Below are 72089 nucleotides of genomic sequence, written 5' to 3' on the forward strand. Positions count from 1 at the left end.
AAAGGGCGTATGCGTTTTTTCCTGAAAACGCATACGCCCTTTTTGGCCAACCAAGCAACCTGGGAGAGCAAATCAGCACTACAAAGAAATCTCTCGCCCCCCCCCCCCCCCGGGGCAATAGGGCCAGGCGAAAAAAGTCTAAAAACCAGAAAGGCAGGACAGGCCACGGAGTCAAGGCAGCCTTGTTAAGCTGATGGTCGGGATGTCAATGGCCAACAGCCAATCTTCACAAGTGTATCCTCTTTCCCAAACCATGTAAAACACAGAACCACAGAGCATAGGGCACTTCCACACATGGGCGTTGACCTTGGGAAAATGAAAAAATCAACCAGACACAGGGACCCCAAAGTTGAGGGCTGCTGTCTTGACAAGAACCTCCACTCCGGTACACGTTTCATATCCCAGGAAAGAGCCAAGTGGACAAAGACGAGTGGACAAGTGGACAACGACAAGTGGACAAGTGGACAAGTGGTGCTACGTAGGTCCAATCGAGTGTCACTCAGCCATGAAATCCACGTCATGAGGCTGGTAGCAGCATCCTGAGTGGATTTAGGTACGATCATCCTCAGTGAAATAAGTCCCACAAAAAAGAAACTTATGATATCACTTATCGAGGGAATGTAAAAATCGCTCCCCATGAACTGAATCCCCAAACAGAACAGAGTCACGCTTTTAGAAAACACACTTATGCCTGCTTCAGGGGAAAGGTGAGGTGGGGTGACGCATAAAACTCGAGTTTGAAATGAGCACAGATACCCTTCCGAAAACCGAATATGGAATGGACACGACCTACTCCTTGCTCAATCAACTGGACTCACCAGACCCTGTTCATCGCACAAGTATCTATCCGACTAGTAAGCATCTTAAAAGCTAAGTCTTGATATCTCTGTGTAAGTGCATCAAGTGTGTGTAAAGCGGCCTACAACCAGCAGGGAAAATCAGCTCAGACCCATTCTGAGGATACATTTCCAACACAAAGAAGAAACAAGCAGGGCAAAACAGAGAGAAATGCTTCCAAAATGCGTTCAGGGACTGGCATGCAACCAGGATTGACCACATCTACAGCCCCAGCGGAAGAAGACATAAGGCTGGACACTCTTGGGGCTGAGACGATGGGTGAGGTTGGGAAAGCAAATGCAGACCCTTGAAAGGAATCCTGCGTGCTCCCCATTCCATGGGTCCCAACTCTCCAGGTTCAACGCAATCTTCCGACGGCGAAAGCACTCATTGGAAACCCAGCGGATGCTACACCGTGGGATCGGGAAAGCTTTCTGAAACTCACCTCAGTTTTCATCTCCTGGTGCTCGTGTTCTCCATTCAGGCCCCCTTACTAACAATCTCCCCACTTGGAGACTCGGCGCCTTTCCATGCCTCTTTCGTACCGTCTGCAATTTGTCCGCCGGATGAACTGCAAGAGGGGGAACCAATGAGAGACTCGCTGGAGGTGTTTGGTCGGGCACATGTCACTCTCATTTCCCATCACGAAGAAGAATTCACCAGAGGCTCAGCCTGCCACCGCGGAACGACAATAGGGCGGGAAGCCATCCAGCCGTGTTGCGTCCCACTCACAAAAAAGCGACTTGGGAAATGGAGCTCAGGGGCACTGCACTTCCCAAACCTGCAGAGTTCTAAACGATAACTATCGCCCCAAAATATATTGAGGTCAGGCTACGAAGAGGCGTTGAACGCAAGGCAGAACTGCAGGAAACGGATGTCAACGGGTACATCGGAATGGCCCCGATAGCACATGAAAAGCGCCAGAACGTGGACAATGATGCGGTTGGCCAAAAAGGGCGTATGCGTTTTTTCCTGAAAACGCATACGCCCTTTTTGGCCAACCAAGCAACCTGGGAGAGCAAATCAGCACTACAAAGAAATCTCTCGCCCCCCCCCCCCCCGGGGCAATAGGGCCAGGCGAAAAAAGTCTAAAAACCAGAAAGGCAGGACAGGCCACGGAGTCAAGGCAGCCTTGTTAAGCTGATGGTCGGGATGTCAATGGCCAACAGCCAATCTTCACAAGTGTATCCTCTTTCCCAAACCATGTAAAACACAGAACCACAGAGCATAGGGCACTTCCACACATGGGCGTTGACCTTGGGAAAATGAAAAAATCAACCAGACACAGGGACCCCAAAGTTGAGGGCTGCTGTCTTGACAAGAACCTCCACTCCGGTACACGTTTCATATCCCAGGAAAGAGCCAAGTGGACAAAGACGAGTGGACAAGTGGACAACGACAAGTGGACAAGTGGACAAGTGGTGCTACGTAGGTCCAATGGAGTGTCACTCAGCCATGAAATCCACGTCAGGAGGCTGGTAGCAGCATCCTGAGTGGATTTAGGTACGATCATCCTCAGTGAAATAAGTCCCACAAAAAAAGAAACTTATGATATCACTTATCGAGGGAATGTAAAAATCGTTCCCCATGAACTGAATCCCCAAACAGAACAGAGTCACGCTTTTAGAAAACACACTTATGCCTGCTTCAGGGGAAAGGTGAGGTGGGGTGACGCATAAAACTCGAGTTTGAAATGAGCACAGATACCCTTCCGAAACCGAATATGGAATGGACACGACCTACTCCTTGCTCAATCAACTGGACTCACCAGACCCTGTTCATCGCACAAGTATCTATCCGACTAGTAAGCATCTTAAAAGCTAAGTCTTGATATCTCTGTGTAAGTGCATCAAGTGTGTGTAAAGCGGCCTACAACCAGCAGGGAAAATCAGCTCAGACCCATTCTGAGGATACATTTCCAACACAAAGAAGAAACAAGCAGGGCAAAACAGAGAGAAATTCTTCCAAAATGCGTTCAGGGACTGGCATGCAACCAGGATTGACCACATCTACAGCCCCAGCGGCAGAAGACATAAGGCTGGACACTCTTGGGGCTGAGACGATTGGTGAGGTTGGGAAAGCAAATGCAGAGCCTTGAAAGGAATCCTGCGTGCTCCCCATTCCATGGGTCCCAACTCTCCTGGTTCAACGCAATCTTCCGACAGCGAAAGCACTCATTGGAAACCCAGCGGATGCTACACCGTGGGATCGGGAAAGCTTTCTGAAACTCACCTCAGTTTTCATCTCCTGGTGCTCGTGTTCTCCATTCAGGCCCCCTTACTAACAATCTCCCCACTTGGAGACTCGGCGCCTTTCCATGCCTCTTTCGTACCGTCTGCAATTTGTCCGCAGGATGAACTGCAAGAGGGGGAACCAATGAGAGACTCGCTGGAGGTGTTTGGTCGGGCACATGTCACTCTCATTTCCCATCACGAAGAAGAATTCACCAGAGGCTCAGCCTGCCACCCCGGATCGACAATAGGGCGTGAAGCCATCCAGCCGTGTTGCGTCCCACTCACAAAAAAGCGACTTGGGAAATGGAGTTCAGGGGCACTGCACTTCCCAAACCTGCAGAGTTCTAAACGATAACTATCGCCCCAAAATATATTGAGGTCAGGCTACGAAGAGGCGTTGAACGCAAGGCAGAACTGCAGGAAACGGATGTCAACGGGTACATCGGAATGACCCCGATAGCACATGAAAAGCGCCAGAACGTGGACAATGATGCGGTTGGCCAAAAAGGGCGTATGCGTTTTTTCCTGAAAACGCATACGCCCTTTTTGGCCAACCAAGCAACCTGGGAGAGCAAATCAGCACTACAAAGAAATCTCTCGCCCCCCCCCCCCCGGGGCAATAGGGCCAGGCGAAAAAAGTCTAAAAACCAGAAAGGCAGGACAGGCCACGGAGTCAAGGCAGCCTTGTTAAGCTGATGGTCGGGATGTCAATGGCCAACAGCCAATCTTCACAAGTGTATCCTATTTCCCAAACCATGTAAAACACAGAACCACAGAGCATAGGGCACTTCCACACATGGGCGTTGACCTTGGGAAAATGAAAAAATCAACCAGACACAGGGACCCCAAAGTTGAGGGCTGCTGTCTTGACAAGAACCTCCACTCCGGTACACGTTTCATATCCCAGGAAAGAGCCAAGTGGACAAAGACGAGTGGACAAGTGGACAACGACAAGTGGACAAGTGGACAAGTGGTGCTACGTAGGTCCAATGGAGTGTCACTCAGCCATGAAATCCACGTCAGGAGGCTGGTAGCAGCATCCTGAGTGGATTTAGGTACGATCATCCTCAGTGAAATAAGTCCCACAAAAAAGAAACTTATGATATCACTTATCGAGGGAATGTAAAAATCGCTCCCCATGAACTGAATCCCCAAACAGAACAGAGTCACGCTTTTAGAAAACACACTTATGCCTGCTTCAGGGGAAAGGTGAGGTGGGGTGACGCATAAAACTCGAGTTTGAAATGAGCACAGATACCCTTCCGAAAACCGAATAAGGAATGGACACGACCTACTCCTTGCTCAATCAACTGGACTCACCAGACCCTGTTCATCGCACAAGTATCTATCCGACTAGTAAGCATCTTAAAAGCTAAGTCTTGATATCTCTGTGTAAGTGCATCAAGTGTGTGTAAAGCGGCCTACAACCAGCAGGGAAAATCAGCTCAGACCCATTCTGAGGATACATTTCCAACACAAAGAAGAAACAAGCAGGGCAAAACAGAGAGAAATTCTTCCAAAATGCGTTCAGGGACTGGCATGCAACCAGGATTGACCACATCTACAGCCCCAGCGGCAGAAGACATAAGGCTGGACACTCTTGGGGCTGAGACGATTGGTGAGGTTGGGAAAGCAAATGCAGACCCTTGAAAGGAATCCTGCGTGCTCCCCATTCCATGGGTCCCAACTCTCCAGGTTCAACGCAATCTTCCGACAGCGAAAGCACTCATTGGAAACCCAGCGGATGCTACACCGTGGGATCGGGAAAGCTTTCTGAAACTCACCTCAGTTTTCATCTCCTGGTGCTCATGTTCTCCATTCAGGCCCCCTTACTAACAATCTCCCCACTTGGAGACTCGGCGCCTTTCCATGCCTCTTTCGTACCGTCTGCAATTTGTCCGCAGGATGAACTGCAAGAGGGGGAACCAATGAGAGACTCACTGGAGGTGTTTGGTCGGGCACATGTCACTCTCATTTCCCATCACGAAGAAGAATTCACCAGAGGCTCAGCCTGCCACCCAGGATCGACAATAGGGCGTGAAGCCATCCAGCCGTGTTGCGTCCCACTCACAAAAAAGCGACTTGGGAAATGGAGTTCAGGGGCACTGCACTTCCCAAACCTGCAGAGTTCTAAACGATAACTATCGCCCCAAAATATATTGAGGTCAGGCTACGAAGAGGCGTTGAACGCAAGGCAGAACTGCAGGAAACGGATGTCAAGGGGTACATCGGAATGGCCCCGATAGCACATGAAAAGCGCCAGAACGTGGACAATGATGCGGTTGGCCAAAAAGGGCGTATGCGTTTTTTCCTGAAAACGCATACGCCCTTTTTGGCCAACCAAGCAACCTGGGAGAGCAAATCAGCACTACAAAGAAATCTCTCGCCCCCCCCCCCCCAGGGGCAAAAGGGCCAGGCGAAAAAAGTCTAAAAACCAGAAAGGCAGGACAGGCCACGGAGTCAAGGGAGCCTTGTTAAGCTGATGGGCGGGATGTCAATGGCCAACAGCCAATCTTCACAAGTGTATCCTCTTTCCCAAACCATGTAAAACACAGAACCACAGAGCATAGGGCACTTCCACACATGGGCGTTGACCTTGGGAAAATGAAAAAATCAACCAGACACAGGGACCCCAAAGTTGAGGGCTGCTGTCTTGACAAGAACCTCCACTCCGGTACACGTTTCATATCCCAGGAAAGAGCCAAGTGGACAAAGACAAGTGGACAAGTGGTGCTACGTAGGTCCAATGGAGTGTCACTCAGCCATGAAATCCACGTCATGAGGCTGGTAGCAGCATCCTGAGTGGATTTAGGTACGATCATCCTCAGTGAAATCAGTCCCACAAAAAAAGAAACTTATGATATCACTTATCGAGGGAATGTAAAAATCGCTCCCCATGAACGGAATCCCCAAACAGAACAGAGTCACGCTTTTAGAAAACACACTTATGCCTGCTTCAGGGGAAAGGTGAGGTGGGGTGACGCATAAAACTCGAGTTTGAAATGAGCACAGATACCCTTCCGAAAACCGAATATGGAATGGACACGACCTACTCCTTGCTCAATCAACTGGACTCACCAGACCCTGTTCATCGCACAAGTATCTATCCGACTAGTAAGCATCTTAAAAGCTAAGTCTTGATATCTCTCTGTAAGTGCATCAAGTGTGTGTAAAGCGGCCTAAAACCAGCAGGGAACATCGGCTCAGACCCATTCTGAGGATACATTTCCAACATAAAGAAGAAACAAGCAGGGCAAAACAGAGAGAAATTCTTCCAAAATGCGTTCAGGGACTGGCATGCAACCAGGATTGACCACATCTACAGCCCCAGCGGCAGAAGACATAAGGCTGGACACTCTTGGGGCTGAGACGATGGGTGAGGTTGGGAAAGCAAATGCAGACCCTTGAAAGGAATCCTGCGTGCTCCCCATTCCATGGGTCCCAACTCTCCAGGTTCAACGCAATCTTCCGACAGCGAAAGCACTCATTGGAAACCCAGCGGATGCTACACCGTGGGATCGGGAAAGCTTTCTGAAACTCACCTCAGTTTTCATCTCCTGGTGCTCGTGTTCTCCATTCAGGCCCCCTTACTAACAATCTCCCCACTTGGAGACTCGGCGCCTTTCCATGCCTCTTTCGTACCGTCTGCAATTTGTCCGCAGGATGAACTGCAAGAGGGGTAACCAATGAGAGACTCGCTGGAGGTGTTTGGTCGGGCACATGTCACTCTCATTTCCCATCACGAAGAAGAATTCACCAGAGGCTCAGCCTGCCACCCCGGATCGACAATAGGGCGTGAAGCCATCCAGCCGTGTTGCGTCCCACTCACAAAACAGCGACTTGGGAAATGGAGTTCAGGGGCACTGCACTTCCCAAACCTGCAGAGTTCTAAACGATAACTATCGCCCCAAAATATATTGAGGTCAGGCTACGAAGAGGCGTTGAACGCAAGGCAGAACTGCAGGAAACGGATGTCAAGGGGTACATCGGAATGGCCCCGATAGCACATGAAAAGCGCCAGAACGTGGACAATGATGCGGTTGGCCAAAAAGGGCGTATTCGTTTTTTCCTGAAAACGCATACGCCCTTTTTGGCCAACCAAGCAACCTGGGAGAGCAAATCAGCACTACAAAGAAATCTCTCGCCCCCCCACCCGGGGCAAAAGGGCCAGGCGAAAAAAGTCTAAAAACCAGAAAGGCAGGACAGGCCACGGAGTCAAGGCAGCCTTGTTAAGCTGATGGGCGGGATGTCAATGGCCAACAACCAATCTTCACAAGTGTATCCTCTTTCCCAAACCATGTAAAACACAGAACCACAGAGCATAGGGCACTTCCACACATGGGCGTTGACCTTGGGAAAATGAAAAAATCAACCAGACACAGGGACCCCAAAGTTGAGGGCTGCTGTCTTGACAAGAACCTCCACTCCGGTACACGTTTCATATCCCAGGAAAGAGCCAAGTGGACAAAGACGAGTGGACAAGTGGACAACGACAAGTGGACAAGTGGACAAGTGGTGCTACGTAGGTCCAATGGAGTGTCACTCAGCCATGAAATCCACGTCATGAGGCTGGTAGCAGCATCCTGAGTGGATTTAGGTACGATCATCCTCAGTGAAATCAGTCCCACAAAAAAAGAAACTTATGATATCACTTATCGAGGGAATGTAAAAATCGCTCCCCATGAACTGAATCCCCAAACAGAACAGAGTCACGCTTTTAGAAAACACACTTATGCCTGCTTCAGGGGAAAGGTGAGGTGGGGTGACGCATAAAACTCGAGTTTGAAATGAGCACAGATACCCTTCCGAAAACCGAATATGGAATGGACACGACCTACTCCTTGCTCAATCAACTGGACTCACCAGACCCTGTTCATCGCACAAGTATCTATCCGACTAGTAAGCATCTTAAAAGCTAAGTCTTGATATCTCTGTGTAAGTGCATCAAGTGTGTGTAAAGCGGCCTACAACCAGCAGGGAAAATCAGCTCAGACCCATTCTGAGGATACATTTCCAACACAAAGAAGAAACAAGCAGGGCAAAACAGAGAGAAATTCTTCCAAAATGCGTTCAGGGAATGGCATGCAACCAGGATTCACCACATCTACAGCCCCAGCGGCAGAAGACATAAGGCTGGACACTCTTGGGGCTGAGACGATGGGTGAGGTTGGGAAAGCAAATGCAGACCCTTGAAAGGAATCCTGCGTGCTCCCCATTCCATGGGTCCCAACTCTCCAGGTTCAACGCAATCTTCCGACGGCGAAAGCACTCATTGGAAACCCAGCGGATGCTACACCGTGGGATCGGGAAAGCTTTCTGAAACTTACCTCAGTTTTCATCTCCTGGTGCTCGTGTTCTCCATTCAGGCCCCCTTACTAACAATCTCCCCACTTGGAGACTCGGCGCCTTTCCATGCCTCTTTCGTACCGTCTGCAATTTGTCCGCAGGATGAACTGCAAGAGGGGGAACCAATGAGAGACTCGCTGGAGGTGTTTGGTCGGGCACATGTCACTCTCATTTCCCATCACGAAGAAGAATTCACCAGAGGCTCAGCCTGCCACCCCGGATCGACAATAGGGCGTGAAGCCATCCAGCCGTGTTGCGTCCCACTCACAAAAAAGCGACTTGGGAAATGGAGTTCAGGGGCACTGCACTTCCCAAACCTGCAGAGTTCTAAACGATAACTATCGCCCCAAAATATATTGAGGTCAGGCTACGAAGAGGCGTTGAACGCAAAGCAGAACTGCAGGAAACGGATGTCAAGGGGTACATCGGAATGGCCCCGATAGCACATGAAAAGCGCCAGAACGTGGACAATGATGCGGTTGGCCAAAAAGGGCGTATGCGTTTTTTCCTGAATATATTCAGGAAAAAACGCATACGCCCTTTTTGGCCAACCAAGCAACCTGGGAGAGCAAATCAGCACTACAAAGAAATATCTCGCCCCCACCCGGGGCAATAGGGCCAGGCGAAAAAAGTCTAAAAACCAGAAAGGCAGGACAAGCCACGGAGTCAAGGCAGCCTTGTTAAGCTGATGGGCGGGATGTCAATGGCCAACAGCCAATCTTCACAAGTGTATCCTCTTTCCCAAAACATGTAAAACACAGAACCACAGAGCATAGGGCACTTCCACACATGGGCGTTGACCTTGGGAAAATGAAAAAATCAACCAGACACAGGGACCCCAAAGTTGAGGGCTGCTGTCTTGACAAGAACCTCCACTCCGGTACACGTTTCATATCCCAGGAAAGAGCCAAGTGGACAAAGACGAGTGGACAAGTGGACAAGTGGTGCTACGTAGGTCCAATGGAGTGTCACTCAGCCATGAAATCCACGTCATGAGGCTGGTAGCAGCATCTTGAGTGGATTTAGGTACGATAATCCTCAGTGAAATAAGTCTCACAAAAAAAGAAACTTATGACATCACTTATCGAGGGAATGTAAAAATCGCTCCCCATGAACTGAATCCCCAAACAGAACAGAGTCACGCTTTTAGAAAACACACTTATGCCTGCTTCAGGGGAAAGGTGAGGTGGGGTGACGCATAAAACTCGAGTTTGAAATGAGCACAGATACCCTTCCGAAAACCGAATATGGAATGGACACGACCTACTCCTTGCTCAATCAACTGGACTCACCAGACCCTGTTCATCGCACAAGTATCTATCCGACTAGTAAGCATCTTAAAAGCTAAGTCTTGATATCTCTGTGTAAGTGCATCAAGTGTGTGTAAAGCGGCCTACAACCAGCAGGGAAAATCAGCTCAGACCCATTCTGAGGATACATTTCCAACACAAAGAAGAAACAAGCAGGGCAAAACAGAGAGAAATGCTTCCAAAATGCGTTCAGAGACTGGCATGCAACCAGGATTGACCACATCTACAGCCCCAGCGGCAGAAGACATAAGGCTGGACACTCTTGGGGCTGAGACGATTGGTGAGGTTGGGAAAGCAAATGCAGACCCTTGAAAGGAATCCTGCGTGCTCCCCATTCCAAGGGTCCCAACTCTCCTGGTTCAACGCAATCTTCCGACAGCGAAAGCACTCATTGGAAACCCAGCGGATGCTACACCGTGGGATCGGGAAAGCTTTCTGAAACTCACCTCAGTTTTCATCTCCTGGTGCTCGTGTTCTCCATTCAGGCCCCCTTACTAACAATCTCCCCACTTGGAGACTCGGCGCCTTTCCATGCCTCTTTCGTACCGTCTGCAATTTGTCCGCAGGATGAACTGCAAGAGGGGGAACCAATGAGAGACTCGCTGGAGGTGTTTGTTCCGGCACATGTCACTCTCATTTCCCATCACGAAGAAGAATTCACCAGAGGCTCAGCCTGCCACCCCGGATCGACAATAGGGCGTGAAGCCATCCAGCCGTGTTGCGTCCCACTCACAAAAAAGCGACTTGGGAAATGGAGTTCAGGGGCACTGCACTTCCCAAACCTGCAGAGTTCTAAACGATAACTATCGCCCCAAAATATATTGAGGTCAGGCTACGAAGAGGCGTTGAACGCAAGGCAGAACTGCAGGAAACGGATGTCAAGGGGTACATCGGAATGGCCCCGATAGCACATGAAAAGCGCCAGAACGTGGACAATGATGCGGTTGGCCAAAAAGGGCGTATGCGTTTTTTCCTGAAAACGCATACGCCCTTTTTGGCCAACCAAGCAACCTGGGAGAGCAAATCAGCACTACAAAGAAATCTCTCGCCCCCCCCCCCCGGGGCAAAAGGGCCAGGCGAAAAAAGTCTAAAAACCAGAAAGGCAGGACAGGCCACGGAGTCAAGGGAGCCTTGTTAAGCTGATGGGCGGGATGTCAATGGCCAACAGCCAATCTTCACAAGTGTATCCTCTTTCCCAAACCATGTAAAACACAGAACCACAGAGCAGAGGGCACTTCCACACATGGGCGTTGACCTTGGGAAAATGAAAAAATCAACCAGACACAGGGACCCCAAAGTTGAGGGCTGCTGTCTTGACAAGAACCTCCACTCCGGTACACGTTTCATATCCCAGGAAAGAGCCAAGTGGACAAAGACGAGTGGACAAGTGGACAACGACAAGTGGACAAGTGGACAAGTGGTGCTACGTAGGTCCAATGGAGTGTCACTCAGCCATGAAATCCACGTCAGGAGGCTGGTAGCAGCATCCTGAGTGGATTTAGGTACGATCATCCTCAGTGAAATAAGTCCCACAAAAAAGAAACTTATGATATCACTTATCGAGGGAATGTAAAAATCGCTCCCCATGAACTGAATCCCCAAACAGAACAGAGTCAGGCTTTTAGAAAACACACTTATGCCTGCTTCAGGGGAAAGGTGAGGTGGGGTGACGCATAAAACTCAGTTTGAAATGAGCACAGATACCCTTCCGAAAACCGAATATGGAATGGACACGACCTACTCCTTGCTCAATCAACTGGACTCACCAGACCCTGTTCATCGCACAAGTATCTATCCGACTAGTAAGCATCTGAAAAGCTAAGTCTTGATATCTCTGTGTAAGTGCATCAAGTGTGTGTAAAGCGGCCTAAAACCAGCAGGGAACATCAGCTCAGACCCATTCTGAGGATACATTTCCAACACAAAGAAGAAACAAGCAGGGCAAAACAGAGAGAAATTCCTCCAAAATGCGTTCAGGGACTGGCATGCAACCAGGATTGAACACATCTACAGCCCCAGCTGCAGAAGACATAAGGCTGGACACTCTTGGGGCTGAGACGATTGGTGAGGTTGGGAAAGCAAATGCAGACCCTTGAAAGGAATCCTGCGTGCTCCCCATTCCATGGGTCCCAACTCTCCAGGTACAACACAATCTTCCGACAGCGAAAGCACTCATTGGAAACCCAGCGGATGCTACACCGTGGGATCGGGAAAGCTTTCTGAAACTCACCTCAGTTTTCATCTCCTGGTGCTCGTGTTCTCCATTCAGGCCCCCTTACTAACAATCTCCCCACTTGGAGACTCGGCGCCTTTCCATGCCTCTTTCGTACCGTCTGCAATTTGTCCGCAGGATGAACTGCAAGAGGGGGAACCAATGAGAGACTCGCTGGAGGTGTTTGGTCGGGCACATGTCACTCTCATTTCCCATCACGAAGAAGAATTCACCAGAGGTTCAGCCTGCCATCGCGGATCGACAATAGGGCGTGAAGCCATCCAGCCGTGTTGCGTCCCACTCACAAAAAAGCGACTTGGGAAATGGAGCTCAGGGGCACTGCACTTCCCAAACCTGCAGAGTTCTAAACGATAACTATCGCCCCAAAATATATTGAGGTCAGGCTACGAAGAGGCGCTGAACGCAAGGCAGAACTGCAGGAAACGGATGTCAACGGGTACATCGGAATGGCCCTGATAGCACATGAAAAGCGCCAGAACGTGGACAATGATGCGGTTGGCCAAAAAGGGCGTATGCGTTTTTTCCTGAATATATTCAGGAAAAAACGCATACGCCCTTTTTGGCCAAACAAGCAACCTGGGAGAGCAAATCAGCACTACAAAGAAATCTCTCGCCCCCCCCCCAGGGGCAAAAGGGCCAGGCGAAAAAAGTCTAAAAACCAGAAAGGCAGGACAGGCCACGGAGTCAAGGGAGCCTTGTTAAGCTGATGGGCGGGATGTCAATGGCCAACAGCCAATCTTCACAAGTGTATCCTCTTTCCCAAACCATGTAAAACACAGAACCACAGAGCATAGGGCACTTCCACACATGGGCGTTGACCTTGGGAAAATGAAAAAATCAACCAGACACAGGGACCCCAAAGTTGAGGGCTGCTGTCTTGACAAGAACCTCCACTCCGGTACACGTTTAATATCCCAGGAAAGAGCCAAGTGGACAAAGACAAGTGGACAAGTGGTGCTACGTAGGTCCAATGGAGTGTCACTCAGCCATGAAATCCACGTCATGAGGCTGGTAGCAGCATCCTGAGTGGATTTAGGTACGATCATCCTCAGTGAAATCAGTCCCACAAAAAAAGAAACTTATGATATCACTTATCGAGGGAATGTAAAAATCGCTCCCCATGAACGGAATCCCCAAACAGAACAGAGTCACGCTTTTAGAAAACACACTTATGCCTGCTTCAGGGGAAAGGTGAGGTGGGGTGACGCATAAAACTCGAGTTTGAAATGAGCACAGATACCCTTCCGAAAACCGAATATGGAATGGACACGACCTACTCCTTGCTCAATCAACTGGACTCACCAGACCCTGTTCATCGCACAAGTATCTATCTGACTAGTAAGCATCTTAAAAGCTAAGTCTTGATATCTCTGTGTAAGTGCATCAAGTGTGTGTAAAGCGGCCTAAAACCAGCAGGGAACATCGCCCCGACCCATTCTGAGGATACATTTCCAACATAAAGAAGAAACAAGCAGGGCAAAACAAAGAGAAATTCTTCCAAAATGCGTTCAGGGACTGGCATGCAACCAGGATTGACCACATCTACAGCCCCAGCGGCAGAAGACATAAGGCTGGACACTCTTGGGGCTGAGACGATGGGTGAGGTTGGGAAAGCAAATGCAGACCCTTGAAAGGAATCCTGCATGCTCCCCATTCCATGGGTCCCAACTCTCCAGGTTCAACGCAATCTTCCGAGAGCGAAAGCACTCATTGGAAACCCAGCGGATGCTACACCGTGGGATCGGGAAAGCTTTCTGAAACTCACCTCAGTTTTCATCTCCTGGTGCTCGTGTTCTCCATTCAGGCCCCCTTACTAACAATCTCCCCACTTGGAGACTCGGCGCCTTTCCATGCCTCTTTCGTACCGTCTGCAATTTGTCCGCAGGATGAACTGCAAGAGGGGTAACCAATGAGAGACTCGCTGGAGGTGTTTGGTCGGGCACATGTCACCCTCATTTCCCATCACGAAGAAGAATTCACCAGAGGCTCAGCCTGCCACCCCGGATCGACAATAGGGCGTGAAGCCATCCAGCCGTGTTGCGTCCCACTCACAAAACAGCGACTTGGGAAATGGAGTTCAGGGGCACTGCACTTCCCAAACCTGCAGAGTTCTAAACGATAACTATCGCCCCAAAATATATTGAGGTCAGGCTACGAAGAGGCGTTGAACGCAAGGCAGAACTGCAGGAAACGGATGTCAAGGGGTACATCGGAATGGCCCCGATAGCACATGAAAAGCGCCAGAACGTGGACAATGATGCGGTTGGCCAAAAAGGGCGTATTCGTTTTTTCCTGAAAACGCATACGCCCTTTTTGGCCAACCAAGCAACCTGGGAGAGCAAATCAGCACTACAAAGAAATCTCTCGCCCCCCCACCCGGGGCAAAAGGGCCAGGCGAAAAAAGTCTAAAAACCAGAAAGGCAGGACAGGCCACGGAGTCAAGGCAGCCTTGTTAAGCTGATGGGCGGGATGTCAATGGCCAACAACCAATCTTCACAAGTGTATCCTCTTTCCCAAACCATGTAAAACACAGAACCACAGAGCATAGGGCACTTCCACACATGGGCGTTGACCTTGGGAAAATGAAAAAATCAACCAGACACAGGGACCCCAAAGTTGAGGGCTGCTGTCTTGACAAGAACCTCCACTCCGGTACACGTTTCATATCCCAGGAAAGAGCCAAGTGGACAAAGACGAGTGGACAAGTGGACAACGACACGTGGACAAGTGGACAAGTGGTGCTACGTAGGTCCAATGGAGTGTCACTCAGCCATGAAATCCACGTCATGAGGCTGGTAGCAGCATCCTGAGTGGATTTAGGTACGATCATCCTCAGTGAAATCAGTCCCACAAAAAAAGAAACTTATGATATCACTTATCGAGGGAATGTAAAAATCGCTCCCCATGAACTGAATCCCCAAACAGAACAGAGTCACGCTTTTAGAAAACACACTTATGCCTGCTTCAGGGGAAAGGTGAGGTGGGGTGACGCATAAAACTCGAGTTTGAAATGAGCACAGATACCCTTCCGAAAACCGAATATGGAATGGACACGACCTACTCCTTGCTCAATCAACTGGACTCACCAGACCCTGTTCATCGCACAAGTATCTATCCGACTAGTAAGCATCTTAAAAGCTAAGTCTTGATATCTCTGTGTAAGTGCATCAAGTGTGTGTAAAGCGGCCTACAACCAGCAGGGAAAATCAGCTCAGACCCATTCTGAGGATACATTTCCAACACAAAGAAGAAACAAGCAGGGCAAAACAGAGAGAAATTCTTCCAAAATGCGTTCAGGGAATGGCATGCAACCAGGATTCACCACATCTACAGCCCCAGCGGCAGAAGACATAAGGCTGGACACTCTTGGGGCTGAGACGATTGGTGAGGTTGGGAAAGCAAATGCAGAGCCTTGAAAGGAATCCTGCGTGCTCCCCATTCCATGGGTCCCAACTCTCCAGGTTCAACGCAATCTTCCGACGGCGAAAGCACTCATTGGAAACCCAGCGGATGCTACACCGTGGGATCGGGAAAGCTTTCTGAAACTTACCTCAGTTTTCATCTCCTGGTGCTCGTGTTCTCCATTCAGGCCCCCTTACTAACAATCTCCCCACTTGGAGACTCGGCGCCTTTCCATGCCTCTTTCGTACCGTCTGCAATTTGTCCGCAGGATGAACTGCAAGAGGGGGAACCAATGAGAGACTCGCTGGAGGTGTTTGGTCGGGCACATGTCACTCTCATTTCCCATCACGAAGAAGAATTCACCAGAGGCTCAGCCTGCCACCCCGGATCGACAATAGGGCGTGAAGCCATCCAGCCGTGTTGCGTCCCACTCACAAAAAAGCGACTTGGGAAATGGAGTTCAGGGGCACTGCACTTCCCAAACCTGCAGAGTTCTAAACGATAACTATCGCCCCAAAATATATTGAGGTCAGGCTACGAAGAGGCGTTGAACGCAAAGCAGAACTGCAGGAAACGGATGTCAAGGGGTACATCGGAATGGCCCCGATAGCACATGAAAAGCGCCAGAACGTGGACAATGATGCGGTTGGCCAAAAAGGGCGTATGCGTTTTTTCCTGAATATATTCAGGAAAAAACGCATACGCCCTTTTTGGCCAACCAAGCAACCTGGGAGAGCAAATCAGCACTACAAAGAAATATCTCGCCCCCCCCCGGGGCAATAGGGCCAGGCGAAAAAAGTCTAAAAACCAGAAAGGCAGGACAAGCCACGGAGTCAAGGCAGCCTTGTTAAGCTGATGGGCGGGATGTCAATGGCCAACAGCCAATCTTCACAAGTGTATCCTCTTTCCCAAAACATGTAAAACACAGAACCACAGAGCATAGGGCACTTCCACACATGGGCGTTGACCTTGGGAAAATGAAAAAATCAACCAGACACAGGGACCCCAAAGTTGAGGGCTGCTGTCTTGACAAGAACCTCCACTCCGGTACACGTTTCATATCCCAGGAAAGAGCCAAGTGGACAAAGACGAGTGGACAAGTGGACAAGTGGTGCTACGTAGGTCCAATGGAGTGTCACTCAGCCATGAAATCCACGTCATGAGGCTGGTAGCAGCATCTTGAGTGGATTTAGGTACGATCATCCTCAGTGAAATAAGTCTCACAAAAAAAGAAACTTATGACATCACTTATCGAGGGAATGTAAAAATCGCTCCCCATGAACTGAATCCCCAAACAGAACAGAGTCACGCTTTTAGAAAACACACTTATGCCTGCTTCAGGGGAAAGGTGAGGTGGGGTGACGCATAAAACTCGAGTTTGAAATGAGCACAGATACCCTTCCGAAAACCGAATATGGAATGGACACGACCTACTCCTTGCTCAATCAACTGGACTCACCAGACCCTGTTCATCGCACAAGTATCTATCCGACTAGTAAGCATCTTAAAAGCTAAGTCTTGATATCTCTGTGTAAGTGCATCAAGTGTGTGTAAAGCGGCCTACAACCAGCAGGGAAAATCAGCTCAGACCCATTCTGAGGATACATTTCCAACACAAAGAAGAAACAAGCAGGGCAAAACAGAGAGAAATGCTTCCAAAATGCGTTCAGAGACTGGCATGCAACCAGGATTGACCACATCTACAGCCCCAGCGGCAGAAGACATAAGGCTGGACACTCTTGGGGCTGAGACGATTGGTGAGGTTGGGAAAGCAAATGCAGACCCTTGAAAGGAATCCTGCGTGCTCCCCATTCCAAGGGTCCCAACTCTCCTGGTTCAACGCAATCTTCCGACAGCGAAAGCACTCATTGGAAACCCAGCGGATGCTACACCGTGGGATCGGGAAAGCTTTCTGAAACTCACCTCAGTTTTCATCTCCTGGTGCTCGTGTTCTCCATTCAGGCCCCCTTACTAACAATCTCCCCACTTGGAGACTCGGCGCCTTTCCATGCCTCTTTCGTACCGTCTGCAATTTGTCCGCAGGATGAACTGCAAGAGGGGGAACCAATGAGAGACTCGCTGGAGGTGTTTGTTCCGGCACATGTCACTCTCATTTCCCATCACGAAGAAGAATTCACCAGAGGCTCAGCCTGCCACCCCGGATCGACAATAGGGCGTGAAGCCATCCAGCCGTGTTGCGTCCCACTCACAAAAAAGCGACTTGGGAAATGGAGTTCAGGGGCACTGCACTTCCCAAACCTGCAGAGTTCTAAACGATAACTATCGCCCCAAAATATATTGAGGTCAGGCTACGAAGAGGCGTTGAACGCAAGGCAGAACTGCAGGAAACGGATGTCAAGGGGTACATCGGAATGGCCCCGATAGCACATGAAAAGCGCCAGAACGTGGACAATGATGCGGTTGGCCAAAAAGGGCGTATGCGTTTTTTCCTGAAAACGCATACGCCCTTTTTGGCCAACCAAGCAACCTGGGAGAGCAAATCAGCACTACAAAGAAATCTCTCGCCCCCCCCCCCCGGGGCAAAAGGGCCAGGCGAAAAAAGTCTAAAAACCAGAAAGGCAGGACAGGCCACGGAGTCAAGGGAGCCTTGTTAAGCTGATGGGCGGGATGTCAATGGCCAACAGCCAATCTTCACAAGTGTATCCTCTTTCCCAAACCATGTAAAACACAGAACCACAGAGCAGAGGGCACTTCCACACATGGGCGTTGACCTTGGGAAAATGAAAAAATCAACCAGACACAGGGACCCCAAAGTTGAGGGCTGCTGTCTTGACAAGAACCTCCACTCCGGTACACGTTTCATATCCCAGGAAAGAGCCAAGTGGACAAAGACGAGTGGACAAGTGGACAACGACAAGTGGACAAGTGGACAAGTGGTGCTACGTAGGTCCAATGGAGTGTCACTCAGCCATGAAATCCACGTCATGAGGCTGGTAGCAGCATCCTGAGTGGATTTAGGTACGATCATCCTCAGTGAAATAAGTCCCACAAAAAAGAAACTTATGATATCACTTATCGAGGGAATGTAAAAATCGCTCCCCATGAACTGAATCCCCAAACAGAACAGAGTCAGGCTTTTAGAAAACACACTTATGCCTGCTTCAGGGGAAAGGTGAGGTGGGGTGACGCATAAAACTCAGTTTGAAATGAGCACAGATACCCTTCCGAAAACCGAATATGGAATGGACACGACCTACTCCTTGCTCAATCAACTGGACTCACCAGACCCTGTTCATCGCACAAGTATCTATCCGACTAGTAAGCATCTTAAAAGCTAAGTCTTGATATCTCTGTGTAAGTGCATCAAGTGTGTGTAAAGCGGCCTAAAACCAGCAGGGAACATCAGCTCAGACCCATTCTGAGGATACATTTCCAACACAAAGAAGAAACAAGCAGGGCAAAACAGAGAGAAATTCCTCCAAAATGCGTTCAGGGACTGGCATGCAACCAGGATTGAACACATCTACAGCCCCAGCTGCAGAAGACATAAGGCTGGACACTCTTGGGGCTGAGACGATTGGTGAGGTTGGGAAAGCAAATGCAGACCCTTGAAAGGAATCCTGCGTGCTCCCCATTCCATGGGTCCCAACTCTCCAGGTACAACACAATCTTCCGACAGCGAAAGCACTCATTGGAAACCCAGCGGATGCTACACCGTGGGATCGGGAAAGCTTTCTGAAACTCACCTCAGTTTTCATCTCCTGGTGCTCGTGTTCTCCATTCAGGCCCCCTTACTAACAATCTCCCCACTTGGAGACTCGGCGCCTTTCCATGCCTCTTTCGTACCGTCTGCAATTTGTCCGCAGGATGAACTGCAAGAGGGGGAACCAATGAGAGACTCGCTGGAGGTGTTTGGTCGGGCACATGTCACTCTCATTTCCCATCACGAAGAAGAATTCACCAGAGGTTCAGCCTGCCATCGCGGATCGACAATAGGGCGTGAAGCCATCCAGCCGTGTTGCGTCCCACTCACAAAAAAGCGACTTGGGAAATGGAGCTCAGGGGCACTGCACTTCCCAAACCTGCAGAGTTCTAAACGATAACTATCGCCCCAAAATATATTGAGGTCAGGCTACGAAGAGGCGCTGAACGCAAGGCAGAACTGCAGGAAACGGATGTCAACGGGTACATCGGAATGGCCCTGATAGCACATGAAAAGCGCCAGAACGTGGACAATGATGCGGTTGGCCAAAAAGGGCGTATGCGTTTTTTCCTGAATATATTCAGGAAAAAACGCATACGCCCTTTTTGGCCAAACAAGCAACCTGGGAGAGCAAATCAGCACTACAAAGAAATCTCTCGCCCCCCCCCCAGGGGCAAAAGGGCCAGGCGAAAAAAGTCTAAAAACCAGAAAGGCAGGACAGGCCACGGAGTCAAGGGAGCCTTGTTAAGCTGATGGGCGGGATGTCAATGGCCAACAGCCAATCTTCACAAGTGTATCCTCTTTCCCAAACCATGTAAAACACAGAACCACAGAGCATAGGGCACTTCCACACATGGGCGTTGACCTTGGGAAAATGAAAAAATCAACCAGACACAGGGACCCCAAAGTTGAGGGCTGCTGTCTTGACAAGAACCTCCACTCCGGTACACGTTTAATATCCCAGGAAAGAGCCAAGTGGACAAAGACAAGTGGACAAGTGGTGCTACGTAGGTCCAATGGAGTGTCACTCAGCCATGAAATCCACGTCATGAGGCTGGTAGCAGCATCCTGAGTGGATTTAGGTACGATCATCCTCAGTGAAATCAGTCCCACAAAAAAAGAAACTTATGATATCACTTATCGAGGGAATGTAAAAATCGCTCCCCATGAACGGAATCCCCAAACAGAACAGAGTCACGCTTTTAGAAAACACACTTATGCCTGCTTCAGGGGAAAGGTGAGGTGGGGTGACGCATAAAACTCGAGTTTGAAATGAGCACAGATACCCTTCCGAAAACCGAATATGGAATGGACACGACCTACTCCTTGCTCAATCAACTGGACTCACCAGACCCTGTTCATCGCACAAGTATCTATCTGACTAGTAAGCATCTTAAAAGCTAAGTCTTGATATCTCTGTGTAAGTGCATCAAGTGTGTGTAAAGCGGCCTAAAACCAGCAGGGAACATCGCCCCGACCCATTCTGAGGATACATTTCCAACATAAAGAAGAAACAAGCAGGGCAAAACAGAGAGAAATTCTTCCAAAATGCGTTCAGGGACTGGCATGCAACCAGGATTGACCACATCTACAGCCCCAGCGGCAGAAGACATAAGGCTGGACACTCTTGGGGCTGAGACGATGGGTGAGGTTGGGAAAGCAAATGCAGACCCTTGAAAGGAATCCTGCATGCTCCCCATTCCATGGGTCCCAACTCTCCAGGTTCAACGCAATCTTCCGAGAGCGAAAGCACTCATTGGAAACCCAGCGGATGCTACACCGTGGGATCGGGAAAGCTTTCTGAAACTCACCTCAGTTTTCATCTCCTGGTGCTCATGTTCTCCATTCAGGCCCCCTTACTAACAATCTCCCCACTTGGAGACTCGGCGCCTTTCCATGCCTCTTTCGTACCGTCTGCAATTTGTCCGCAGGATGAACTGCAAGAGGGGGAACCAATGAGAGACTCACTGGAGGTGTTTGGTCGGGCACATGTCACTCTCATTTCCCATCACTAAGAAGAATTCACCAGAGGCTCAGCCTGCCACCCCGGATCGACAATAGGGCGTGAAACCATCCAGCCGTGTTGCGTCCCACTCACAAAACAGCGACTTGGGAAATGGAGTTCAGGGGCACTGCACTTCCCAAACCTGCAGAGTTCTAAACGATAACTATCGCCCCAAAATATATTGAGGTCAGGCTACGAAGAGGCGTTGAACGCAAGGCAGAACTGCAGGAAACGGATGTCAAGGGGTACATCGGAATGGCCCCGATAGCACATGAAAAGCGCCAGAACGTGGACAATGATGCGGTTGGCCAAAAAGGGCGTATGCGTTTTTTCCTGAAAACGCATACGCCCTTTTTGGCCAACCAAGCAACCTGGGAGAGCAAATCAGCACTACAAAGAAATCTCTCGCCCCCCCACCCGGGGCAAAAGGGCCAGGCGAAAAAAGTCTAAAAACCAGAAAGGCAGGACAGGCCACGGAGTCAAGGCAGCCTTGTTAAGCTGATGGGCGGGATGTCAATGGCCAACAACCAATCTTCACAAGTGTATCCTCTTTCCCAAACCATGTAAAACACAGAACCACAGAGCATAGGGCACTTCCACACATGGGCGTTGACCTTGGGAAAATGAAAAAATCAACCAGACACAGGGACCCCAAAGTTGAGGGCTGCTGTCTTGACAAGAACCTCCACTCCGGTACACGTTTCATATCCCAGGAAAGAGCCAAGTGGACAAAGACGAGTGGACAAGTGGACAACGACAAGTGGACAAGTGGACAAGTGGTGCTACGTAGGTCCAATGGAGTGTCACTCAGCCATGAAATCCACGTCATGAGGCTGGTAGCAGCATCCTGAGTGGATTTAGGTACGATCATCCTCAGTGAAATAAGTCCCACAAAAAAGAAACTTATGATATCACTTATCAAGGGAATGTAAAAATCGCTCCCCATGAACTGAATCCCCAAACAGAACAGAGTCACGCTTTTAGAAAACACACTTATGCCTGCTTCAGGGGAAAGGTGAGGTGGGGTGACGCATAAAACTCGAGTTTGAAATGAGCACAGATACCCTTCCGAAAACCGAATATGGAATGGACACGACCTACTCCTTGCTCAATCAACTGGACTCACCAGACCCTGTTCATCGCACAAGTATCTATCCGACTAGTAAGCATCTTAAAAGCTAAGTCTTGATATCTCTGTGTAAGTGCATCAAGTGTGTGTAAAGCGGCCTACAACCAGCAGGGAAAATCAGCTCAGACCCATTCTGAGGATACATTTCCAACACAAAGAAGAAACAAGCAGGGCAAAACAGAGAGAAATTCTTCCAAAATGCGTTCAGGGAATGGCATGCAACCAGGATTCACCACATCTACAGCCCCAGCGGCAGAAGACATAAGGCTGGACACTCTTGGGGCTGAGACGATGGGTGAGGTTGGGAAAGCAAATGCAGACCCTTGAAAGGAATCCTGCGTGCTCCCCATTCCATGGGTCCCAACTCTCCAGGTTCAACGCAATCTTCCGACGGCGAAAGCACTCATTGGAAACCCAGCGGATGCTACACCGTGGGATCGGGAAAGCTTTCTGAAACTTACCTCAGTTTTCATCTCCTGGTGCTCGTGTTCTCCATTCAGGCCCCCTTACTAACAATCTCCCCACTTGGAGACTCGGCGCCTTTCCATGCCTCTTTCGTACCGTCTGCAATTTGTCCGCAGGATGAACTGCAAGAGGGGGAACCAATGAGAGACTCGCTGGAGGTGTTTGGTCGGGCACATGTCACTCTCATTTCCCATCACGAAGAAGAATTCACCAGAGGCTCAGCCTGCCACCCAGGATCGACAATAGGGCGTGAAGCCATCCAGCCGTGTTGCGTCCCACTCACAAAAAAGCGACTTGGGAAATGGAGTTCAGGGGCACTGCACTTCCCAAACCTGCAGAGTTCTAAACGATAACTATCGCCCCAAAATATATTGAGGTCAGGCTACGAAGAGGCGTTGAACGCAAAGCAGAACTGCAGGAAACGGATGTCAAGGGGTACATCGGAATGGCCCCGATAGCACATGAAAAGCGCCAGAACGTGGACAATGATGCGGTTGGCCAAAAAGGGCGTATGCGTTTTTTCCTGAATATATTCAGGAAAAAACGCATACGCCCTTTTTGGCCAACCAAGCAACCTGGGAGAGCAAATCAGCACTACAAAGAAATATCTCGCCCCCCCCCGGGGCAATAGGGCCAGGCGAAAAAAGTCTAAAAACCAGAAAGGCAGGACAGGCCACGGAGTCAAGGCAGCCTTGTTAAGCTGATGGGCGGGATGTCAATGGCCAACAGCCAATCTTCACAAGTGTATCCTCTTTCCCAAAACATGTAAAACACAGAACCACAGAGCATAGGGCACTTCCACACATGGGCGTTGACCTTGGGAAAATGAAAAAATCAACCAGACACAGGGACCCCAAAGTTGAGGGCTGCTGTCTTGACAAGAACCTCCACTCCGGTACACGTTTCATATCCCAGGAATGAGCCAAGTGGACAAGTGGACAAAGACAAGTGGACAAGTGGAAAAGTGGTGCTACGTAGGTCCAATGGAGTGTCACTCAGCCATGAAATCCACGTCATGAGGCTGGTAGCAGCATCCTGAGTGGATTTAGGTACGATCATCCTCAGTGAAATAAGTCCCACAAAAAAAGAAACTTATGATATCACTTATCGAGGGAATGTAAAAATCGCTCCCCATGAACTGAATCCCCAAACAGAACAGAGTCACGCTTTTAGAAAACACACTTATGCCTGCTTCAGGGGAAAGGTGAGGTGGGGTGACGCATAAAACTCGAGTTTGAAATGAGCACAGATACCCTTCCGAAAACCGAATATGGAATGGACACGACCTACTCGTTGCTCAATCAACTGGACTCACCAGACCCTGTTCATCGCACAAGTATCTCTCCGACTAGTAAGCATCTTAAAAGCTAAGTCTTGGGCTTCCCTGGTGGCGCAGTGGTTGAGAGTCCGCCTGCCGATGCAGGGGACGCGGGTTCGTGCCCCGGTCCGGGAGGATCCCACGTGCCGCGGAGCGGCTGGGCCCGTGAGCCATGGCCGCTGAGCCTGCGCATCCGGAGCCTGTGCTCCGCAACGGGAGACGCCACAACAGTGAGAGGCCCACATACCACAAAAAAAAAAAAAAAAAAAAAAAAAAAAAAAAAAAAAAAAAAGCTAAGTCTTGATATCTCTGTGTAAGTGTATCAAGTGTGTGTAAAGCGGCCTACAACCAGCAGGGAAAATCAGCTCAGACCCATTCTGAGGATACATTTCCAACACAAAGAAGAAACAAGCAGGGCAAAACAGAGAGAAATTCTTCCAAAATGCGTTCAGGGACTGGCATGCAACCAGGATTGACCACATCTACAGCCCCAGCGGCAGAAGACATGAGGCTGGACACTCTTGGGGCTGAGACGATTGGTGAGGTTGGGAAAGCAAATGCAGACCCTTGAAAGGAATCCTGCGTGCTCCCCATTCCATGGGTCTCAACTCTCCTGGTTCAACGCAATCTTCCGACAGCGAAAGCACTCATTGGAAACCCAGCGGATGCTACACCGTGGGATCGGGAAAGCTTTCTGAAACTCACCTCAGTTTTCATCTCCTGGTGCTCGTGTTCTCCATTCAGGCCCCCTTACTAACAATCTCCCCACATGGAGACTCCGCGCCTTTCCATGCCTCTTTCCTACCGTTTGCAATTTGTCCGCAGGATGAACTGCAAGAGGGGGAACCAATGAGAGACTCGCTGGAGGTGTTTGGTCGGGCACATGTCACTCTCATTTCCCATCACGAAGAAGAATTCACCAGAGGCTCAGCCTGCCACCCCGGATCGACAATAGGGCGGGAAGCCATTCAGCCGTGTTGCGTCCCACTCACAAAAAAGCGACTTGGGAAATGGAGTTCAGGGTCACTGCACTTCCCAAACCTGCAGAGTTCTAAACGATAACTATAGCCCCAAAATATATTGAGGTCAGGCTACGAAGAGGCGTTGAACGCAAGCCAGAACTGCAGGAAACGGATGTCAAGGGGTACATCGGAATGGCCCCGATAGCACATGAAAAGCGCCAGAACGTCGACAATGATGCGGTTGGCCAAAAAGGGCGTATGCGTTTTTTCTTGAATATATTCAGGAAAAAACGCATACGCCCTTTTTGGCCAACCAAGCAACCTGGGAGAGCAAATCAGCACTACAAATAAATCTCTCGCCCCCCCCCCGGGGCAAAAGGGCCAGGCGAAAAAAGTCTAAAAACCAGAAAGGCAGGACAGGAAACGGAGTAAAGGCAGCCTTGTTAAGCTGAGGGGCGGGATGTCAATGGCCAACAACCAAACTTCACAAGTGTATCCTCTTTCCCAAACCATGTAAAACACAGAACCACAGAGCATAGGGCACTTCCACACATGGGCGTTGACCTTGGGAAAATGAAAAAATCAACCAGACACAGGGACCCCAAAGTTGAGGGCTGCTGTCTTGACAAGAACCTCCACTCCGGTACACGTTTCATATCCCAGGAAAGAGCCAAGTGGACAAAGACGAGTGGACAAGTGGACAACGACAAGTGGACAAGTGGACAAGTGGTGCTACGTAGGTCCAATGGAGTGTCACTCAGCCATGAAATCCACGTCATGAGGCTGGTAGCAGCATCCTGAGTGGATTTAGGTACGATCATCCTCAGTGAAATAAGTCCCACAAAAAAGAATCTTATGATATCACTTATCGAGGGAATGTAAAAATCGCTCCCCATGAACTGAATCCCCAAACAGAACAGAGTCACGCTTTTAGAAAACACACTTATGCCTGCTTCAGGGGAAAGGTGAGGTGGGGTGACGCATAAAACTCGAGTTTGAAATGAGCACAGATACCCTTCCGAAAACCGAATATGGAATGGACACGACCTACTCCTTGCTCAATCAACTGGACTCACCAGACCCTGTTCATCGCACAAGTATCTATCCGACTAGTAAGCATCTTAAAAGCTAAGTCTTGATATCTCTGTGTAAGTCCATCAAGTGTGTATAAAGCGGCCTACAACCAGCAGGGAAAATCAGCTCAGACCCATTCTGAGGATACATTTCCAACACAAAGAAGAAACAAGCAGGGCAAAACAGAGAGAAATTCTTCCAAAATGCGTTCAGGGACTGGCATGCAACCAGGATTGACCACATCTACAGCCCCAGCGGCAGAAGACATAAGGCTGGACACTCTTGGGGCTGAGACGATGGGTGAGGTTGGGAAAGCAAATGCAGACCCTTGAAAGGAATCCTGCGTGCTCCCCATTCCATGGGTCCCAACTCTCCAGGTTCAACGCAATCTTCCGACGGCGAAAGCACTCATTGGAAACCCAGCGGATGCTACACCGTGGGATCGGGAAAGCTTTCTGAAACTCACCTCAGTTTTCATCTCCTGCTGCTCGTGTTCTCCATTCAGGCCCCCTTACTAACAATCTCCCCACTTGGAGACTCGGCGCCTTTCCATGCCTCTTTCGTACCGTCTGCAATTTGTCCGCAGGATGAACTGCAAGAGGTGGAACCAATGAGAGACTCGCTGGAGGTGTTTGGTCGGGCACATGTCACTCTCATTTCCCATCACGAAGAAGAATTCACCAGAGGCTCAGCCTGCCACCCCGGATCGACAATAGGGCGTGAAGCCATCCAGCCGTGTTGCGTCCCACTCACAAAAAAGCGACTTGGGAAATGGAGTTCAGGGGCACTGCACTTCCCAAACCTGCAGAGTTCTAAACGATAACTATCGCCCCAAAATATATTGAGGTCAGGCTACGAAGAGGCGTTGAACGCAAGGCAGAACTGCAGGAAACGGATGTCAAGGGGTACATCGGAATGGCCCCGATAGCACATGAAAAGCGCCAGAACGTGGACAATGATGCGGTTGGCCAAAAAGGGCGTATGCGTTTTTTCCTGAAAACGCATACGCCCTTTTTGGCCAACCAAGCAACCTGGGAGAGCAAATCAGCACTACAAAGAAATCTCTCGCCCCCCCCCCCCGGGGAAATAGGGCCAGGCGAAAAAACTCTAAAAACCAGAAAGGCAGGACAGGCCACGGAGTCAAGGCAGCCTTGTTAAGCTGATGGTCGGGATGTCAATGGCCAACAGCCAATCTTCACAAGTGTATCCTCTTTCCCAAACCATGTAAAACACAGAACCACAGAGCAGAGGGCACTTCCACACATGGGCGTTGACCTTGGGAAAATGAAAAAATCAACCAGACACAGGGACCCCAAAGTTGAGGGCTGCTGTCTTGACAAGAACCTCCACTCCGGTACACGTTTCATATCCCAGGAAAGAGCCAAGTGGACAAAGACGAGTGGACAAGTGGACAACGACAAGTGGACAAGTGGACAAGTGGTGCTACGTAGGTCCAATGGAGTGTCACTCAGCCATGAAATCCACGTCATGAGGCTGGTAGCAGCATCCTGAGTGGATTTAGGTACGATCATCCTCAGTGAAATAAGTCCCACAAAAAAGAAACTTATGATATCACTTATCGAGGGAATGTAAAAATCGCTCCCCATGAACTGAATCCCCAAACAGAACAGAGTCAGGCTTTTAGAAAACACACTTATGCCTGCTTCAGGGGAAAGGTGAGGTGGGGTGACGCATAAAACTCGAGTTTGAAATGAGCACAGATACCCTTCCGAAAACCGAATATGGAATGGACACGACCTACTCCTTGCTCAATCAACTGGACTCACCAGACCCTGTTCATCGCACAAGTATCTATCCGACTAGTAAGCATCTTAAAAGCTAAGTCTTGATATCTCTGTGTAAGTGCATCAAGTGTGTGTAAAGCGGCCTAAAACCAGCAGGGAACATCAGCTCAGACCCATTCTGAGGATACATTTCCAACACAAAGAAGAAACAAGCAGGGCAAAACAGAGAGAAATTCTTCCAAAATGCGTTCAGGGACTGGCATGCAACCAGGATTGAACACATCTACAGCCCCAGCTGCAGAAGACATAAGGCTGGACACTCTTGGGGCTGAGACGATTGGTGAGGTTGGGAAAGCAAATGCAGACCCTTGAAAGGAATCCTGCGTGCTCCCCATTCCATGGGTCCCAACTCTCCAGGTACAACACAATCTTCCGACAGCGAAAGCACTCATTGGAAACCCAGCGGATGCTACACCGTGGGATCGGGAAAGCTTTCTGAAACTCACCTCAGTTTTCATCTCCTGGTGCTCGTGTTCTCCATTCAGGCCCCCTTACTAACAATCTCCCCACTTGGAGACTCGGCGCCTTTCCATGCCTCTTTCGTACCGTCTGCAATTTGTCCGCAGAATGAACTGCAAGAGGGGGAACCAATGAGAGACTCGCTGGAGGTGTTTGGTCGGGCACATGTCACTCTCATTTCCCATCACGAAGAAGAATTCACCAGAGGTTCAGCCTGCCACCGCGGATCGACAATAGGGCGTGAAGCCATCCAGCCGTGTTGCGTCCCACTCACAAAAAAGCGACTTGGGAAATGGAGCTCAGGGGCACTGCACTTCCCAAACCTGCAGAGTTCTAAACGATAACTATCGCCCCAAAATATATTGAGGTCAGGCTACGAAGAGGCGCTGAACGCAAGGCAGAACTGCAGGAAACGGATGTCAACGGGTACATCGGAATGGCCCTGATAGCACATGAAAAGCGCCAGAACGTGGACAATGATGCGGTTGGCCAAAAAGGGCGTATGCATTTTTTCCTGAATATATTCAGGAAAAAACGCATACGCCCTTTTTGGCCAACCAAGCAACCTGGGAGAGCAAATCAGCACTACAAAGAAATCTCTCGCCCCCCCCCAGGGGCAAAAGGGCCAGGCGAAAAAAGTCTAAAAACCAGAAAGGCAGGACAGGCCACGGAGTCAAGGGAGCCTTGTTAAGCTGATGGGCGGGATGTCAATGGCCAACAGCCAATCTTCACAAGTGTATCCTCTTTCCCAAACCATGTAAAACACAGAACCACAGAGCATAGGGCACTTCCACACATGGGCGTTGACCTTGGGAAAATGAAAAAATCAACCAGACACAGGGACCCCAAAGTTGAGGGCTGCTGTCTTGACAAGAACCTCCACTCCGGTACACGTTTCATATCCCAGGAAAGAGCCAAGTGGACAAAGACAAGTGGACAAGTGGTGCTACGTAGGTCCAATGGAGTGTCACTCAGCCATGAAATCCACGTCATGAGGCTGGTAGCAGCATCCTGAGTGGATTTAGGTACGATCATCCTCAGTGAAATCAGTCCCACAAAAAAAGAAACTTATGATATCACTTATCGAGGGAATGTAAAAATCGCTCCCCATGAACGGAATCCCCAAACAGAACAGAGTCACGCTTTTAGAAAACACACTTATGCCTGCTTCAGGGGAAAGGTGAGGTGGGGTGACGCATAAAACTCGAGTTTGAAATGAGCACAGATACCCTTCCGAAAACCGAATATGGAATGGACACGACCTACTCCTTGCTCAATCAACTGGACTCACCAGACCCTGTTCATCGCACAAGTATCTATCCGACTAGTAAGCATCTTAAAAGCTAAGTCTTGATATCTCTGTGTAAGTGCATCAAGTGTGTGTAAAGCGGCCTAAAACCAGCAGGGAACATCGGCTCAGACCCATTCTGAGGATACATTTCCAACATAAAGAAGAAACAAGCAGGGCAAAACAGAGAGAAATTCTTCCAAAATGCGTTCAGGGACTGGCATGCAACCAGGATTGACCACATCTACAGCCCCAGCGGCAGAAGACATAAGGCTGGACACTCTTGGGGCTGAGACGATGGGTGAGGTTGGGAAAGCAAATGCAGACCCTTGAAAGGAATCCTGCGTGCTCCCCATTCCATGGGTCCCAACTCTCCAGGTTCAACGCAATCTTCCGACAGCGAAAGCACTCATTGGAAACCTAGCGGATGCTACACCGTGGGATCGGGAAAGCTTTCTGAAACTCACCTCAGTTTTCATCTCCTGGTGCTCGTGTTCTCCATTCAGGCCCCCTTACTAACAATCTCCCCACTTGGAGACTCGGCGCCTTTCCATGCCTCTTTCGTACCGTCTGCAATTTGTCCGAAGGATGAACTGCAAGAGGGGGAACCAATGAGAGACTCGCTGGAGGTGTTTGGTCGGGCACATGTCACTCTCATTTCCCATCACGAAGAAGAATTCACCAGAGGCTCAGCCTGCCACCCCGGATCGACAATAGGGCGTGAAGCCATCCAGCCGTGTTGCGTCCCACTCACAAAACAGCGACTTGGGAAATGGAGTTCAGGGGCACTGCACTTCCCAAACCTGCAGAGTTCTAAACGATAACTATCGCCCCAAAATATATTGAGGTCAGGCTACGAAGAGGCGTTGAACGCAAGGCAGAACTGCAGGAAACGGATGTCAAGGGGTACATCGGAATGGCCCCGATAGCACATGAAAAGCGCCAGAACGTGGACAATGATGCGGTTGGCCAAAAAGGGCGTATGCGTTTTTTCCTGAATATATTCAGGAAAAAACGCATACGCCCTTTTTGGCCAACCAAGCAACCTGGGAGAGCAAATCAGCACTACAAAGAAATATCTCGCCCCCCCCCGGGGCAATAGGGCCAGGCGAAAAAAGTCTAAAAACCAGAAAGGCAGGACAGGCCACGGAGTCAAGGCAGCCTTGTTAAGCTGATGGGTGGGATGTCAATGGCCAACAGCCAATCTTCACAAGTGTATCCTCTTTCCCAAAACATGTAAAACACAGAACCACAGAGCATAGGGCACTTCCACACATGGGCGTTGACCTTGGGAAAATGAAAAAATCAACCAGACACAGGGACCCCAAAGTTGAGGGCTGCTGTCTTGACAAGAACCTCCACTCCGGTACACGTTTCATATCCCAGGAAAGAGCCAAGTGGACAAAGACGAGTGGACAAGTGGACAAGTGGACAAGTGGTGCTACGTAGGTCCAATGGAGTGTCACTCAGCCATGAAATCCACGTCATGAGGCTGGTAGCAGCATCTTGAGTGGATTTAGGTACGATCATCCTCAGTGAAATAAGTCTCACAAAAAAAGAAACTTATGACATCACTTATCGAGGGAATGTAAAAATCGCTCCCCATGAACTGAATCCCCAAACAGAACAGAGTCACGCTTTTAGAAAACACACTTATGCCTGCTTCAGGGGAAAGGTGAGGTGGGGTGACGCATAAAACTCGAGTTTGAAATGAGCACAGATACCCTTCCGAAAACCGAATATGGAATGGACACGACCTACTCCTTGCTCAATCAACTGGACTCACCAGACCCTGTTCATCGCACAAGTATCTATCCGACTAGTAAGCATCTTAAAAGCTAAGTCTTGATATCTCTGTGTAAGTGCATCAAGTGTGTGTAAAGCGGCCTACAACCAGCAGGGAAAATCAGCTCAGACCCATTCTGAGGATACATTTCCAACACAAAGAAGAAACAAGCAGGGCAAAACAGAGAGAAATGCTTCCAAAATGCGTTCAGAGACTGGCATGCAACCAGGATTGACCACATCTACAGCCCCAGCGGCAGAAGACATAAGGCTGGACACTCTTGGGGCTGAGACGATTGGTGAGGTTGGGAAAGCAAATGCAGACCCTTGAAAGGAATCCTGCGTGCTCCCCATTCCAAGGGTCCCAACTCTCCTGGTTCAACGCAATCTTCCGACAGCGAATGCACTCCTTGGAAACCCAGCGGATGCTACACCGTGGGATCGGGAAAGCTTTCTGAAACTCACCTCAGTTTTCATCTCCTGGTGCTCGTGTTCTCCATTCAGGCCCCCTTACTAACAATCTCCCCACTTGGAGACTCGGCGCCTTTCCATGCCTCTTTCGTACCGTCTGCAATTTGTCCGCAGGATGAACTGCAAGAGGGGGAACCAATGAGAGACTCGCTGGAGGTGTTTGTTCCGGCACATGTCACTCTCATTTCCCATCACGAAGAAGAATTCACCAGAGGCTCAGCCTGCCACCCCGGATCGACAATAGGGCGTGAAGCCATCCAGCCGTGTTGCGTCCCACTCACAAAAAAGCGACTTGGGAAATGGAGTTCAGGGGCACTGCACTTCCCAAACCTGCAGAGTTCTAAACGATAACTATCGCCCCAAAATATATTGAGGTCAGGCTACGAAGAGGCGTTGAACGCAAGGCAGAACTGCAGGAAACGGATGTCAAGGGGTACATCGGAATGGCCCCGATAGCACATGAAAAGCGCCAGAACGTGGACAATGATGCGGTTGGCCAAAAAGGGCGTATGCGTTTTTTCCTGAGGAAAAAACGCATACGCCCTTTTTGGCCAACCAAGCAACCTGGGAGAGCAAATCAGCACTACAAAGAAATCTCTCGCCCCCCCCCCCCCCCCGGGCAAAAGGGCCAGGCGAAAAAAGTCTAAAAACCAGAAAGGCAGGATAGGAAACGGAGTCAAGGCAGCCTTGTTAAGCTGATGGGCGGGATGTCAATGGCCAACAGCCAATCTTCACAAGTGTATCCTCTTTCCCAAACCATGTAAAACACAGAACCACAGAGCATAGGGCACTTCCACACATGGGCGTTGACCTTGGGAAAATGAAAAAATCAACCAGACACAGGGACCCCAAAGTTGAGGGCTGCTGTCTTGACAAGAACCTCCACTCCGGTACACGTTTCATATCCCAGGAAAGAGCCAAGTGGACAAAGACGAGTGGACAAGTGGACAAGTGGACAAGTGGTGCTACGTAGGTCCAATGGAGTGTCACTCAGCCATGAAATCCACGTCATGAGGCTGGTAGCAGCATCTTGAGTGGATTTAGGTACGATCATCCTCAGTGAAATAAGTCCCACAAAAAAAGAAACTTATGACATCACTTATCGAGGGAATGTAAAAATCGCTCCCCATGAACTGAATCCCCAAACAGAACAGAGTCACGCTTTTAGAAAACACACTTATGCCTGCTTCAGGGGAAAGGTGAGGTGGGGTGACGCATAAAACTCGAGTTTGAAATGAGCACAGATACCCTTCCGAAAACCGAATATGGAATGGACACGACCTACTCCTTGCTCAATCAACTGGACTCACCAGACCCTGTTCATCGCACAAGTATCTATCCGACTAGTAAGCATCTTAAAAGCTAAGTCTTGATATCTCTGTGTAAGTGCATCAAGTGTGTGTAAAGCGGCCTACAACCAGCAGGGAAAATCAGCTCAGACCCATTCTGAGGATACATTTCCAACACAAAGAAGAAACAAGCAGGGCAAAACAGAGAGAAATGCTTCCAAAATGCGTTCAGGGACTGGCATGCAACCAGGATTGACCACATCTACAGCCCCAGCGGCAGAAGACATAAGGCTGGACACTCTTGGGGCTGAGACGATTGGTGAGGTTGGGAAAGCAAATGCAGACCCTTGAAAGGAATCCTGCGTGCTCCCCATTGCAAGGGTCCCAACTCTCCTGGTTCAACGCAATCTTCCGACAGCGAAAGCACTCATTGGAAACCCAGCGGATGCTACACCGTGGGATCGGGAAAGCTTTCTGAAACTCACCTCAGTTTTCATCTCCTGGTGCTCGTGTTCTCCATTCAGGCCCCCTTACTAACAATCTCCCCACTTGGAGACTCGGCGCCTTTCCATGCCTCTTTCGTACCGTCTGCAATTTGTCCGCAGGATGAACTGCAAGAGGGGGAACCAATGAGAGACTCGCTGGAGGTGTTTGTTCGGGCACATGTCACTCTCATTTCCCATCACGAAGAAGAATTCACCAGAGGCTCAGCCTGCCACCCCGGATCGACAATAGGGCGTGAAGCCATCCAGCCGTGTTGCGTCCCACTCACAAAAAAGCGACTTTGGAAATGGAGTTGAGGGGCACTGCACTTCCCAAACCTGCAGAGTTCTAAACGATAACTATCGCCCCAAAATATATTGAGGTCAGGCTACGAAGAGGCGTTGAACGCAAGGCATAACTGCAGGAAACGGATGTCAAGGGGTACATCGGAATGGCCCCGATAGCACATGAAAAGCGCCAGAACGTGGACAATGATGCGGTTGGCCAAAAAGGGCGTATGCGTTTTTTCCTGAGGAAAAAACGCATACGCCCTTTTTGGCCAACCAAGCAACCTGGGAGAGCAAATCAGCACTACAAAGAAATCTTTCGCCCCCCCCCGGGGCAAAAGGGCCAGGCGAAAAAAGTCTAAAAACCAGAAAGGCAGGACAGGCCACGGAGTCAAGGCAGCCCTGTTAAGCTGATGGGCGGGATGTCAATGGCCAACAGCCAATCTTCACAAGTGTATCCTCTTTCCCAAACCATGTAAAACACAGAACCACAGAGCATAGGGCACTTCCACACATGGGCGTTGACCTTGGGAAAATGAAAAAATCAACCAGACACAGGGACCCCAAAGTTGAGGGCTGCTGTCTTGACAAGAACCTCCACTCCGGTACACGTTTCATATCCCAGGAAAGAGCCAAGTGGACAAAGACGAGTGGACAAGTGGACAAGTGGACAAGTGGTGCTACGTAGGTCCAATGGAGTGTCACTCAGCCATGAAATCCACGTCAGGAGGCTGGTAGCAGCATCCTGAGTGGATTTAGGTACGATCATCCTCAGTGAAATAAGTCCCACAAAAAAAGTAACTTATGATATCACTTATCGAGGGAATGTAAAAATCGCTCCCCATGAACTGAATCCCCAAACAGAACAGAGTCACGCTTTTAGAAAACACACTTATGCCTGCTTCAGGGGAAAGGTGAGGTGGGGTGACGCATAAAACTCGAGTTTGAAATGAGCACAGATACCCTTCCGAAAACCGAATATGGAATGGACACGACCTACTCCTTGCTCAATCAACTGGACTCACCAGACCCTGTTCATCGCACAAGTATCTATCCGACTAGTAAGCATCTTAAAAGCTAAGTCTTGATATCTCTGTGTAAGTGCATCAAGTGTGTGTAAAGCGGCCTACAACCAGCAGGGAAAATCAGCTCAGACCCATTGTGAGGATACATTTCCAACACAAAGAAGAAACAAGCAGGGCAAAACAGAGAGAAATTCTTCCAAAATGCGTTCAGGGACTGGCATGCAACCAGGATTGACCACATCTACAGCCCCAGCGGCAGAAGACATAAGGCTGGACACTCTTGGGGCTGAGACGATGGGTGAGGTTGGGAAAGCAAATGCAGACCCTTGAAAGGAATCCTGCGTGCTCCCCATTCCATGGGTCCCAACTCTCCAGGTTCAACGCAATCTTCCGACAGCGAAAGCACTCATTGGAAACCCAGCGGATGCTACACCGTGGGATCGGGAAAGCTTTCTGAAACTCACCTCAGTTTTCATCTCCTGGTGCTCGTGTTCTCCATTCAGGCCCCCTTACTAACAATCTCCCCACTTGGAGACTCGGCGCCTTTCCATGCCTCTTTCGTACCGTCTGCAATTTGTCCGCAGGATGAACTGCAAGAGGGGGAACCAATGAGAGACTCGCTGGAGGTGTTTCGTCGGGCATATGTCACTCTCATTTCCCATCACGAAGAAGAATTCACCAGAGGCTCAGCCTGCCACCCCGGATCGACAATAGGGTGTGAAGCCATCCAGCCGTGTTGCGTCCCACTCACAAAAAAGCGACTTGGGAAATGGAGCTCAGGGGCACTGCACTTCCCAAACCTGCAGAGTTCTAAACGATAACTATCGCCCCAAAATATATTGAGGTCAGGCTACGAAGAGGCGTTGAACGGAAGGCAGAACTGCAGGAAACGGATGTCAAGGGGTACATCGGAATGGCCACGATAGCACATGAAAAGCGCCAGAACGTGGACAATGATGCGGTTGGCCAAAAAGGGCGTATGCGTTTTTTCCTGAATATATTCAGGAAAAAACGCATACGCCCTTTTTGGCCAACCAAGCAACCTGGGAGAGCAAATCAGCACAACAAAGAAATCTCTCCCCCCGCCCCCGGGGCAAAAGGGCCAGGCGAAAAAAGTCTAAAAACCAGAAAGGCAGGACAGGAAACGGAGTCAAGGCAGCCTTGTTAAGCTGATGGTCGGGATGTCAAAGGCCAACAGCCAATCTTCACAAGTGTATCCTCTTTCCCAAACCATGTAAATACAGAACCACAGAGCATAGGGCACTTCCACACATGGGCGTTGACCTTGGGAAAATGAAAAAATCAACCAGACACAGGGACCCCAAAGTTCAGGGCTGCTGTCTTGACAAGAACCTCCACTCCAGTACACGTTTCATATCCCAGGAAAGAGCCAAGTGGACAAAGACGAGTGGCCAAGTGGACAACGACAAGTGGACAAGTGGACAAGTGGTGCTACGTAGGTCCAATGGAGTGTCACTCAGCCATGAAATCCACGTCATGAGGCTGGTAGCAGCATCCTGAGTGGATTTAGGTACGATCATCCTCAGTGAAATAAGTCCCACAAAAAAAGAAACTTATGATATCACTTATCGAGGGAATGTAAAAATCGCTCCCCATGAACTGAATCCCCAAACAGAACAGAGTCACGCTTTTAGAAAACACACTTATGCCTGCTTCAGGGGAAAGGTGAGGTGGGGTGACGCATAAAACTCGAGTTTGAAATGAGCACAGATACCCTTCCGAAAACCGAATATGGAATGGACACGACCTACTCCTTGCTCAATCAACTGGACTCACCAGACCCTGTTCATCGCACAAGTATCTATCCGACTAGTAAGCATCTTAAAAGCTAAGTCTTGATATCTCTGTGTAAGTGCATCAAGTGTGTGTAAAGCGGCCTACAACCAGCAGGGAAAATCAGCTCAGACCCATTCTGAGGATACATTTCCAACACAAAGAAGAAGGAAGCAGGGCAAAACAGAGAGAAATTCTTCCAAAATGCCTTTAGGGACTGGCATGCAACCAGGATTGACCACATCTACAGCCCCAGCGGCAGAAGACATAAGGCTGGACACTCTTGGGGCTGAGACGATTGGTGAGGTTGGGAAAGCAAATGCAGACCCTTGAAAGGAATCCTGCGTGCTCCCCATTCCATGGGTCCCAACTCTCCAGGTTCAACGCAATCTTCCGACAGCGAAAGCACTCCTTGGAAACCCAGCGGATGCTACACCGTGGGATCGGGAAAGCTTTCTGAAACTCACCTCAGTTTTCATCTCCTGGTGCTCGTGTTCTCCATTCAGGCCCCCTTACTAACAATCTCCCCACTTGGAGACTCGGCGCCTTTCCATGCCTCTTTCGTACCGTCTGCAATTTGTCCGCAGGATGAACTGCAAGAGGGGGAACCAATGAGAGACTCGCTGGAGGTGTTTGGTCGGGCACATGTCACTCTCATTTCCCATAGCGAAGAAGAATTCACCAGAGGCTCAGCCTGCCACCCCGGATCGACAATAGGGCGTGAAGCCATCCAGCCGTGTTGCGTCCCACTCACAAAACAGCGACTTGGGAAATGGAGTTCAGGGGCACTGCACTTCCCAAACCTGCAGAGTTCTAAACGATAACTATCGCCCCAAAATATATTGAGGTCAGGCTACGAAGAGGCGTTGAACGCAAGGCAGAACTGCAGGAAACGGATGTCAAGGGGTACATCGGAATGGCCCCGATAGCACATGAAAAGCGCCAGAACGTGGACAATGATGCGGTTGGCCAAAAAGGGCGTATGCGTTTTTTCCTGAATATATTCAGGAAAAAACGAATACGCCCTTTTTGGCCAACCAAGCAACCTGGGAGAGCAAATCAGCACTACAAATAAATCTCTCGCCTCTCCGGGGCAAAAGGGCCAGGCGAAAAAAGTCTACAACCAGAAAGGCAGGACAGGCCACGGAGTCAAGGCAGCCTTGTTAAGCTGATGGTCGGGATGTCAATGGCCAACAGCCAATCTTCACAAGTGTATCCTCTTTCCCAAACCATGTAAACCACAGAACCACAGAGCATAGGGCACTTCCACACATGGGCGTTGACCTTGGGAAAATGAAAAAATCATCCAGACACAGGGACCCCAAAGTTGAGGGCTGCTGTCTTGACAAGAACCTCCACTCCGGTACACGTTTCATATCCCAGGAAAGAGCCAAGTGGACAAAGACGAGTGGACAAGTGAACAAGTGGACAAGTGGTGCTACGTAGGTCCAATGGAGTGTCACTCAGCCATGAAATCCGTCATGAGGCTGGTAGCAGCATCCTGAGTGGATTTAGGTACGATCATCCTCAGTGAAATAACTCCCACAAAAAAAGAAACTTATGATATCACTTATCGAGGGAATGTAAAAATCGCTCCCCATGAACTGAATCCCCAAACAGAACAGAGTCACGCTTTTAGAAAACACACTTATGCCTGCTTCAGGGGAAAGGTGAGGTGGGGTGACGCATAAAACTCGAGTTTGAAATGAGCACAGATACCCTTCCGAAAACCGAATATGGAATGGACACGACCTACTCCTTGCTCAATCAACTGGACTCACCAGACCCTGTTCATCGCACAACTATCTATCCGACTAGTAAGCATCTGAAAAGCTAAGTCTTGATATCTCTGTGTAAGTGCATCAAGTGTGTGTAAAGCGGCCTACAACCAGCAGGGAAAATCAGCTCAGACCCATTCTGAGGATACATTTCCAACACAAAGAAGAAACAAGCAGGGCAAAACAGAGAGAAATTCTTCCAAAATGCGTTCAGGGACTGGCATGCAACCAGGATTGACCACATCTACAGCCCCAGCGGCAGAAGACATAAGGCTGGACACTCTTGGGGCTGAGACGATTGGTGAGGTTGGGAAAGCAAATGCAGACCCTTGAAAGGAATCCTGCGTGCTCCCCATACCATGGGTCCCAACTCTCCTGGTTCAACGCAATCTTCCGACAGCGAAAGCACTCATTGGAAACCCAGCGGATGCTACACCGTGGGATCGGGAAAGCTTTCTGAAACTCACCTCAGTTTTCATCTCCTGGTGCTCGTGTTCTCCATTCAGGACCCCTTACTAACAATCTCCCCACTTGGAGACTCGGCGCCTTTCCATGCCTCTTTCGTACCGTCTGCAATTTGTCCGCAGGATGAACTGCAAGAGGGGGAACCAATGAGAGACTCGCTGGAGGTGTTTGGTCGCCACATGTCACTCTCATTTCCCATCACGAAGAAGAATTCACCAGAGGCTCAGCCTGCCACCCCGGATCGACAATAGGGCGTGAAGCCATCCAGCCGTGTTGCGTCCCACTCACAAAAAAGCGACTTGGGAAATGGAGCTCAGGGGCACTGCACTTCCCAAACCTGCAGAGTTCTAAACGATAACTATCGCCCCAAAATATATTGAGGTCAGGCTACGAAGAGGCGTTGAACGGAAGGCAGAATTGCAGGAAACGGATGTCAAGGGGTACATCGGAATGGCCACGATAGCACTTGAAAAGCGCCAGAACGTGGACAATGATGCGGTTGGCCAAAAAGGGCGTATGCGTTTTTTCCTGAATATATTCAGGAAAAAACGCATACGCCCTTTTTGGCCAACCAAGCAACCTGGGAGAGCAAATCAGCACTACAAAGAAATCTCTCCCCCCGCCCCCCGGGCAAAAGGGCCAGGCGAAAAAAGTCTAAAAACCAGAAAGGCAGGACAGGAAACGGAGTCAAGGCAGCCTTGTTAAGCTGATGGTCGGGATGTCAATGGCCAACAGCCAATCTTCACAAGTGTATCCTCTTTCCCAATCCATGTAAAATACAGAACCACAGAGCATAGGGCATTTCCACACATGGGCGTTGACCTTGGGAAAATGAAAAAATCAACCAGACACAGGGACCCCAAAGTTGAGGGCTGCTGTCTTGACAAGAACCTCCACTCCGGTACACGTTTCATATCCCAGGAAAGAGCCAAATGGACAAAGACGAGTGGACAAGTGGACAAGTGGACAAGTGGTGCTACGTAGGTCCAATGGAGTGTCACTCAGCCATGAAATCCACGTCATGAGGCTGGTAGCAGCATCCTGAGTGGATTTAGGTACGATCATCCTCAGTGAAATAAGTCCCACAAGAAAAGAAACTTACGATATCACTTATCGAGGGAATGTAAAAATCGCTCCCCATGAACTGAATCCCCAAACAGAACAGAGTCACGCTTTTAGAAAACACACTTATGCCTGCTTCAGGGGAAAGGTGAGGTGGGGTGACGCATAAAACTCGAGTTTGAAATGAGCACAGATACCCTTCCGAAAACCGAATATGGAATGGACACGACCTACTCCTTGCTCAATCAACTGGACTCACCAGACCCTGTTCATCGCACAAGTATCTATCCGACTAGTAAGCATCTTAAAAGCTAAGTCTTGATATCTCTGTGTAAGTGCATCAAGTGTGTGTAAAGCGGCCTACAACCAGCAGGGAAAATCAGCTCAGACCCATTCTGAGGATACATTTCCAACACAAAGAAGAAACAAGCAGGGCAAAACAGAGAGAAATTCTTCCAAAATGCGTTCAGGGACTGGCATGCAACCAGGATTGAACACATCTACAGCCCCAGCGGCAGAAGACATAAGGCTGGACACTCTTGGGGCTGAGACGATTGGTGAGGTTGGGAAAGCAAATGCAGACCCTTGAAAGGAATCCTGCGTGCTCCCCATTCCATGGGTCCCAACTCTCCAGGTTCAACGCAATCTTCCGACAGCGAAAGCACTCCTTGGAAACCCAGCGGATGCTACACCGTGGGATCGGGAAAGCTTTCTGAAACTCACCTCAGTTTTCATCTCCTGGTGCTCGTGTTCTCCATTCAGGCCCCCTTACTAACAATCTCCCCACTTGGAGACTCGGCGCCTTTCCATGCCTCTTTCGTACCGTCTGCAATTTGTCCGCCGGATGAACTGCAAGAGGGGGAACCAATGAGAGACTCGCTGGAGGTGTTAGGTCGGGCATATGTCACTCTCATTTCCCATCGCGAAGAAGAATTCACCAGAGGCTCAGCCTGCCACCCCGGATCGACAATAGGGCGGGAAGCCATCCAGCCGTGTTGCGTACCACTCACAAAAAAGCGACTTGGGAAATGGAGCTCAGGGGCACTGCACTTCCCAAACCTGCAGAGTTCTAAACGATAACTATCGCCCCAAAATATATTGAGGTCAGGCTACGAAGAGGCGCTGAACGCAAGGCAGAACTGCAGGAAACGGATGTCAAGGGGTACATCGGAATGGCCCCGATAGCACATGAAAAGCGCCAGAACGTGGACAATGATGCGGTTGGCCAAAAAGGGCGTATGCGTTTTTTCCTGAAAACGCATACGCCCTTTTTGGCCAACCAAGCAACCTGGGAGAGCAAATCAGCACTACAAAGAAATCTCTCGCCCCCCCCCGGGGCAAAAGGGCCAGGCGCAAAAAGTCTAAAAACCAGAAAGGCAGGACAGGCCACGGAGTCAAGGCAGCCTTGTTAAGCTGATGGGCGGGATGTCAATGGCCAACAGCCAATCTTCACAAGTGTATCCTCTTTCCCAAACCATGTAAAACACAGAACCACAGAGCATAGGGCACTTCCACACATGGGCGTTGACCTTGGGAAAATGAAAAAATCAACCAGACACAGGGACCCCAAAGTTGAGGGCTGCTGTCTTGACAAGAACCTCCACTCCGGTACACGTTTCATATCCCAGGAAAGAGCCAAGTGGACAAAGACGAGTGGACAAGTGGACAACGACAAGTGGACAAGTGGACAAGTGGTGCTACGTAGGTCCAATGGAGTGTCACTCAGCCATGAAATCCACGTCAGGAGGCTGGTAGCAGCATCCTGAGTGGATTTAGGTACGATCATCCTCAGTGAAATAAGTCCCACAAAAAAGGAAACTTATGATATCACTTATCGAGGGAATGTAAAAATCGCTCCCCATGAACTGAATCCCCAAACAGAACAGAGTCACGCTTTTAGAAAACACACTTATGCCTGCTTCAGGGGAAAGGTGAGGTGGGGTGACGCATAAAACTCGAGTTTGAAATGAGCACAGATACCCTTCCGAAAACCGAATATGGAATGGACACGACCTACTCCTTGCTCAATCAACTGGACTCACCAGACCCTGTTCATCGCACAAGTATCTATCCGACTAGTAAGCACCTTCAAACCTAAGTCTTGATATCTCTGTGTAAGTGCATCAAGTGTGTGTAAAGCGGCCTAAAAACAGCAGGGAAAATCAGCTCAGACCCATTCTGAGGATACATTTCCAACACAAAGAAGAAACAAGCAGGGCAAAACAGAGAGAAATTCTTCCAAAATGCGTTCAGGGACTGGCATGCAACCAGGATTGAACACATCTACAGCCCCAGCGGCAGAAGACATAAGGCTGGACACTCTTGGGGCTGAGACGATTGGTGAGGTTGGGAAAGCAAATGCAGACCCTTGAAAGGAATCCTGCGTGCTCCCCATTCCATGGGTCCCAACTCTCCTGGTTCAACGCAATCTTCCGACAGCGAATGCACTCCATGGAAACCCAGCGGATGCTACACCGTGGGATCGGGAAAGCTTTCTGAAACTCACCTCAGTTTTCATCTCCTGGTGCTCGTGTTCTCCATTCAGGCCCCCTTACTAACAATCTCCCCACTTGGAGACTCGGCGCCTTTCCATGCCTCTTTCGTACCGTCTGCAATTTGTCCGCAGGATGAACTGCAAGAGGGGGAACCAATGAGAGACTCGCTGGAGGTGTTTGTTCGGGTACATGTCACTCTCATTTCCCATCACGAAGAAGAATTCACCAGAGGCTCAGCCTGCCACCCCGGATCGACAATAGGGCGTGAAGCCATCCAGCCGTGTTGCGTCCCACTCACAAAAAAGCGACTTGGGAAATGGAGTTCAGGGGCACTGCACTTCCCAAACCTGCAGAGTTCTAAACGATAACTATCGCCCCAAAATATATTGAGGTCAGGCTACGAAGAGGCGTTGAACGCAAGCCAGAACTGCAGGAAACGGATGTCAAGGGGTACATCGGAATGGCCCCGATAGCACATGAAAAGCGCCAGAACGTGGCCAACCAAGCAACCTGGGAGAGTAAATCAGGACTACAAAGAAATCTCTCGCCCCCCCCCCCCGGGGCAAAAGGGCCAGGCGAAAAAAGTCTAAAAACCAGAAAGGCAGGACAGGCCACGGAGTCAAGGCAGCCTTGTTAAGCTGATGGGCGGGATGTCAATGGCCAACAGCCAATCTTCACAAGTGTATCCTCTTTCCCAAACCATGTAAAACACAGAACCACAGAGCATAGGGCACTTCCACACATGGGCGTTGACCTTGGGAAAATGAAAAAATCAACCAGACACAGGGACCCCAAAGTTGAGGGCTGCTGTCTTGACAAGAACCTCCACTCCGGTACACTTTTCATATCCCAGGAAAGAGCCAAGTGGACAAAGACGAGTGGACAAGTGGACAAGTGGACAAGTGGTGCTACGTAGGTCCAATGGAGTGTCACTCAGCCATGAAATCCACGTCATGAGGCTGGTAGCAGCATCCTGAGTGGATTTAGGTACGATCATCCTCAGTGAAATCAGTCCCACAAAAAAAGAAACTTATGATATCACTTATCGAGGGAATGTAAAAATCGCTCCCCATGAACGGAATCCCCAAACAGAACAGAGTCACGCTTTTAGAAAACACACTTATGCCTGCTTCAGGGGAAAGGTGAGGTGGGGTGACGCATAAAACTCGAGTTTGAAATGAGCACAGATACCCTTCCGAAAACCGAATATGGAATGGACACGACCTACTCCTTGCTCAATCAACTGGACTCACCAGACCCTGTTCATCGCACAACTATCTATCCGACTAGTAAGCATCTGAAAAGCTAAGTCTTGATATCTCTGTGTAAGTGCATCAAGTGTGTGTAAAGCGGCCTACAACCAGCAGGGAAAATCAGCTCAGACCCATTGTGAGGATACATTTCCAACACAAAGAAGAAACAAGCAGGGCAAAACAGAGAGAAATTCTTCCAAAATGCGTTCAGGGACTGGCATGCAACCAGGATTGACCACATCTACAGCCCCAGCGGCAGAAGACATAAGGCTGGACACTCTTGGGGCTGAGACGATGGGTGAGGTTGGGAAAGCAAATGCAGACCCTTGAAAGGAATCCTGCGTGCTCCCCATTCCATGGGTCCCAACTCTCCAGGTTCAACGCAATCTTCCGACGGCGAAAGCACTCATTGGAAACCCAGCGGATGCTACACCGTGGGATCGGGAAAGCTTTCTGAAACTCACCTCAGTTTTCATCTCCTGGTGCTCGTGTTCTCCATTCAGGCCCCCTGACTAACAATCTCCCCACTTGGAGACTCGGCGCCTTTCCATGCCTCTTTCGTACCGTCTGCAATTTGTCCGCAGGATGAACTGCAAGAGGGGGAACCAATGAGAGACTCGCTGGAGGTGTTTGGTCGGGCACATGTCACTCTCATTTCCCATCACGAAGAAGAATTCACCAGAGGCTCAGCCTGCCACCCCGGATCGACAATAGGGCGTGAAGCCATCCAGCCGTGTTGCGTCCCACTCACAAAACAGCGACTTGGGAAATGGAGTTCAGGGGCACTGCACTTCCCAAACCTGCAGAGTTCTAAACGATAACTATCGCCCCAAAATATATTGAGGTCAGGCTACGAAGAGGCGTTGAACGCAAGGCAGAACTGCAGGAAACGGATGTCAACGGGTACATCGGAATGGCCCCGATAGCACATGAAAAGCGCCAGAACGTGGACAATGATGTGGTTGGCCAAAAAGGGCGTATGCGTTTTTTCCTGAATATATTCAGGAAAAAACGCATACGCCCTTTTTGGCCAACCAAGCAACCTGGGAGAGCAAATCAGCACTACAAAGAAATCTCTCGCCCCCCCCCCCCCACCCGGGGCAAAAGGGCCAGGCGAAAAAACTCTACAACCAGAAAGGCAGGACAGGCCACGGAGTCAAGGCAGCCTTGTTAAGCTGATGGTCGGGATGTCAATGGCCAACAGCCAATCTTCACAAGTGTATCCTCTTTCCCAAACCATGTAAACCACAGAACCACAGAGCATAGGGCACTTCCACACATGGGCGTTGACCTTGGGAAAATGAAAAAATCATCCAGACACAGGGACCCCAAAGTTGAGGGCTGCTGTCTTGACAAGAACCTCCACTCCGGTACACGTTTCATATCCCAGGAAAGAGCCAAGTGGACAAAGACGAGTGGACAAGTGGACAACGACAAGTGGACAAGTGGACAAGTGGTGCTACGTAGGTCCAATGGACTGTCACTCAGCCATGAAATCCACGTCATGAGGCTGGTAGCAGCATCCTGAGTGGATTTAGGTACGATCATCCTCAGTGAAATCAGTCCCACAAAAAAAGAAACTTATGATATCACTTATCGAGGGAATGTAAAAATCGCTCCCCATGAACTGAATCCCCAAACAGAACAGAGTCACGCTTTTAGAAAACACACTTATGCCTGCTTCAGGGGAAAGGTGAGGTGGGGTGACGCATAAAACTCGAGTTTGAAATGAGCACAGATACCCTTCCGAAAACCGAATATGGAATGGACACGACCTACTCCTTGCTCAATCAACTGGACTCACCAGACCCTGTTCATCGCACAAGTATCTATCCGACTAGTAAGCATCTGAAAAGCTAAGTCTTGATATCTCTGTGTAAGTGCATCAAGTGTGTGTAAAGCGGCCTACAACCAGCAGGGAAAATCAGCTCAGACCCATTCTGAGGATACATTTCCAACACAAAGAAGAAACAAGCAGGGCAAAACAGAGAGAAATTCTTCCAAAATGCGTTCAGGGACTGGCATGCAACCAGGATTGACCACATCTACAGCCCCAGCGGCAGAAGACATAAGGCTGGACACTCTTGGGGCTGAGACGATTGGTGAGGTTGGGAAAGCAAATGCAGACCCTTGAAAGGAATCCTGCGTCCTCCCCATACCATGGGTCCCAACTCTCCTGGTTCAACGCAATCTTTCGACAGCGAAAGCACTCCTTGGAAACCCAGCGGATGCTACACCGTGGGATCGGGAAAGCTTTCTGAAACTCACCTCAGTTTTCATCTCCTGGTGCTCGTGTTCTCCATTCAGGCCCCCTTACTACCAATCTCCCCACTTGGAGACTCGGCGCCTTTCCATGCCTCTTTCGTACCGTCTGCAATTTGTCCGCAGGATGAACTGCAAGAGGGGGAACCAATGAGAGACTCGCTGGAGGTGTTTGGTCGGCACATGTCACTCTCATTTCCCATCACGAAGAAGAATTCACCAGAGGCTCAGCCTGCCACCCCGGATCGACAATAGGGCGTGAAGCCATCCAGCCGTGTTGCGTCCCACTCACAAAAAAGCGACTTGGGAAATGGAGCTCAGGGGCACTGCACTTCCCAAACCTGCAGAGTTCTAAACGATAACTATCGCCCCAAAATATATTGAGGTCAGGCTACGAAGAGGCGTTGAACGGAAGGCAGAATTGCAGGAAACGGATGTCAAGGGGTACATCGGAATGGCCACGATAGCACTTGAAAAGCGCCAGAACGTGGACAATGATGCGGTTGGCCAAAAAGGGCGTATGCGTTTTTTCCTGAAGGAAAAAACGCATACGCCCTTTTTGGCCAACCAAGCAACCTGGGAGAGCAAATCAGCACTACAAAGAAATCTCTCCCCCCGCCCCCGGGGCAAAAGGGCCAGGCGAAAAAAGTCTAAAAACCAGAAAGGCAGGACAGGAAACGGAGTCAAGGCAGCCTTGTTAAGCTGATGGTCGGGATGTCAATGGCCAACAGCCAATCTTCACAAGTGTATCCTCTTTCCCAATCCATGTAAAATACAGAACCACAGAGCATAGGGCACTTCCACACATGGGCGTTGACCTTGGGAAAATGAAAAAATCAACCAGACACAGGGACCCCAAAGTTGAGGGCTGCTGTCTTGACAAGAACCTCCACTCCGGTACACGTTTCATATCCCAGGAAAGAGCCAAGTGGACAAAGACGAGTGGACAAGTGGACAACGACAAGTGGACAAGTGGACAAGTGGTGCTACGTAGGTCCAATGGAGTGTCACTCAGCCATGAAATCCACGTCATGAGGCTGGTAGCAGCATCCTCAGTGGATTTAGGTACGATCATCCTCAGTCAAATAAGTCCCACAAAAAAAGAAACTTATGATATCACTTATCGAGGGAATGTAAAAATCGCTCCCCATGAACTGAATCCCCAAACAGAACAGAGTCACGCTTTTAGAAAACACACTTATGCCTGCTTCAGGGGAAAGGTGAGGTGGGGTGACGCATAAAACTCGAGTTTGAAATGAGCACAGATACCCTTCCGAAAACCGAATATGGAATGGACACGACCTACTCCTTGCTCAATCAACTGGACTCACCAGACCCTGTTCATCGCACAAGTATCTATCCGACTAGTAAGCATCTGAAAAGCTAAGTCTTGATATCTCTGTGTAAGTGCATCAAGTGTGTGTAAAGCGGCCTACAACCAGCAGGGAAAATCAGCTCAGACCCATTCTGAGGATACATTTCCAACACAAAGAAGAAACAAGCAGGGCAAAACAGAGAGAAATGCTTCCAAAATGCGTTCAGGGACTGGCATGCAACCAGGATTGACCACATCTACAGCCCCAGCGGCAGAAGACATAAGGCTGGACACTCTTGGGGCTGAGACGATTGGTGAGGTTGGGAAAGCAAATGCAGACCCTTGAAAGGAATCCTGCGTGCTCCCCATTCCATGGGTCCCAACTCTCCAGGTTCAACGCAATCTTCCGACAGCGAAAGCACTCCTTGGAAACCCAGCGGATGCTACACCGTGGGATCGGGAAAGCTTTCTGAAACTCACCTCAGTTTTCATCTCCTGGTGCTCGTGTTCTCCATTCAGGCCCCCTGACTAACAATCTCCCCACTTGGAGACTCGGCGCCTTTCCATGCCTCTTTCGTACCGTCTGCAATTTGTCCGCCGGATGAACTGCAAGAGGGGGAACCAATGAGAGACTCGCTGGAGGTGTTTGGTCGGGCACATGTCACTCTCATTTCCCATAGCGAAGAAGAATTCACCAGAGGCTCAGCCTGCCACCCCGGATCGACAATAGGGCGGGAAGCCATCCAGCCGTGTTGCGTCCCACTCACAAAAATGCGACTTGGGAAATGGAGCTCAGGGGCACTGCACTTCCCAAACCTGCAGAGTTCTAAACGATAACTATCGCCCCAAAATATATTGAGGTCAGGCTACGAAGAGGCGTTGAACGCAAGGCAGAACTGCAGAAAACGGATGTCAAGGGGTACATCGGAATGGCCCCGATAGCACATGAAAAGCGCCAGAACGTGGACAATGATGCGGTTGGCCAAAAAGGGCGTATGCGTTTTTTCCTGAATATATTCAGGAAAAAACGCATACGCCCTTTTTGGCCAACCAAGCAACCTGGGAGAGCAAATCAGCACTACAAAGAAATCTCTCGCCCCCCCCCCCCGGGGCAAAAGGGCCAGGCGAAAAAAGTCTAAAAACCAGAAAGGCAGGACAGGAAACGGAGTCAAGGCAGCCTTGTTAAGCTGATGGTCGGGATGTCAATGGCCAACAGCCAATCTTCACAATTGTATCCTCTTTCCCAAACCATGTAAATACAGAACCACAGAGCATAGGGCACTTCCACACATGGGCGTTGACCTTGGGAAAATGAAAAAATCAACCAGACACAGGGACCCCAAAATTCAGGGCTGCTGTCTTGACAAGAACCTCCACTCCAGTACACGTTTCATATCCCAGGAAAGAGCCAAGTGGACAAAGACGAGTGGACAAGTGGACAACGACAAGTGGACAAGTGGACAAGTGGTGCTACGTAGGTCCAATGGAGTGTCACTCAGCCATGAAATCCACGTCATGAGGCTGGTAGCAGCATCCTGAGTGGATTTAGGTACGATCATCCTCAGTGAAATAAGTCCCACAAAAAAAGAAACTTATGATATCACTTATCGAGGGAATGTAAAAATCGCTCCCCATGAACTGAATCCCCAAACAGAACAGAGTCACGCTTTTAGAAAACACACTTATGCCTGCTTCACGGGAAAGGTGAGGTGGGGTGACGCATAAAACTCGAGTTTGAAATGAGCACAGATACCCTTCCGAAAACCGAATATGGAATGGACACGACCTACTCCTTGCTCAATCAACTGGACTCACCAGACCCTGTTCATCGCACAAGTATCTATCCGACTAGTAAGCATCTGAAAAGCTAAGTCTTGATATCTCTGTGTAAGTGCATCAAGTGTGTGTAAAGCGGCCTACAACCAGCAGGGAAAATCAGCTCAGACCCATTCTGAGGATACATTTCCAACACAAAGAAGAAGCAAGCAGGGCAAAACAGAGAGAAATTCTTCCAAAATGCCTTCAGGGACTGGCATGCAACCAGGATTGACCACATCTACAGCCCCAGCGGCAGAAGACATAAGGCTGGACACTCTTGGGGCTGAGACAATTGGTGAGGTTGGGAAAGCAAATGCAGACCCTTGAAAGGAATCCTGCGTGCTCCCCATTCCATGGGTCCCAACTCTCCAGGTTCAACGCAATCTTCCGACAGCGAAAGCACTCATTGGAAACCCAGCGGATGCTACACCGTGGGATCGGGAAAGCTTTCTGAAACTCACCTCAGTTTTCATCTCCTGGTGCTCGTGTTCTCCATTCAGGCCCCCTTACTAACAATCTCCCCACTTGGAGACTCGGCGCCTTTCCATGCCTCTTTCGTACCGTCTGCAATTTGTCCGCAGGATGAACTGCAAGAGGGGGAACCAATGAGAGACTCGCTGGAGGTGTTTGGTCGGGCACATGTCACTCTCATTTCCCATAGCGAAGAAGAATTCACCAGAGGCTCAGCCTGCCACCCCGGATCGACAATAGGGCGGGAAGCCATCCAGCCGTGTTGCGTACCACTCACAAAAAAGCGACTTGGGAAATGGAGCTCAGGGGCACTGCACTTCCCAAACCTGCAGAGTTCTAAACGATAACTATCGCCCCAAAATATATTGAGGTCAGGCTACGAAAAGGCGTTGAACGCAAGGCATAACTGCAGGAAACGGATGTCAAGGGGTACATCGGAATGGCCCCGATAGCACATGAAAAGCGCCAGAACGTGGACAATGATGCGGTTGGCCAAAAAGGGCGTATGCGTTTTTTCCTGAGGAAAAAACACATACGCCCTTTTTGGCCAACCAAGCAACCTGGGAGAGCAAATCAGCACTACAAAGAAATCTCTCGCCCCCCCCCCGGGGCAAAAGGGCCAGGCGAAAAAAGTCTAAAAACCAGAAAGGCAGGACAGGCCACGGAGTCAAGGCAGCCTTGTTAAGCTGATGGGCGGGATGTCAATGGCCAACAGCCAATCTTCACAAGTGTATCCTGTTTCCCAAACCATGTAAAACACAGAACCACAGAGCATAGGGCACTTCCACACATGGGCGTTGACCTTGGGAAAATGAAAAAATCAACCAGACACAGGGACCCCAAAGTTGAGGGCTGCTGTCTTGACAAGAACCTCCACTCCGGTACACGTTTCATATCCCAGGAAAGAGCCAAGTGGACAAAGACGAGTGGACAAGTGGACAAGTGGACAAGTGGTGCTACGTAGGTCCAATGGAGTGTCACTCAGCCATGAAATCCACGTCAGGAGGCTGGTAGCAGCATCCTGAGTGGATTTAGGTACGATCATCCTCAGTGAAATAAGTCCCACAAAAAAAGAAACTTATGATATCACTTATCGAGGGAATGTAAAAATCGCTCCCCATGAACTGAATCCCCAAACAGAACAGAGTCACGCTTTTAGAAAACACACTTATGCCTGCTTCAGGGGAAAGGTGAGGTGGGGTGACGCATAAAACTCGAGTTTGAAATGAGCACAGATACCCTTCCGAAAACCGAATATGGAATGGACACGACCTACTCCTTGCTCAATCAACTGGACTCACCAGACCCTGTTCATCGCACAAGTATCTATCCGACTAGTAAGCATCTTAAAAGCTAAGTCTTGATATCTCTGTGTAAGTGTATCAAGTGTGTGTAAAGCGGCCTAAAACCAGCAGGGAAAATCAGCTCAGACCCATTCTGAGGATACATTTCCAACACAAAGAAGAAACAAGCAGGGCAAAACAGAGAGAAATTCTTCCAAAATGCGTTCAGGGACTGGCATGCAACCAGGATTGACCACATCTACAGCCCCAGTGGCAGAAGACATAAGGCTGGACACTCTTGGGGCTGAGACGATTGGTGAGGTTGGGAAAGCAAATGCAGATCCTTGAAAGGAATCCTGCGTGCTCCCCATTCCATGGGTCCCAACTCTCCAGTTTCAACGCAATCTTCCGACAGCGAATGCACTCATTGGAAACCCAGCAGATGCTACACCGTGGGATCGGGAAAGCTTTCTGAAACTCACCTCAGTTTTCATCTCCTGGTGCTCGTGTTCTCCATTCAGGCCCCCTTACTAACAATCTCCCCACTTGGAGACTCGGCGCCTTTCCATGCCTCTTTCGTACCGTCTGCAATTTGTCCGCAGGATGAACTGCAAGAGGGGGAACCAATGAGAGACTCGCTGGAGGTGTTTGGTCGGGCACATGTCACTCTCATTTCCCATCGCCAAGAAGAATTCACCAAAGGCTCAGCTTGCCACCCCGGATCGACAATGGGGCGTGAAGCCATCCAGCCGTGTTGCGTCCCACTCACAAAAAAGCGACTTGGGAAATGGAGCTCAGGGGCACTGCACTTCCCAAACCTGCAGAGTTCTAAACGATAAGTATCGCCCCAAAATATATTGAGGTCAGGCTACGAAGAGGCGTTAAACGCAAGGCAGAACTGCAGGAAACGGATGTCAACGGGTACATCGGAATGGCCCCGATAGCACATGAAAAGCGCCAGAACGTGGACAATGATGCGGTTGGCCAAAAAGGGCGTATGCGTTTTTTCCTGAATATATTCAGGAAAAAACGCATACGCCCTTTTTGGCCAACCAAGCAACCTGGGAGAGCAAATCAGCACTACAAATAAATCTCTCGCCTCTCTGGGGCAAAAGGGCCAGGCGAAAAAAGTCTAAAAACCAGAAAGGCAGGACAGGACACGGAGTCAAGGGAGCCTTGTTAAGCTGATGGGCGGGATGTCAATGGCCAACAACCAATCTTCACAAGTGTATCCTCTTTCCCAAACCATGTAAAACACAGAACCACAGAGCATAGGGCACTTCCACACATGGGCGTTGACCTTGGGAAAATGAAAAAATCAACCAGACACAGGGACCCCAAAGTTGAGGGCTGCTGTCTTGACAAGAACCTCCACTCCGGTACACGTTTCATATCCCAGGAAAGAGCCAAGTGGACAAAGACGAGTCGACAAGTGGACAAGTGGATAAGTGGTGCTACGTAGGTCCAATGGAGTGTCACTCAGCCATGAAATCCACGTCAGGAGGCTGGTAGCAGCATCCTGAGTGGATTTAGGTACGATCATCCTCAGTGAAATAAGTCCCACAAAAAAAGAAACTTATGATATCACTTATCGAGGGAATGTAAAAATCGCTCCCCATGAACTGAATCCCCAAACAGAACAGAGTCACGCTTTTAGAAAACACACTTATGCCTGCTTCAGGGGAAAGGTGAGGTGGGGTGACGCATAAAACTCGAGTTTGAAATGAGCACAGATACCCTTCCGAAAACCGAATATGGAATGGACACGACCTACTCCTTGCTCAATCAACTGGACTCACCAGACCCTGTTCATCGCACAAGTATCTATCCGACTAGTAAGCATCTGAAAAGCTAAGTCTTGATATCTCTGTGTAAGTGCATCAAGTGTGTGTAAAGCGGCCTACAACCAGCAGGGAAAATCAGCTCAGACCCATTCTGAGGATACATTTCCAACACAAAGAAGAAACAAGCAGGGCAAAACAGAGAGAAATGCTTCCAAAATGCGTTCAGGGACTGGCATGCAACCAGGATTGACCACATCTACAGCCCCAGCGGCAGAAGACATAAGGCTGGACACTCTTGGGGCTGAGACGATTGGTGAGGTTGGGAAAGCAAATGCAGACCCTTGAAAGGAATCCTGCGTGCTCCCCATTCCATGGGTCCCAACTCTCCAGGTTCAACGCAATCTTCCGACAGCGAAAGCACTCCTTGGAAACCCAGCGGATGCTACACCGTGGGATCGGGAAAGCTTTCTGAAACTCACCTCAGTTTTCATCTCCTGGTGCTCGTGTTCTCCATTCAGGCCCCCTGACTAACAATCTCCCCACTTGGAGACTCGGCGCCTTTCCATGCCTCTTTCGTACCGTCTGCAATTTGTCCGCCGGATGAACTGCAAGAGGGGGAACCAATGAGAGACTCGCTGGAGGTGTTTGGTCGGGCACATGTCACTCTCATTTCCCATAGCGAAGAAGAATTCACCAGAGGCTCAGCCTGCCACCCCGGATCGACAATAGGGCGGGAAGCCATCCAGCCGTGTTGCGTCCCACTCACAAAAATGCGACTTGGGAAATGGAGCTCAGGGGCACTGCACTTCCCAAACCTGCAGAGTTCTAAACGATAACTATCGCCCCAAAATATATTGAGGTCAGGCTACGAAGAGGCGTTGAACGCAAGGCAGAACTGCAGAAAACGGATGTCAAGGGGTACATCGGAATGGCCCCGATAGCACATGAAAAGCGCCAGAACGTGGACAATGATGCGGTTGGCCAAAAAGGGCGTATGCGTTTTTTCCTGAATATATTCAGGAAAAAACGCATACGCCCTTTTTGGCCAACCAAGCAACCTGGGAGAGCAAATCAGCACTACAAAGAAATCTCTCGCCCCCCCCCCCCGGGGCAAAAGGGCCAGGCGAAAAAAGTCTAAAAACCAGAAAGGCAGGACAGGAAACGGAGTCAAGGCAGCCTTGTTAAGCTGATGGTCGGGATGTCAATGGCCAACAGCCAATCTTCACAATTGTATCCTCTTTCCCAAACCATGTAAATACAGAACCACAGAGCATAGGGCACTTCCACACATGGGCGTTGACCTTGGGAAAATGAAAAAATCAACCAGACACAGGGACCCCAAAATTCAGGGCTGCTGTCTTGACAAGAACCTCCACTCCAGTACACGTTTCATATCCCAGGAAAGAGCCAAGTGGACAAAGACGAGTGGACAAGTGGACAACGACAAGTGGACAAGTGGACAAGTGGTGCTACGTAGGTCCAATGGAGTGTCACTCAGCCATGAAATCCACGTCATGAGGCTGGTAGCAGCATCCTGAGTGGATTTAGGTACGATCATCCTCAGTGAAATAAGTCCCACAAAAAAAGAAACTTATGATATCACTTATCGAGGGAATGTAAAAATCGCTCCCCATGAACTGAATCCCCAAACAGAACAGAGTCACGCTTTTAGAAAACACACTTATGCCTGCTTCACGGGAAAGGTGAGGTGGGGTGACGCATAAAACTCGAGTTTGAAATGAGCACAGATACCCTTCCGAAAACCGAATATGGAATGGACACGACCTACTCCTTGCTCAATCAACTGGACTCACCAGACCCTGTTCATCGCACAAGTATCTATCCGACTAGTAAGCATCTTAAAAGCTAAGTCTTGATATCTCTGTGTAAGTGCATCAAGTGTGTGTAAAGCGGCCTACAACCAGCAGGGAAAATCAGCTCAGACCCATTCTGAGGATACATTTCCAACACAAAGAAGAAGCAAGCAGGGCAAAACAGAGAGAAATTCTTCCAAAATGCCTTCAGGGACTGGCATGCAACCAGGATTGACCACATCTACAGCCCCAGCGGCAGAAGACATAAGGCTGGACACTCTTGGGGCTGAGACAATTGGTGAGGTTGGGAAAGCAAATGCAGACCCTTGAAAGGAATCCTGCGTGCTCCCCATTCCATGGGTCCCAACTCTCCAGGTTCAACGCAATCTTCCGACAGCGAAAGCACTCATTGGAAACCCAGCGGATGCTACACCGTGGGATCGGGAAAGCTTTCTGAAACTCACCTCAGTTTTCATCTCCTGGTGCTCGTGTTCTCCATTCAGGCCCCCTTACTAACAATCTCCCCACTTGGAGACTCGGCGCCTTTCCATGCCTCTTTCGTACCGTCTGCAATTTGTCCGCAGGATGAACTGCAAGAGGGGGAACCAATGAGAGACTCGCTGGAGGTGTTTGGTCGGGCACATGTCACTCTCATTTCCCATAGCGAAGAAGAATTCACCAGAGGCTCAGCCTGCCACCCCGGATCGACAATAGGGCGGGAAGCCATCCAGCCGTGTTGCGTACCACTCACAAAAAAGCGACTTGGGAAATGGAGCTCAGGGGCACTGCACTTCCCAAACCTGCAGAGTTCTAAACGATAACTATCGCCCCAAAATATATTGAGGTCAGGCTACGAAAAGGCGTTGAACGCAAGGCATAACTGCAGGAAACGGATGTCAAGGGGTACATCGGAATGGCCCCGATAGCACATGAAAAGCGCCAGAACGTGGACAATGATGCGGTTGGCCAAAAAGGGCGTATGCGTTTTTTCCTGAGGAAAAAACACATACGCCCTTTTTGGCCAACCAAGCAACCTGGGAGAGCAAATCAGCACTACAAAGAAATCTCTCGCCCCCCCCCCGGGGCAAAAGGGCCAGGCGAAAAAAGTCTAAAAACCAGAAAGCCAGGACAGGCCACGGAGTCAAGGCAGCCTTGTTAAGCTGATGGGCGGGATGTCAATGGCCAACAGCCAATCTTCACAAGTGTATCCTCTTTCCCAAACCATGTAAAACACAGAACCACAGAGCATAGGGCACTTCCACACATGGGCGTTGACCTTGGGAAAATGAAAAAATCAACCAGACACAGGGACCCCAAAGTTGAGGGCTGCTGTCTTGACAAGAACCTCCACTCCGGTACACGTTTCATATCCCAGGAAAGAGCCAAGTGGACAAAGACGAGTGGACAAGTGGACAAGTGGACAAGTGGTGCTACGTAGGTCCAATGGAGTGTCACTCAGCCATGAAATCCACGTCAGGAGGCTGGTAGCAGCATCCTGAGTGGATTTAGGTACGATCATCCTCAGTGAAATAAGTCCCACAAAAAAAGAAACTTATGATATCACTTATCGAGGGAATGTAAAAATCGCTCCCCATGAACTGAATCCCCAAACAGAACAGAGTCACGCTTTTAGAAAACACACTTATGCCTGCTTCAGGGGAAAGGTGAGGTGGGGTGACGCATAAAACTCGAGTTTGAAATGAGCACAGATACCCTTCCGAAAACCGAATATGGAATGGACACGACCTACTCCTTGCTCAATCAACTGGACTCACCAGACCCTGTTCATCGCACAAGTATCTCTCCGACTAGTAAGCATCTTAAAAGCTAAGTCTTGATATCTCTGTGTAAGTGTATCAAGTGTGTGTAAAGCGGCCTAAAACCAGCAGGGAAAATCAGCTCAGACCCATTCTGAGGATACATTTCCAACACAAAGAAGAAACAAGCAGGGCAAAACAGAGAGAAATTCTTCCAAAATGCGTTCAGGGACTGGCATGCAACCAGGATTGACCACATCTACAGCCCCAGTGGCAGAAGACATAAGGCTGGACACTCTTGGGGCTGAGACGATTGGTGAGGTTGGGAAAGCAAATGCAGATCCTTGAAAGGAATCCTGCGTGCTCCCCATTCCATGGGTCCCAACTCTCCAGTTTCAACGCAATCTTCCGACAGCGAATGCACTCATTGGAAACCCAGCAGATGCTACACCGTGGGATCGGGAAAGCTTTCTGAAACTCACCTCAGTTTTCATCTCCTGGTGCTCGTGTTCTCCATTCAGGCCCCCTTACTAACAATCTCCCCACTTGGAGACTCGGCGCCTTTCCATGCCTCTTTCGTACCGTCTGCAATTTGTCCGCAGGATGAACTGCAAGAGGGGGAACCAATGAGAGACTCGCTGGAGGTGTTTGGTCGGGCACATGTCACTCTCATTTCCCATCGCCAAGAAGAATTCACCAAAGGCTCAGCTTGCCACCCCGGATCGACAATGGGGCGTGAAGCCATCCAGCCGTGTTGCGTCCCACTCACAAAAAAGCGACTTGGGAAATGGAGCTCAGGGGCACTGCACTTCCCAAACCTGCAGAGTTCTAAACGATAAGTATCGCCCCAAAATATATTGAGGTCAGGCTACGAAGAGGCGTTAAACGCAAGGCAGAACTGCAGGAAACGGATGTCAACGGGTACATCGGAATGGCCCCGATAGCACATGAAAAGCGCCAGAACGTGGACAATGATGCGGTTGGCCAAAAAGGGCGTATGCGTTTTTTCCTGAATATATTCAGGAAAAAACGCATACGCCCTTTTTGGCCAACCAAGCAACCTGGGAGAGCAAATCAGCACTACAAATAAATCTCTCGCCTCTCTGGGGCAAAAGGGCCAGGCGAAAAAAGTCTAAAAACCAGAAAGGCAGGACAGGACACGGAGTCAAGGGAGCCTTGTTAAGCTGATGGGCGGGATGTCAATGGCCAACAACCAATCTTCACAAGTGTATCCTCTTTCCCAAACCATGTAAAACACAGAACCACAGAGCATAGGGCACTTCCACACATGGGCGTTGACCTTGGGAAAATGAAAAAATCAACCAGACACAGGGACCCCAAAGTTGAGGGCTGCTGTCTTGACAAGAACCTCCACTCCGGTACACGTTTCTTATCCCAGGAAAGAGCCAAGTGGACAAAGACGAGTCGACAAGTGGACAAGTGGATAAGTGGTGCTACGTAGGTCCAATGGAGTGTCACTCAGCCATGAAATCCACGTCAGGAGGCTGGTAGCAGCATCCTGAGTGGATTTAGGTACGATCATCCTCAGTGAAATAAGTCCCACAAAAAAAGAAACTTATGATATCACTTATCGAGGGAATGTAAAAATCGCTCCCCATGAACTGAATCCCCAAACAGAACAGAGTCACGCTTTTAGAAAACACACTTATGCCTGCTTCAGGGGAAAGGTGAGGTGGGGTGACGCATAAAACTCGAGTTTGAAATGAGCACAGATACCCTTCCGAAAACCGAATATGGAATGGACACGACCTACTCCTTGCTCAATCAACTGGACTCACCAGACCCTGTTCATCGCACAAGTATCTATCCGACTAGTAAGCATCTTAAAAGCTAAGTCTTGATATCTCTGTGTAAGTGCATCAAGTGTGTGTAAAGCGGCCTACAACCAGCAGGGAAAATCAGCTCAGACCCATTGCGAGGATACATTTCCAACACAAAGAAGAAACAAGCAGGGCAAAACAGAGAGAAATTCTTCCAAAATGCGTTCAGGGACTGGCATGCAACCGGGATTGACCACATCTACAGCCCCAGCGGCAGAAGACATAAGGCTGGACACTCTTGGGGCTGAGACGATTGGTGAGGTTGGGAAAGCAAATGCAGACCCTTGAAAGGAATCCTGCGTGCTCCCCATACCATGGGTCCCAACTCTCCTGGTTCAACGCAATCTTCCGATAGCGAAAGCACTCATTGGAAACCCAGCGGATGCTACACCGTGGGATCGGGAAAGCTTTCTGAAACTCACCTCAGTTTTCATCTCCTGGTGCTCGTGTTCTCCATTCAGGCCCCCTTACTAACAATCTCCCCGCTTGGAGACTCGGCGCCTTTCCATGCCTCTTTCGTACCATCTGCAATTTGTCCGCAGGATGAACTGCAAGAGGGGGAACCAATGAGAGACTCGCTGGAGGTGTTTCGTCGGGCATATGTCACTCTCATTTCCCATCACGAAGAAGAATTCACCAGAGGCTCAGCCTGCCACCCCGGATCGACAATAGGGCGTGAAGCCATCCAGCCGTGTTGCGTCCCACTCACAAAAAAGCGACGAGGGTAATGGAGTTCAGGGGCACTGCACTTCCCAAACCTGCAGAGTTGTAAAATATAACTATCGCCCCAAAATATATTGAGGTCAGGCTACGAAGAGGCGTTGAACGCAAGGCAGAACTGCAGGAAACGGATGTCAAGGGGTACATCGGAATGGCCACGATAGCACTGAAAAAGCGCCAGAACGTGGACAATGATGCGGTTGGCCAAAAAGGGCGTATGCGTTTTTTCCTGAATATATTCAGGAAAAAACGCATACGCCCTTTTTGGCCAACCAAGCAACCTGGGAGAGCAAATCAGCACTACAAAGAAATCTCTCCCCCACCCCCCGGGGCAAAAGGGCCAGGCGAAAAAAGTCTAAAAACCAGAAAGCCAGGACAGGCCACGGAGTCAAGGCAGCCTTGTTAAGCTGATGGGCGGGATGTCAATGGCCAACAGCCAATCTTCACAAGTGTATCCTCTTTCCCAAACCATGTAAAACACAGAACCACAGAGCATAGGGCACTTCCACACATGGGCGTTGACCTTGGGAAAATGAAAAAATCAACCAGACACAGGGACCCCAAAGTTGAGGGCTGCTGTCTTGACAAGAACCTCCACTCCGGTACACGTTTCATATCCCAGGAAAGAGCCAAGTGGACAAAGACGAGTGGACAAGTGGACAACGACAAGTGGACAAGTGGACAAGTGGTGCTACGTAGGTCCAATGGAGTGTCACTCAGCCATGAAATCCACGTCATGAGGCTGGTAGCAGCATCCTGAGTGGATTTAGGTACGATCATCCTCAGTCAAATAAGTCCCACAAAAAAAGAAACTTATGATATCACTTATCGAGGGAATGTAAAAATCGCTCCCCATGAACTGAATCCCCAAACAGAACAGAGTCACGCTTTTAGAAAACACACTTATGCCTGCTTCAGGGGAAAGGTGAGGTGGGGTGACGCATAAAACTCGAGTTTGAAATGAGCACAGATACCCTTCCGAAAACCGAATATGGAATGGACACGACCTACTCCTTGCTCAATCAACTGGACTCACCAGACCCTGTTCATCGCACAACTATCTATCCGACTAGTAAGCATCTGAAAAGCTAAGTCTTGATATCTCTGTGTAAGTGCATCAAGTGTGTGTAAAGCGGCCTACAACCAGCAGGGAAAATCAGCTCAGACCCATTCTGAGGATACATTTCCAACACAAAGAAGAAACAAGCAGGGCAAAACAGAGAGAAATGCTTCCAAAATGCGTTCAGGGACTGGCATGCAACCAGGATTGACCACATCTACAGCCCCAGCGGCAGAAGACATAAGGCTGGACACTCTTGGGGCTGAGACGATTGGTGAGGTTGGGAAAGCAAATGCAGACCCTTGAAAGGAATCCTGCGTGCTCCCCATTCCATGGGTCCCAACTCTCCAGGTTCAACGCAATCTTCCGACAGCGAAAGCACTCATTGGAAACCCAGCGGATGCTACACCGTGGGATCGGGAAAGCTTTCTGAAACTCACCTCAGTTTTCATCTCCTGGTGCTCGTGTTCTCCATTCAGGCCCCCTTACTAACAATCTCCCCACTTGGAGACTCGGCGCCTTTCCATGCCTCTTTCGTACCGTCTGCAATTTGTCCGCCGGATGAACTGCAAGAGGGGGAACCAATGAGAGACTCGCTGGAGGTGTTTGGTCGGGCACATGTCACTCTCATTTCCCATAGCGAAGAAGAATTCACCAGAGGCTCAGCCTGCCACCCCGGATCGACAATAGGGCGGGAAGCCATCCAGCCGTGTTGCGTACCACTCACAAAAAAGCGACTTGGGAAATGGAGCTCAGGGGCACTGCACTTCCCAAACCTGCAGAGTTCTAAACGATAACTATCGCCCCAAAATATATTGAGGTCAGGCTACGAAGAGGCGTTGAACGCAAGCCAGAACTGCAGGAAACGGATGTCAAGGGGTACATCGGAATGGCCCCGATAGCACATGAAAAGCGCCAGAACGTGGCCAACCAAGCAACCTGGGAGAGCAAATCAGCACTACAAAGAAATCTCTCGCCCCCCCCCCGGGGCAAAAGGGCCAGGCGAAAAAAGTCTAAAATCCAGAAAGGCAGGACAGGCCACGGAGTCAAGGCAGCCTTGTTAAGCTGATGGGCGGGATGTCAATGGCCAACAGCCAATCTTCACAAGTGTATCCTGTTTCCCAAACCATGTAAAACACAGAACCACAGAGCATAGGGCACTTCCACACATGGGCGTTGACCTTGGGAAAATGAAAAAATCAACCAGACACAGGGACCCCAAAGTTGAGGGCTGCTGTCTTGACCAGAACCTCCACATCGGTACACTTTTCATATCCCAGGAAAGAGCCAAGTGGACAAAGACGAGTGGACAAGTGGACAAGTGGACAAGTGGTGCTACGTAGGTCCAATGGAGTGTCACTCAGCCATGAAATCCACGTCATGAGGCTGGTAGCAGCATCCTGAGTGGATTTAGGTACGATCATCCTCAGTCAAATAAGTCCCACAAAAAAAGAAACTTATGATATCACTTATCGAGGGAATGTAAAAATCGCTCCCCATGAACTGAATCCCCAAACAGAACAGAGTCACGCTTTTAGAAAACACACTTATGCCTGCTTCAGGGGAAAGGTGAGGTGGGGTGACGCATAAAACTCGAGTTTGAAATGAGCACAGATACCCTTCCGAAAACCGAATATGGAATGGACACGACCTACTCCTTGCTCAATCAACTGGACTCACCAGACCCTGTTCATCGCACAAGTATCTATCCGACTAGTAAGCATCTTAAAAGCTAAGTCTTGATATCTCTGTGTAAGTGCATCAAGTGTGTGTAAAGCGGCCTACAACCAGCAGGGAAAATCAGCTCAGACCCATTGCGAGGATACATTTCCAACACAAAGAAGAAACAAGCAGGGCAAAACAGAGAGAAATTCTTCCAAAATGCGTTCAGGGACTGGCATGCAACCGGGATTGACCACATCTACAGCCCCAGCGGCAGAAGACATAAGGCTGGACACTCTTGGGGCTGAGACGATTGGTGAGGTTGGGAAAGCAAATGCAGACCCTTGAAAGGAATCCTGCGTGCTCCCCATACCATGGGTCCCAACTCTCCTGGTTCAACGCAATCTTCCGATAGCGAAAGCACTCATTGGAAACCCAGCGGATGCTACACCGTGGGATCGGGAAAGCTTTCTGAAACTCACCTCAGTTTTCATCTCCTGGTGCTCGTGTTCTCCATTCAGGCCCCCTTACTAACAATCTCCCCGCTTGGAGACTCGGCGCCTTTCCATGCCTCTTTCGTACCATCTGCAATTTGTCCGCAGGATGAACTGCAAGAGGGGGAACCAATGAGAGACTCGCTGGAGGTGTTTCGTCGGGCATATGTCACTCTCATTTCCCATCACGAAGAAGAATTCACCAGAGGCTCAGCCTGCCACCCCGGATCGACAATAGGGCGTGAAGCCATCCAGCCGTGTTGCGTCCCACTCACAAAAAAGCGACGAGGGTAATGGAGTTCAGGGGCACTGCACTTCCCAAACCTGCAGAGTTGTAAAATATAACTATCGCCCCAAAATATATTGAGGTCAGGCTACGAAGAGGCGTTGAACGCAAGGCAGAACTGCAGGAAACGGATGTCAAGGGGTACATCGGAATGGCCACGATAGCACTGAAAAAGCGCCAGAACGTGGACAATGATGCGGTTGGCCAAAAAGGGCGTATGCGTTTTTTCCTGAATATATTCAGGAAAAAACGCATACGCCCTTTTTGGCCAACCAAGCAACCTGGGAGAGCAAATCAGCACTACAAAGAAATCTCTCCCCCACCCCCCGGGGCAAAAGGGCCAGGCGAAAAAAGTCTAAAAACCAGAAAGCCAGGACAGGCCACGGAGTCAAGGCAGCCTTGTTAAGCTGATGGGCGGGATGTCAATGGCCAACAGCCAATCTTCACAAGTGTATCCTCTTTCCCAAACCATGTAAAACACAGAACCACAGAGCATAGGGCACTTCCACACATGGGCGTTGACCTTGGGAAAATGAAAAAATCAACCAGACACAGGGACCCCAAAGTTGAGGGCTGCTGTCTTGACAAGAACCTCCACTCCGGTACACGTTTCATATCCCAGGAAAGAGCCAAGTGGACAAAGACGAGTGGACAAGTGGACAACGACAAGTGGACAAGTGGACAAGTGGTGCTACGTAGGTCCAATGGAGTGTCACTCAGCCATGAAATCCACGTCATGAGGCTGGTAGCAGCATCCTGAGTGGATTTAGGTACGATCATCCTCAGTCAAATAAGTCCCACAAAAAAAGAAACTTATGATATCACTTATCGAGGGAATGTAAAAATCGCTCCCCATGAACTGAATCCCCAAACAGAACAGAGTCACGCTTTTAGAAAACACACTTATGCCTGCTTCAGGGGAAAGGTGAGGTGGGGTGACGCATAAAACTCGAGTTTGAAATGAGCACAGATACCCTTCCGAAAACCGAATATGGAATGGACACGACCTACTCCTTGCTCAATCAACTGGACTCACCAGACCCTGTTCATCGCACAACTATCTATCCGACTAGTAAGCATCTGAAAAGCTAAGTCTTGATATCTCTGTGTAAGTGCATCAAGTGTGTGTAAAGCGGCCTACAACCAGCAGGGAAAATCAGCTCAGACCCATTCTGAGGATACATTTCCAACACAAAGAAGAAACAAGCAGGGCAAAACAGAGAGAAATGCTTCCAAAATGCGTTCAGGGACTGGCATGCAACCAGGATTGACCACATCTACAGCCCCAGCGGCAGAAGACATAAGGCTGGACACTCTTGGGGCTGAGACGATTGGTGAGGTTGGGAAAGCAAATGCAGACCCTTGAAAGGAATCCTGCGTGCTCCCCATTCCATGGGTCCCAACTCTCCAGGTTCAACGCAATCTTCCGACAGCGAAAGCACTCATTGGAAACCCAGCGGATGCTACACCGTGGGATCGGGAAAGCTTTCTGAAACTCACCTCAGTTTTCATCTCCTGGTGCTCGTGTTCTCCATTCAGGCCCCCTTACTAACAATCTCCCCACTTGGAGACTCGGCGCCTTTCCATGCCTCTTTCGTACCGTCTGCAATTTGTCCGCCGGATGAACTGCAAGAGGGGGAACCAATGAGAGACTCGCTGGAGGTGTTTGGTCGGGCACATGTCACTCTCATTTCCCATAGCGAAGAAGAATTCACCAGAGGCTCAGCCTGCCACCCCGGATCGACAATAGGGCGGGAAGCCATCCAGCCGTGTTGCGTACCACTCACAAAAAAGCGACTTGGGAAATGGAGCTCAGGGGCACTGCACTTCCCAAACCTGCAGAGTTCTAAACGATAACTATCGCCCCAAAATATATTGAGGTCAGGCTACGAAGAGGCGTTGAACGCAAGCCAGAACTGCAGGAAACGGATGTCAAGGGGTACATCGGAATGGCCCCGATAGCACATGAAAAGCGCCAGAACGTGGCCAACCAAGCAACCTGGGAGAGCAAATCAGCACTACAAAGAAATCTCTCGCCCCCCCCCCGGGGCAAAAGGGCCAGGCGAAAAAAGTCTAAAATCCAGAAAGGCAGGACAGGCCACGGAGTCAAGGCAGCCTTGTTAAGCTGATGGGCGGGATGTCAATGGCCAACAGCCAATCTTCACAAGTGTATCCTGTTTCCCAAACCATGTAAAACACAGAACCACAGAGCATAGGGCACTTCCACACATGGGCGTTGACCTTGGGAAAATGAAAAAATCAACCAGACACAGGGACCCCAAAGTTGAGGGCTGCTGTCTTGACCAGAACCTCCACATCGGTACACTTTTCATATCCCAGGAAAGAGCCAAGTGGACAAAGACGAGTGGACAAGTGGACAAGTGGACAAGTGGTGCTACGTAGGTCCAATGGAGTGTCACTCAGCCATGAAATCCACGTCATGAGGCTGGTAGCAGCATCCTGAGTGGATTTAGGTACGATCATCCTCAGTCAAATAAGTCCCACAAAAAAAGAAACTTATGATATCACTTATCGAGGGAATGTAAAAATCGCTCCCCATGAACTGAATCCCCAAACAGAACAGAGTCACGCTTTTAGAAAACACACTTATGCCTGCTTCAGGGGAAAGGTGAGGTGGGGTGACGCATAAAACTCGAGTTTGAAATGAGCACAGATACCCTTCCGAAAACCGAATATGGAATGGACACGACCTACTCCTTGCTCAATCAACTGGACTCACCAGACCCTGTTCATCGCACAACTATCTATCCGACTAGTAAGCATCTGAAAAGCTAAGTCTTGATATCTCTGTGTAAGTGCATCAAGTGTGTGTAAAGCGGCCTACAACCAGCAGGGAAAATCAGCTCAGACCCATTCTGAGGATACATTTCCAACACAAAGAAGAAACAAGCAGGGCAAAACAGAGAGAAATGCTTCCAAAATGCGTTCAGGGACTGGCATGCAACCAGGATTGACCACATCTACAGCCCCAGCGGCAGAAGACATAAGGCTGGACACTCTTGGGGCTGAGACGATTGGTGAGGTTGGGAAAGCAAATGCAGACCCTTGAAAGGAATCCTGCGTGCTCCCCATTCCATGGGTCCCAACTCTCCAGGTTCAACGCAATCTTCCGACAGCGAAAGCACTCATTGGAAACCCAGCGGATGCTACACCGTGGGATCGGGAAAGCTTTCTGAAACTCACCTCAGTTTTCATCTCCTGGTGCTCGTGTTCTCCATTCAGGCCCCCTTACTAACAATCTCCCCACTTGGAGACTCGGCGCCTTTCCATGCCTCTTTCGTACCGTCTGCAATTTGTCCGCAGGATGAACTGCAAGAGGGGGAACCAATGAGAGACTCGCTGGAGGTGTTTGGTCGGGCACATGTCACTCTCATTTCCCATAGCGAAGAAGAATTCACCAGAGGCTCAGCCTGCCACCCCGGATCGACAATAGGGCGGGAAGCCATCCAGCCGTGTTGCGTACCACTCACAAAAAAGCGACTTGGGAAATGGAGCTCAGGGGCACTGCACTTCCCAAACCTGCAGAGTTCTAAACGATAACTATCGCCCCAAAATATATTGAGGTCAGGCTACGAAGAGGCATTGAACGCAAGGCAGAACTGCAGGAAACGGATGTCAAGGGGTACATCGGAATGGCCCCGATAGCACTTGAAAAGCGCCAGAACGTGGACAATGATGCGGTTGGCCAAAAAGGGCGTATGCGTTTTTTCCTGAATATATTCAGGAAAAAACGCATACGCCCTTTTTGGCCAACCAAGCAACCTGGGAGAGCAAATCAGCACTACAAAGAAATCTCTCGCCCCCCCCCCCCGGGGCAAAAGGGCCAGGCGAAAAAAGTCTAAAAACCAGAAAGGCAGGACAGGAAACGGAGTCAAGGCAGCCTTGTTAAGCTGATGGGCGGGATGTCAATGGCCAACAGCCAATCTTCACAAGTGTATCCTCTTTCCCAAACCATGTAAAACACAGAACCACAGAGCATAGGGCACTTCCACACATGGGCGTTGACCTTGGGAAAATGAAAAAATCAACCAGACACAGGGACCCCAAAGTTGAGGGCTGCTGTCTTGACAAGAACCTCCACTCCGGTACACGTTTCATATCCCAGGAAAGAGCCAAGTGGACAAAGACGAGTGGACAAGTGGACAAGTGGACAAGTGGTGCTACGTAGGTCCAATGGAGTGTCACTCAGCCATGAAATCCACGTCATGAGGCTGGTAGCAGCATCCTGAGTGGATTTAGGTACGATCATCCTCAGTGAAATAAGTCCCACAAAAAAAGAAACTTATGATATCACTTATCGAGGGAATGTAAAAATCGCTCCCCATGAACTGAATCCCCAAACAGAACAGAGTCACGCTTTTAGAAAACACACTTATGCCTGCTTCAGGGGAAAGGTGAGGTGGGGTGACGCATAAAACTCGAGTTTGAAATGAGCACAGATACCCTTCCGAAAACCGAATATGGAATGGACACGACCTACTCCTTGCTCAATCAACTGGACTCACCAGACCCTGTTCATCGCACAAGTATCTATCCGACTAGTAAGCATCTGAAAAGCTAAGTCTTGATATCTCTGTGTAAGTGCATCAAGTGTGTGTAAAGCGGCCTACAACCAGCAGGAAAATCAGCTCACACCCATTCTGAGGATATATTTCCAACACAAAGAAGAAACAAGAAGGGCAAAACGGAGAGAAATTCTTCCAAAATGCCTTCAGGGACTGGCATGCAACCGGGATTGACCACATCTACAGCCCCAGCGGCAGAAGACATAAGGTTGGACACTCTTGGGGCTGAGACGATTGGTGAGGTTGGGAAAGCAAATGCAGACCCTTGAAAGGAATCCTGCGTGCTCCCCATTCCATGGGTCCCAACTCTCCAGGTTCAACGCAATCTTCCGACAGCGAAAGCACTCATTGGAAACCCAGCGGATGCTACACCGTGGGATCGGGAAAGCTTTCTGAAACTCACCTCAGTTTTCATCTCCTGGTGCTCGTGTTCTCCATTCAGGCCCCCACTTGGAGACTCGGCGCCTTTCCATGCCTCTTTCGTACCGTCTGCAATTTGTCCGCAGGATGAACTGCAAGAGGGGGAACCAATGAGAGACTCGCTGGAGGTGTTTGGTCGGCACATGTCACTCTCATTTCCCATCACGAAGAAGAATTCACCAGAGGCTCAGCCTGCCACCCCGGATCGACAATAGGGCGTGAAGCCATCCAGCCGTGTTGCGTCCCACTCACAAAAAAGCGACTTGGGAAATGGAGCTCAGGGGCACTGCACTTCCCAAACCTGCAGAGTTCTAAACGATAACTATCGCCCCAAAATATATTGAGGTCAGGCTACGAAGAGGCGTTGAACGCAAGGCAGAACTGCAGGAAACGGATGTCAAGGGGTACATCGGAATGGCCACGATAGCACTTGAAAAGCGCCAGAACGTGGACAATGATGCGGTTGGCCAAAAAGGGCGTATGCGTTTTTTCCTGAATATATTCAGGAAAAAACGCATACGCCCTTTTTGGCCAACCAAGCAACCTGGGAGAGCAAATCAGCACTACAAAGAAATCTCTCGCCCTCCCCCCGGGGCAAAAGGGCCAGGCGAAAAAAGTCTAAAAACCAGAAAGGTAGGACAGGCCACGGAGTCAAGGCAGCCTTGTTAAGCTGATGGGCGGGATGTCAATGGCCAACAGCCAATCTTCACAAGTGTATCCTGTTTCCCAAACCATGTAAAACACAGAACCACAGAGCATAGGGCACTTCCACACATGGGCGTTGACCTTGGGAAAATGAAAAAATCAACCAGACACAGGGACCCCAAAGTTGAGGGCTGCTGTCTTGACCAGAACCTCCACATCGGTACACTTTTCATATCCCAGGAAAGAGCCAAGTGGACAAAGACGAGTGGACAAGTGGACAAGTGGACAAGTGGTGCTACGTAGGTCCAATGGAGTGTCACTCAGCCATGAAATCCACGTCATGAGGCTGGTAGCAGCATCCTTAGTGGATTTAGGTACGATCATCCTCAGTCAAATAAGTCCCACAAAAAAAGAAACTTATGATATCACTTATCGAGGGAATGTAAAAATCGCTCCCCATGAACTGAATCCCCAAACAGAACAGAGTCACGCTTTTAGAAAACACACTTATGCCTGCTTCAGGGGAAAGGTGAGGTGGGGTGACGCATAAAACTCGAGTTTGAAATGAGCACAGATACCCTTCCGAAAACCGAATATGGAATGGACACGACCTACTCCTTGCTCAATCAACTGGACTCACCAGACCCTGTTCATCGCACAACTATCTATCCGACTAGTAAGCATCTGAAAAGCTAAGTCTTGATATCTCTGTGTAAGTGCATCAAGTGTGTGTAAAGCGGCCTACAACCAGCAGGGAAAATCAGCTCAGACCCATTCTGAGGATACATTTCCAACACAAAGAAGAAACAAGCAGGGCAAAACAGAGAGAAATGCTTCCAAAATGCGTTCAGGGACTGGCATGCAACCAGGATTGACCACATCTACAGCCCCAGCGGCAGAAGACATAAGGCTGGACACTCTTGGGGCTGAGACGATTGGTGAGGTTGGGAAAGCAAATGCAGACCCTTGAAAGGAATCCTGCGTGCTCCCCATTCCATGGGTCCCAACTCTCCAGGTTCAACGCAATCTTCCGACAGCGAATGCACTCCTTGGAAACCCAGCGGATGCTACACCGTGGGATCGGGAAAGCTTTCTGAAACTCACCTCAGTTTTCATCTCCTGGTGCTCGTGTTCTCCATTCAGGCCCCCTTACTACCAATCTCCCCACTTGGAGACTCGGCGCCTTTCCATGCCTCTTTCGTACCGTCTGCAATTTGTCCGCAGGATGAACTGCAAGAGGGGGAACCAATGAGAGACTCGCTGGAGGTGTTTGGTCGGGCACATGTCACTCTCATTTCCCATCACGAAGAAGAATTCACCAGAGGCTCAGCCTGCCACCCCGGATCGACAATAGGGCGTGAAGCCATCCAGCCGTGTTGTGTCCCACTCACAAAAAAGCGACTTGGGAAATGGAGTTCAGGGGCACTGCACTTCCCAAACCTGCAGAGTTCTAAACGATCACTATCGCCCCAAAATATATTGAGGTCAGGCTACGAAGAGGCGTTGAACGCAAGCCAGAACTGCAGGAAACGGATGTCAAGGGGTACATCGGAATGGCCCCGATAGCACATGAAAAGCGCCAGAACGTGGCCAACCAAGCAACCTGGGAGAGCAAATCAGCACTACAAAGAAATCTCTCGCCCCCCCCCCCCGGGGCAAAAGGGCCAGGCGAAAAAAGTCTAAAATCCAGAAAGGCAGGACAGGCCACGGAGTCAAGGCAGCCTTGTTAAGCTGATGGGCGGGATGTCAATGGCCAACAGCCAATCTTCACAAGTGTATCCTGTTTCCCAAACCATGTAAAACACAAAACCACAGAGCATAGGGCACTTCCACACATGGGCGTTGACCTTGGGAAAATGAAAAAATCAACCAGACACAGGGACCCCAAAGTTGAGGGCTGCTGTCTTGACCAGAACCTCCACATCGGTACACTTTTCATATCCCAGGAAAGAGCCAAGTGGACAAAGACGAGTGGACAAGTGGACAAGTGGACAAGTGGTGCTACGTAGGTCCAATGGAGTGTCACTCAGCCATGAAATCCACGTCATGAGGCTGGTAGCAGCATCCTGAGTGGATTTAGGTACGATCATCCTCAGTGAAATAAGTCCCACAAAAAAAGAAACTTATGATATCACTTATCGAGGGAATGTAAAAATCGCTCCCCATGAACTGAATCCCCAAACAGAACAGAGTCACGCTTTTAGAAAACACACTTATGCCTGCTTCAGGGGAAAGGTGAGGTGGGGTGACGCATAAAACTCGAGTTTGAAATGAGCACAGATACCCTTCCGAAAACCGAATATGGAATGGACACGACCTACTCCTTGCTCAATCAACTGGACTCACCAGACCCTGTTCATCGCACAACTATCTATCCGACTAGTAAGCATCTGAAAAGCTAAGTCTTGATATCTCTGTGTAAGTGCATCAAGTGTGTGTAAAGCGGCCTACAACCAGCAGGGAAAATCAGCTCAGACCCATTCTGAGGATACATTTCCAACACAAAGAAGAAACAAGCAGGGCAAAACAGAGAGAAATTCTTCCAAAATGCGTTCAGGGACTGGCATGCAAGCAGGATTGACCACATCTACAGCGCCAGCGGCAGAAGACATAAGGCTGGACACTCTTGGGGCTGAGACGATTGGTGAGGTTGGGAAAGCAAATGCAGACCCTTGAAAGGAATCCTGCGTGCTCCCCATTCCATGGGTCCCAACTCTCCAGGTTCAACGCAATCTTCCGACAGCGAAAGCACTCATTGGAAACCCAGCGGATGCTACACCGTGGGATCGGGAAAGCTTTCTGAAACTCACCTCAGTTTTCATCTCCTGGTGCTCGTGTTCTCCATTCAGGCCCCCTGACTAACAATCTCCCCACTTGGAGACTCGGCGCCTTTCCATGCCTCTTTCGTACCGTCTGCAATTTGTCCGCAGGATGAACTGCAAGAGGGGGAACCAATGAGAGACTCGCTGGAGGTGTTTGGTCGGGCACATGTCACTCTCATTTCCCATCACGAAGAAGAATTCACCAGAGGCCCAGCCTGCCACCCCGGATCGACAATAGGGCGTGAAGCCATCCAGCCGTGTTGCGTCCCACTCACAAAAAAGCGACTTGGGAAATGGAGTTCAGGGGCACTGCACTTCCCAAACCTACAGAGTTCTAAACGATAACTATCGCCCCAAAATATATTGAGGTCAGGCTAGGAAGAGGCGTTGAACGCAAGCCAGAACTGCAGGAAACGGATGTCAAGGGGTACATCGGAATGGCCCCGAAAGCACATGAAAAGCGCCAGAACGTGGACAATGATGCGGTTGGCCAAAAAGGGCGTATGCGTTTTTTCCTGAATATATTCAGGAAAAAACGCATACGCCCTTTTTGGCCAACCAAGCAACCTGGGAGAGCAAATCAGCACTACAAAGAAATCTCTCACCACCCCCGGGGCAAAAGGGCCAGGCGAAAAAAGTCTAAAAACCAGAAAGAAAGGACAGGCCACGGAGTCAAGGCAGCCTTGTTAAGCTGATGGGCGGGATGTCAATGGCCAACAGCCAATCTTCACAAGTGTATCCTCTTTCCCAAACCATGTAAAACACAGAACCACAGAGCATACGGCACTTCCACACATGGGCGTTGACCTTGGGAAAATGAAAAAATCAACCAGACACAGGGACCCCAAAGTTGAGGGCTGCTGTCTTGACAAGAACCTCCACTCCGGTACACGTTTCATATCCCAGGAAAGAGCCAAGTGGACAAAGACGAGTGGACAAGTGGACAACGAAAAGTGGACAAGTGGACAAGTGGTGCTACGTAGGTCCAATGGACTGTCACTCAGCCATGAAATCCACGTCATGAGGCTGGTAGCAGCATCCTGAGTGGATTTAGGTACGATCATCCTCAGTGAAATAAGTCCCACAAAAAAAGAAACTTATGATATCACTTATCGAGGGAATGTAAAAATCGCTCCCCATGAACTGAATCCCCAAAGAGAACAGAGTCACGCTTTTGGAAAACACACTTATGCCTGCTTCAGGGGAAAGGTGAGGTGGGGTGACGCATAAAACTCGAGTTTGAAATGAGCACAGATACCCTTCCGAAAACCGAATATGGAATGGACACGACCTACTCCTTGCTCAATCAACTGGACTCACCAGACCCTGTT

The sequence above is a fragment of the Kogia breviceps genome, chromosome 4 (assembly GCF_026419965.1).
Source record: "Kogia breviceps isolate mKogBre1 chromosome 4, mKogBre1 haplotype 1, whole genome shotgun sequence".
Classification (NCBI taxonomy): Eukaryota; Metazoa; Chordata; class Mammalia; order Artiodactyla; family Physeteridae; genus Kogia; species Kogia breviceps.